This window comes from Cornus florida, unplaced genomic scaffold (genome assembly GCF_030987335.1).
Source record: "Cornus florida cultivar Cherokee Brave unplaced genomic scaffold, ASM3098733v1 CherokeeBrave_3.0.0_Hap2_Chr08, whole genome shotgun sequence".
NCBI classification, from domain to species: Eukaryota; Viridiplantae; Streptophyta; class Magnoliopsida; order Cornales; family Cornaceae; genus Cornus; species Cornus florida.
Window position 1 is genome coordinate 66408021 of NW_026775578.1, and position 72089 is coordinate 66480109.

General features: G+C 37.4%; 2 protein-coding genes and 1 pseudogene across 2 annotated transcripts; 2 read left to right on the top strand and 1 right to left on the bottom strand.

The window, feature by feature from the left end:
• Positions 1–21894: 21894 nt before the first annotated feature.
• Positions 21895–23711, top strand: LOC132270427 (uncharacterized). The gene is made up of 2 exons (XM_059771607.1): positions 21895–22631; positions 23024–23711. Exons 1-2 carry the CDS (start codon positions 21895–21897, stop codon positions 23709–23711), a joined length of 1425 nt encoding a protein of 474 aa, XP_059627590.1.
• A 10631-nt stretch (positions 23712–34342) lies between these two features.
• On the top strand, positions 34343–34441 carry LOC132272215 (small nucleolar RNA R71; annotated as a pseudogene).
• Positions 34442–65392: 30951 nt separating this feature from the next.
• LOC132270428 (uncharacterized) lies at positions 65393–66148 on the bottom strand. Its single transcript, XM_059771608.1, has one exon. The coding sequence runs from the start codon at positions 66146–66148 to the stop codon at positions 65393–65395; it is 756 nt and encodes a 251-aa protein (XP_059627591.1).
• Positions 66149–72089: the final 5941 nt, after the last annotated feature.

The window sequence follows — 72089 nt, forward strand, 5'->3', positions numbered from 1 at the left end:
CTTAGTGGTTTCCACGAAATACATATCTTTACTTTTGTAAGAAAGTACTCTGGTTGCTCCTAGTGTCCGTAGGGGCATGGATGCACAGTTCTTCAGAATCTTTTTCTTTTCTTGGGGTGTTTTTCGTAAATATCTTTTGAAGATATTTTATTTCAGGGGTTTTTAAGAAAATATTTTTGGAAGACATTTTCATTATGGGTCATTAGTGCAGTTAACCCTTTTTGGAGGGGTCATTGTGCAATTAACGAAAGTTATTGCAAAAATGTCTCATCTGGAGCCTGGATCCTCGTACGGGATTCATTTTCACATTTTATCGAGTCATGTACTCTTAGAATTTCCTTCTGATCATTTTTCTCTTGTTTCAGAGTTTCTGGCCCCAGTTGTCGCCAAACTTGTTCAGGGCATATCTCTCTGCTCGGGACTCGATTTTTGATGCTGTTTATTCTGTTATTTATATTTTCTCATTTTGAATCTTTTTCGTCCACGGAGTTTTGCCGTTTGAGTGCGTTTGCTCAAATTTTACTTTTTCAGACCCGGCGGGACCTGTTTGGGGTACTTTTTGAGATTTTCTATAAATAGGGGGACTTAAAGTCAAAAAGTCATCTTCTTTTCTCCTTATGCATGACCAGTAGCTGCCATGGCAGCCCAAGGGGGGATGCCACTGATCTTTTCTCAATTAAACCTTCTTCCCTTTGTTAAAAAGTCATAGTGCCTTCGTGTTTTGTGTTCGCCTTGATAACGCGCACCTTTCACCCTTATTAGAACCTGGTTTTGTCCAAATTTTGAGTTCGAGTTTGAGGTCAAGTTGTGATTTTCATGGGGCTTCTTGGGGATTCTTGTTCACCGTGTTGTCCCCGACAAAACCTTTCTGTATCGTCGGATTCGGAACACTTTTCTTTCGGTGGGCTTTTGAGATTTTCATCCCAAATTGAGTTAGGGGGTGTTATAATTTATTATTCTTGTTATATAGCATGTTTGTGATGCTTATACAACTTATTTACATGTTTTTGTATGAAATCTAGAAACTTTAATTAATTATTTCTTTGTGTGAGATTTAATTTTCCCGGTTGCTCATAGCTTGGTTTTAACATGTGGTATTATATTATATTACCCCTTGATATAGTCATTGACATATATTGAATTGAGAGCCTTTGGACAAATAATGAAGATTTTATTTAATATTTTTCTAAAGTAAATATTTAATTCATGTGGCCTTATCTAGCTTGAAATCAATATGTGTTAGCATATTATATTAGGCTTTAATACACTCTTCAACATATGTGAAATTGAAAGTAATCGGAGATGTTTTGAAATCTAGTAATAATTAATTAATTTGATTAATTAATTTGCTCCAAGTGCACTATTCATTTCCTTGAAACTCTAACTTGATATTCTTGATGTGCATGCCATATACTATCATGCATATTAAATCGGGAATATTTGATTAGATTTTGAAACCTTTCATTTATTATTTTTCTTGTATGAAGGTTTAAGTATCATTGTTATAGCTTGCATGGAAATTACTTGTATCATTCTATTAAATCAAGTTTTGGCATGTTTGATAACATACTCTAAATGGAGGACATTTGGAGCTGTTTAAAAATCTAAAGAAAAATTAATTAATTAGCTTAATTAATTTTATTTTAAGTGTTGTAGCCATTTAAATGGATGTTGGGTGTAATATATGTGAAGACTATGCTATGTCCTTTAACATATACTAATTTGAGTTTATTTGGAATTGATTTGAAATCTAGAGAATTTTCATGATAGGTTGCTAATCTCTTGAAATGTAGTATGTTTAATTACCTTGTGAGGATATTGCTAATTAGATGTGAAATTAGTGCTTGTGGACTCTTAAAATAATAATTAGACTTAGCATGATAAAGGATATCATTGACTTGCATAACTTATTTAAATATATCTTGTGTAGGTATATAACTTATTAGAATATTATAATTGTTTACCTTGAAAGCTTGTTACTAAATTGAAGCTTATTTAGTACTTGTGGCTTAGGATGGTAATGTGGCTTAATTATTGTAAAATATTCTTGCTTTATGTATAAATTGCATATCGAGGACATGACATGTCATATGCTATTTGGACTTGAATTCTAGGACATGGTCTGTGTGGATTCAACCTTATTTGTGCATGGAATATGGTAACTTGCATTTGATTTTGTATAAGTTTTGGACTTATTGATTTTGGAAAGCTTGTGAGGATATAATTTATGTGATGGCTAGGGTTTGGCTCTAGTACATGGACAAGTGTCCTCTAAGTCATAAGTGCGCACTAGGTGGTATCTTGTGGGTCGTAATTACCCGAAAATACTTGCTTGGTCTAGCGACCGCATGTCCTAGTCTTTCCACTATTTGATTTCGCATTTAAATTCAAGTTGTTAATCATGGATTACTTGTAACTTGTGAATTTGTGCTTATCTTGCATTTTAGATCTTATTTGGTATATTTGAGACTGTATACTTGCTTTGTGTATTAGATCTTATTTAGTATACTTGAAACTGTACACTTGTTTTGTGTATTTAGATCTCATTTAGCATACTTGAACTTGTATCCTTGGTTGTATATCTAAACCCTATTTAGTACACTTACGTATTGTATGTTTGATTTGTGCAATCGGATTTCATTTTGTATACTTGTGTTGTGTATGCTTGTCTTATGCGTAATTCATTTAGCTTAGTATACTTGTGCCTGTATACTTGATTCATGAGTTTTCCATGTTAATTGTATATTTGTATATGCATGCTTAGACATTGTATAACTTGTTTAATATGGATTAGTATACTTGTAAATGTATGCTTCTATATTGAATATCATGTTTTAATATTGACTTGCACACTTGAGCATGTATACTTGTATGTCGTGGTTCAATTCAGTTGCATGAGTAGCTTAGGATGCTCCCCGAGTCTAATATTTGACATAGACATTAGGTGGCATGACCTTTTTTAAATTGTTTAAGTCAATGTAAAAATCTCTAAAGAAATCAAGTCGATGTATTCTCATTCTCTACGAGGAAACTTGTTTACTCACCCCAAAGTTACTGGGGGGTTGTTTCAGGTACGAAGACTTGGTTCGTGATGCTTATTGTTCATTGGGATGACTTATAGCTTTTAAGTTCCATTTCATGCAAGTGTTAGCATGAAATGCCATTTGTAGCCATTTTGTCAAATGTGTATATTTGATTCCAAACTTGTATTTTATGCTTAAGCACACTTTTTGACACTCATTCCATGTATATAATTTATGGCCAAAGACCAAACTTTATTTGAAATCTATGAATATTCATGAATGTTAAATTTTGCCTTTAATGAGAAAAGTATGAAAACTATGATTTTAATATGTCATTCTCGCACCGGTGTGTGCATTTTGTGTGAAATTTATCCTTTAGCATTCATTTGCCATATGTGAGGTGTGGCCAAGGGCCAAACACCATTTAGTTTTCATTTTTATATTTTAGTTCACATATTGCATTTTTGGGCTAAAATAGTAAAAATCGAGCCTTTAAGGATTCATTTTCAAATCGGGTGGTGCAAAGTGTGTTCCAGCACCTCCACTAGGTCTCATTAATCATGCATGAAGTGTGGCCAAGGGCCAAATGGTAATTTGAAATCCTTTGTCAATTTTAAATTTCAAATTTTCCATTTCATGTGCATTTTCCCCCTTTTGGCCGTTGGGGGGTCAAATTTTGCATCGGTGGTATTTTTAAGCCATGGACCATTGTAGCATGTCTTAATAGGTAAGTTACGTTTGCGTGCATGGTCGTCTCGGGGCAAACCTTCTTCTTTGGTGAAATGAGCCTCCTATGGACTCATTTTGAAACTTTGTTGCATAATCTGATCTAGGGGCATTCTAGAATTTTTACGTCAATTTTATTTTCTTCTTTTGAATGGTCGCTTAGAAAATGTGATTTTAAGGAGGGTTTCTTCTTCGTGTTTTTCCAGAAAATGTATTCTTGGTGCTGGAAATCCATCGCAAAGTTTAGCTTTCTGATTTTTATTTAGCAGCTTTTAGAACCTCTTGTTCAAATTTCTTGGAGGGGCATTTTGGCCACTTCACAGTGCATTTTATTTGTTTCCGTCTAAAATTTTATTTCAGGAGGGGTTTCTTCTTTGTGTTTTTCCAGAGAAATTCGTTTGGTAGCCCGTTTCCGATCTCAGATCCTGTAGCAGCTTTTTACCCTCTTGGTCTAGACTGATCTAGGGGTATTTCGGGAATTTCCTTTGAAAAATAAATTCCGGTCTTGATATGGTTACATAGAAAACATGATTTTAGGGAGGGTTTCTTTACAACATTTTTTTCCAGAAAATGTCATCTCGGACCTGAAAAACCCCGCGTCAAATCTGATTTCTTGTGCCCATTTGCATTATTTGAAAAAGTCTGTTGTAAGGGCATTTCGGGGATTTCACGTCAAAAATAAAATTTTCTTTTGACATGGTCAACTTGGAAAAATTATTTTAAGGGGGCTTCTTTTTCGTGTTTTTCTAGAAAACATCATTTAGTACCTCAAAACGGCACACATTTTGCCCAGGTTACTATTCACGGCCGCGGCGACGTCAAAACTTTGTTTTGACTTTTCTCTTCCATCCGGACTCCGAATCAAGTGATTCTTGAGTCCATCTTGATTATTTTTTTGTTGTCTCTCCAGTGGTGTGCTCAGTGGCACCCGAATCTAGAATTTTCAGAATGACTATTTTGCCCCTGGGGGCTTATTTGTCATATTTTTGATCTTTTGCTTCCGCGTCAATTCTCATTGAGTTCCACGATCTCATGGAAGGTCATCAAAGTGTCTTAGAGGTGTGTTGTGCCTTGGGAGACTGTTGACTTGTTTCTTGCTTCCGCATCTGGATCCGCTATCGGGTCAATCTTCGGTTTATCACAGGACGCGCTGGCCTAAAAACCAGGGTCGTCATAACTTAACCCCAAGCACTATGCCTATTGCTAGTGCACCATACAGGATGACACCAGTGGAGATGCACGAATTGAGGGATCAGATTCAGCAATTAGGAGCACTAGTTTTTGTTTGTGAAGAAAAAGGATGGATCACTTCGTTTGTGTATAGTTTACAGGGAGTTGAACAAGGTTATTATTCGTAATAAGTACCCTTTGCCTAGAATTGATGATCTTTTGATCAGTTGAAGGGAGATACGTATTTCTCTAAGATTGATTTACATTCTAGATATCATCAACTTCGGGTTAGGGAGCAGGATGTTCCTAGGACAACATTTCTCACTAGCTATAGTTCTTATGAGTTTCGTGTCATGCCTTTTGGATTGATTAACGCACCAGCAGTCTTCATGGATTTAATGAACAGAGTTTTTAGGGCTTATTTAGATTAGTTTGTCATCGTATTTATTAATGATATCTTGATTTATTCTAAGTCAAAGGACGATAATGCTAGACATCTTTGCACAGTGTTGCAGACGTTTCGAGAACACCAGTTATATGCCAAGTTCGAGAAATGTGAATTTTGGTAGCGAGAAGTGAAGTTTTTGGGTCACGTAGTGTCAGAAAAGGGAATAGCGGTGGATCCAGCCAAGGTTTCTGCAGTGGTAGAGTGGGGACAACCTACTTCACCTACAGAGATTCGAAGTTTTCTCGGATTGGCAGGATACTATCATAGGTTCATTCAGGGGTTCTCAAAGATAGCGGGACCACTCACTCATTTGACTAAGAAGGGTGTACGGTTTGTATGGGATGAACACTATCAGAAAGCTTTTGATAAGTTAAAGGACATGTTGATTTCTGCACCTGTTCTGTCTACTCCACAGAGCGGGATAGATTATCTGGTCTACATAGATGCTTCTTTGCAAGGTCTTGGTTGTGCTTTGATACAGGAGAAGCAACCAATTTTGTATGGATCTCGTAAGCTTAAGCCTCATGAGCTTATCCGACACACAATTTGGAGTTGGCAGCAGTGGTCTTTGCCTTACGCAGTTGGGAGAGTCCTTCAGATTGTTTAGCGATCACAAGAGTCTACAGTATTTATTCATTCAGCGGGAGTAGAATATGCGATGTCGTAGATGGTTAGAGTTTGTGGAAGACTATTATTTCTCTATACAGCACCATCTAGGGAAAACAAATGTGGTGGTAGATGCACTCAGTCGCTGACCCTATGCTAGTCTTTTTGCATTATTCGCCACTGAGTGGGATGCTTTGCAAATAATTGATGAGTTGTCTGACGCTTTTATGGCATGCATGATAGTTACACCGCCTATAATTCACACGGTAATGAAGGTAACTCACAGATCAGCAATGCATTGATAAAGTTGCAGAGCTAGCTTCTGGTGATGTTCCATTTTATCATGTTGGGATTGATAGAGGCTTGTGGTACAAAGGGCGTTTAGTAGTACCTTCTGCTGAAAATTTGAGGACGGATGTAATGACTAAGACTCACTATTCCGAGTTTTCTGTTTATCCAGGAGGAGACAAAGTGTATCAGGATATAAAGTGGTAGTTTTGATGGGCAGGTATAACGAAGAACATTACTATCTTTGTCTCTAAGTATAGTACTTGCCAAATGATTAAGATTGATCATCAGAGACCGTCATGATCTCTACAACCACTACCTATACCTGAGTGAAAGTGGGAGAGCATTTTTATGGATTTTGTGGATGGATTACCTAATTCGTTTAAGTATCACAATTCCATTTGGGTCATCGTGGATAGGTTGACCAAATCAGCTCATTTCTTGCCTGTTTGCATTGATTTCACTTCGGAACAGTTGGTGAGACTTTACATTTAAGAGATTGTGAAGTTACATGGCATACTGTTATCTATTATATTCGATAGGGATTTGTGTTTTGTGTCAGGATTTTGAAAGAGTTTTTAACAGGCTTTGGGTACAGAATTATATCTTAGTACTACTTATCATCCTCAGACTGATGAACAGACATAGAGGTTAATCAAATCATAGAGGATATGCTTCGTTCTTGTGTCCTTGACTTTAAGAGTCATTGGGAGGACTATTTGCCACTTGTGGAGTTTGCATATAACAATAGCTTTCAAAAGACTATTGGCATGGCACCGTTTGAGGTATTATATGGTCAACCATGTCAATCCCCTGTTTGTTGGACGAAGGTTGGAGATAGTAGATTTTGGGTCCTGAATTCATTAAGGATACCTCGGAAAAGATTGATCTTATTAGGAATCGCATGCGCACTGCCCAGAGTAGGAAGAAGAGTTCTGCAGATCGTCGTACACGCATTTTGGAGTTTCAGGATTTACTCAAAGTGTCTCCTATGAACGGAGTAATGCACTTTGGAAAGAAAGGGAAGTTGTCACCACGGGTTGTCGGTCCTTTTATGATTACGGATTGAGTTGGAGCTGTAGCTTATCGGTTAGCACTTCCAGATCACTTACATCGTGTCTACAATGTGTTTCATGTTTCCGTGTTGCGAAAATTTTTGCAAGACAAGGATCGTTATCAGCATCTCGACATTAGTCAAATTGAGTTACAGTCGGATGCAACATATGTGGAGCCACCGTGTCGTATTATAGACCATAGGGACCAATTTCTTCGCAACAAGGTCATACCATTAATGTATGTGTGGTGGAGTCACCACAATAAGCTGAGTCTATGTGGGAATTCCGAGGACGAAATTCCTTTTGTTGGGAGGGGGGGGGGATAATGTAATACCCCTAATTTTAAAAGGATAGTCTTGGTATTTATTTAATTGTTGTAATTGCAATTTATTTGATTAATTATTTATTTGACTACTTGCTTATATGTTTTAATTGAGTTAATTGTTTTGTGTGCCTAAATGATTAGTTGTTGTATGAATTTATTTGTCATCTAATAAGGTGTATTATGTGTCATTATTTGTTAGATTTATATTAATTAAATTATTTTGTTTTATTTTATTTTAAAGAGATGAATTTGGATAATAGGAGGACTATCCAATTGAGTCACATGGACTACTTGGATAGGAGGTTAATGGGTACGAATTAATACTCATGGATAGCTATACATATATATATGGGTATATATGTATATTAGGACATTTTAGTTATTAATATTTTAAAATTATAAATATATTCAAGGGATATATAGATATAGTTATGTATATATATCACACACAGACCAAGTTATATATATATATATATATGTATTATTATGTTTTATTTTTCCTTATAATTTGTTTAATTTTTCTCTAAGTTAGCCGACTAGAAGTTGGATTAGAATTAGGATTAGGTTTTTTTTTATATAGAATATATACATAAGTTTGTGTCTGCCAAGGGTTTACACAAAACCCATTACGCATACAACAGAGAGAGACGGAGAGTTGTGAGGGAACTGAGAGAGGAAGAAAGGAAGGGTTGGCTAAGAATCAAGGTCGAACCAAGGAGAGGAAGAAGGAGTGTTGCTCGTGGGTTGAACCAGGAGCAGTAAAGGAGTTTGAAGGCTACCAAGGGTCGCCGAAAAACAGAAAGTTCATCGGGGAAGAAGAAGTTAAGGTTTCATACCGAAATCTTGAGGCAAGTTCTTCTTCTATCTCTCTCCCTTTGACTTGTGTTCTATACAGTCCTAGGACAATTCCAGGAACTTTTAATTATTAAAATGAACCATGTATGCATGCTATTAGATGAATTGCATTAGATTATTTGTATGTGTATATGTTTGATTTGTTTTAAATTTTATTGTATGAATTTTTGTTCTAAACTTGTTTAATTTATGTATAACGATGTTAAATAATGGTTGGGAACACTTGGGACTTAGAACAGTAGCCTTAGTGCCCTTAACAGAGGAGGACAGAGTCGCCAGAGCCAGAGAAGATGAACATCCCAATTTCACGTCGACCGGTTCAGGGAGCACGTCGATCTGTTTGCATGAACCGATCGATGTCTGCACACTTTCTGTCGACCGGTTTGCATGAACCAGTTGACACTTGCGATTTTTCCGTCGATGTCTAAGTTTTCCCATTGACATCTCTGATTTCTCGTCGACGCCTACGATTTCCCGTTGACGCCTAGGGAAAAACACGTCGACCGTTTTGCTTAGAGCAATAAGTTTAGGAATTTTGTTTAGGTCTTGGTTGGGTCTGATTTACTAGTTTCAAATTAGTCTAAATTGACTCAAATATGGACTGGAATGCATAATACTAAATAATATGCTAAGTTGTAATTTAATTAACTGAAAAAGTTAATTAAAGAATAATTATGTTCTTAAACTGTTTAATCAAATAAGTGGTTCTAAATAGTTTAATCCTGTTAAGAAGGTTTAGACAATCTATTTGTGATGCATGTTAATTTTATGTTAATGTAAATTAAATGCATGCTACTTAGGATTGTTATTGTTGCTTAATTTTATGGAAGGATTGTGTATATGATTTTTATCATGTTTTATTTCTGGATTTATTTGATGCGTTACTTATTCTGTTGCGTCATTTATAGATTGTATGCATTATATGTACCAATATGGGATTGTGGTATATTTGGGACAGATTAATTATAAACGTTAAATCCTACCTATTCATGTATAACGGAATGGATTAACTAAATGTTAAATCCTACATATATTCATGTCAGTTCAACTGATTCAGTTGGCTGACATATCGGATATTTATTTTATGTTTTGGATATGATGAATTTATATATGTATAGATATATGCCATGATATAAGCGTGAGTTTCAGGATCTATGGTTAGGGTGCGTATATTGCATAGGATGACTAGCTAACTATAGTGGATTGTAGTGTGCCCTGGTGGGTCTAGGTACTCATGCCCACTCTATGTACGATTTGCATGTTGCCTATTATTCAGGTTGTGGCCGCCCTATAGCTTAGTGAAAAACTTTAGTATGTATTTATATATATATACGGACTATTAGATATTGTTGGGTTGACTAGGATATATACGTGTATCGGGTCTCTTCTTGGATTGTAGTAGAGTAGAACTTGTTCGTCGGCCTGACTCACTATTATTTTTCATGTGTTCGATAGTTCCAGTTTTAGAGCTTGATTGTGCCAAGCAGATATAGTTATTCACTCTTCCGACTCTACGTAGGACTCTTCTACATGTTCTAGTTTTGGATTTGATTTCAGTTTAGTTATTTCAATTTCAGTTGGGACATTATTAGGGGTCCACTTGATGGATTCCCGAGTTGTAATGATTTTTGAGGATTTGGATATTTATCTTGGAGGATTAATTATTATATAATTTAAGGAGTTGTTAGGCGCTGAATGTTATATATTTTAGCCCCTTTATTTGCATGTTTTATTCTCTTAATAATAGTTTATGGTTGAAAGGAAATTCGAAGAGCTACAATTTTGTATTTCACGAGGATTCCCTAAAACAGCTGTTTACCTTGTCAAAATTGGCCTAGAAGTCTGTACGAATTTTGGAGTCCTTATTTGCCAGAATTTCTATGTATGTCTCCTATATGAAAAAGGGAACTTTAGGGTTGATCTTTTATTATTTAAAGGGGGTCCTCTACAACATTGGAAAATCATACAGAGGAGCTTGAGGCTGAGATCAGAGAGGAGCAGTCAAAAGAAAGAAGAGATCGATCCATGGCGGTGAAGATGTCTTCCTCAACCATGAAGAATTCCACTCCAGTCATGCTTGGCTAAACGCTTTGCTAGGGTTATGATGTAGCCCTAACTTAGCACACTGGTTTGATTGTATTAAATTATTGGAGAACAATTTTTATCATGCATGATTGTGTAATCTATAGGGTTTTTAATTAAATTTTCAATAAGAATCGGTTTTAGAGTTTTAATTCAATTACAAATATTTTTCTATCTTGTCTTAGATATTTTAATCTTGTAATTGAACACAACTCATTCACTTCTTGTAGTTGTGAATGAGATGATTACACAATGGTTTTTATCTGAATATAATGTTAGAGATTTGATGGATTATGCCTAGAAAAGATAGACCATGTTACACCCTAGAATAAAGTAGTTAGGCAGATGGTTTATACCAATCGAAGATAGTCCATGCTTAGCTTTAAATTATATTATTTTCTAGCTGAATTAATATGTGTTTATAGCCATGATTAATTCCCTGTGCATGTTATATGATATATTTCCAATAAATTGATGCAATTGACTAGTGGTGCGACGTTAGTGGTGAAATCATACCCCTAGTCATTTCTCTCTATTTTCTACATCCTATTTAATCATTGTTCCTTAGTTTATTTTATTTTTTTCAACTTAGTTAATTTAGAATTAATCACTACAATTCGATTATCCTACTTCAAGTTAATTTGGAATTTAAGAAATCTGTTGACAAACTTAATTTACACAAGTCCCTTGGGTACAACACCCGTACAAGTAAACCATATCTGCAAAGTTTCGTGTACTTACGAGTGATACATATAAATCTCACAACAGGAGTTATTATTTAGTTTTCTTTCCGCTTATTTATAATTCTTATTCTTTTGTGTTCAAATGTTTGTTTATATACTTAATTGTTTGGTATCCCTCGGATCTGTGTGTTCGGACTCGATCACTCGTGGCTTTAGAATCAAGGGGTATCACAGTGCTTGAGCTCGACCAGTGCCATGTTGTTATGCCACGTGAAATCTGTGGGATCCACCCCCTATAGATATAAAAGCTGACAATACACCATTGAAGAAAGCAAGAGCTATGAAGCAATCTGAACCGAGTCAATGAAATCAGAGAACATATCACTGATAAATCAAGAAACCACATTATGCAGTACATTTTTGTGAACCACTTTTCCCAGTAGAATTTGTGGAGAGGGAGAGAGATTAAAAGGTAGCAATATTTACAAATCAAAAGCTCCAGTTAAGAGATAGGAAGGAAACAAGTACGTACTGTCCCTATTCTGAAATACAAGCCAATGTAAGGCTTGTTTGTACAGGCAAATTGTACACTACAATCAAGAAGGCTATCCAATGGATACACAATCACAATTCCACACAATAGCCTCTCAACATGGTAATCGATCAACCGGAACTAGATCAAACCCTAAATACTTTTCACACAAAATTGATCACCGCACTGGAGATTACCACGGGATATATGATTTTTATTTGTACATATGGGTCAAATAAAGTGAAAGATAACGGTAGAAAGCATTATTCTTGGCTAGCATAAAAAACTGAAATGCATCACGCTTAGTCAACAAGGGTCTCGTAAAGGTAACCAAGGAAACTATACTTGTCGATTGAACTGTATTTCTTGATTTATGAATCTCACAAGCAAAAAGGAAAATAGAATACAATGGGAAAACTGAAAACAAAGAAAGAAGAAGAAGAAGAAGAAGAAGAGAAACAAAAAGTGGTGATTTTCAAACCATTGAGGCATGCAAGTACAAAAGTTACAGCAAGGTATCAAGAAGCTCTCTTAGCTAGGCGGAGACATGTTATGAATAAGACAAATGGTTGTATTGATTATTCCTATCTGTATCAGTAATCCTGTAAACATTGAAGAGAGAGAGATCACTAGGGCCATCCATAAATATTATATGTATCATCCCATGTAATTAATTCGCCTAAATATATAGAACTCACCGATTACAACACTGGCTATCTTGAGAAGCTCAAGCTTTTTTTGTTTCCCAACCACTCAAATCTTGGATAACCTATTTAATAATTCCGGACATCCATAAGAAAATTTTTATAACAATATAATATATATATATATATATACATGTAGTTCCAGAGTTTTATAAATCCATAGCGCTAACATATAATGGCAACAATATACAAAATGATACACTTCAAAACAAATTTAGAAGTGGTGAGTCACAAATTATTTATTTCCACAGTAAGTCACCTAATGCTCCATCCATTTCATAGGTCTAGTGAGGGAAAGGAAAAGAAGAGGAAAAATTGATGGAAGAAAGATTTCTGTAGTATTTTTCTCAAGCTTCAATAGAAGTATAAATTAATTCTTTTAAATGACTTAAATTAGGTAAAATAAAAAACAAATTGCAAGTAAAATCTTAATACATAAATTTATATACACACAGGGACAGAGCACTTGCCACCCTGGGCCCAATGTGGCACCACCATTTGTATATATATTTTTACTCTAGTGTATGTAAATTTTAAAACTTTTATAAAATGCCCCCCTAAAATTCTCCATTTCTAAAGCTGCCCCTAGGCCCAATGTGGTTATTTTAGGTAATTTTTTAAAATTTTACAAAATGTTCGTCCCTAAAATTCTCCCTTTATAATAATCTCTCTTTCTTTATTTTCTCTTTTACTTTTTTGCTTTTTCAAGTTTTTTGATCCCAAAAAAATAAATAAAAAATTGCATTCTTTTTCTTCAATCAAACTAATATTCCTCTTCAAAGTTCTTAAATTTTTGGGTAAGTTACATTGACACCACTGAGGTTTGCCTTTATTACACCTAGATGAAACTTGTCGGGCGTGGTGTCCAAGAACCCCCTTGAAGTTTTGCTCCATTTTATACAAACACTCCCCCTGTCGTCTACCTGACATATGGTAAAATGACTTGAATGTCCTTTGACTTGTGAAGTGGCACTTTTGACTCGCTAAGTTACCAATTTACCAAGATAAGATGGACAAAAATACCCCTTAATTTTCAATGCTCTCCCTCACTCTCCAGTACAACCCACGTCTCTCTCTCTCGAGCGCTTCTTGGTCACTCTATGCACTACAATGTGAAAATCTATAGTGTGAAATGTCACAATTGCAAATTATACATATATGTATATTTTCATATGTTACGTCAATAAATAAGACACATGCAAAGAACACGAAGATTTAGCGTGGTTCAGTAAAGCCTACATTGACAGTAGAGATTCGTCAAAAGTTTTCATTATGCGAATAGTAGGAGATTACAAGTTTCAGCCCCTTGCTCTATTTTTCTACAATTTTCAGTGTCTTAAGCTGATCCTACTCCAAACCCTAAGTGCCTTTATATATCAAGCTACAAGAGAGTACTAATTAGGGTCCACGACCCACAAGCAAAAAACGGGTCAAAAAATTTGGGCCCACACAAAGCTCATCCAATGGGTCGCAGTGCGACGCGACACCAAATTCGGGCCACAACATCACAAATCTCCACCTTGGCTCGAATTACGCCAAGCTCCACAATCTCTAGCTACTCATTTCGCCTCTTCCACATGCCCCCAAGGGCCTCAACAATTGCAAGTACCAATCAAGTCCAGTTAGTGTCTTAACTTGAGAGTAGGAATGACCTTAGTCATCATATCTGCCGGATTCTCTGCAAATCCCCAAGGGTCGGACGAAGATTGGTCAATTTTTTCCTTTTAATCGATACTCTACAAATCCCCATTGCACCACCGTTTGTCAGCCCTCCATCGCCACCAATCTCCCTTGCGAAATCTCTACAGTCTCTATTCTTCACACTCTTTCTTCATTAAAGACAAGAGACCCATCTGGGTATGATTGAGGTGGAGATGCAGTGGTTTGGCTAGTGATTGAATTGGAGTGACAAGGTGGTGGGGGTAAAGGGTGGAAGGAAGTGTCCGTGGTGGAGGTAGTGATGGTGGTAGGTGGAGAGGAGAGAGGGAACGAAGATAGAGAAGAAGAGAGAGGAGAGGGAAATTAATGAGAGGCTTCGTTTTCCCAAGTGTAATGATTATGGGCTTTTTGGTAACGTAGCCTCTAGCCACTCTGTTTATATTGAGAATCAATTAAAGATTAAAGAGCAATCTAGACATTTCACAGCGTTTTTTTAACACCGTTAGGATGGAAAATTTGATAGGTAGTGTTTCTCTAAGATTTTCGAGAGAATTTTCATCTAAGTGTAATAAAGGCAATTCTAAGAGAGTGTCAGTGTAATTTAGCCTAAATTTTTTTATTCTTACACTCATATATGATGTATGAATAACCTTTCTCTCTTCTTATTATTTTTTTCCCCCTCCCTATTGTCTTTAATTTCACTGAATTTTTATGAACATAAAGTTTGCATTTTATATTTTTTAATTTTTTTACTACATACTTTTTAGAATAAAGAATATATGAATCTCAATTACTTCACTAATATTTTTTGGCTTCTTGTTTTGCTACACTATTAATTAGAAATTAAGGAAAAAGAAAAAAAAGAAAAAAATTAAGTTCATTGCGCCCCCCTAAATATTTTTCCTTGCTTTGTCACTATATATATGTGTGTATATATAAATAAAATAAAATAAAAATTCTCCCTTTCTTTATCATATTTTCTTTTCATTATTGTCCAAGAGAACCGAATATGAAAAAATTATCTCGTTTTTATTGTCTTTTCCTTTCCTCCACTAAATCCAAAAACCAACCAGACCGCCAGTGATGGTTGTGAGATATTATTTTATTTTTGGCAATTATCGTAAAGAAAACATGTTCAAGTTGGGTTGTAATTCAAGTTACTTGGTCTACAAGTTATCAAGTTCGACAGCAACTACAGAACTGGGAAGTTGTTCAAACTTACCATGATTGAAGATCTTTTGAAGAAAAATGTAAGAACAACACATTAGGAATGATTCTAAACAGGTTAGGACACATTCTACACTTTCCATATTTTTCAGAACTGTGAGCACTTGCATTTTTATCATTTTTTAGGTCGGTCATGTTGGCATTTATGCATTTTTATTTTATTGTCAGAATTATGATTTAAGTTGCAAATGTGTTTAATTTAATTAAATGTCATTTTTTTATTTCATAAAGGGCATTATGGACTTTTTGTTTTGCAAATGGCATATTTGGCATTTGATTATTTGTTTAAAGGGCAAAGTAGACTTTTATTATGTAAATGGCATAATAGGCATTTGGTAAAGAAGGATGGGTGTTTTAGTCATTTCATAGGTGCATGCTTTGGCTATGTGTAGGCTTGACATGTGTGGGTGTATGTGGCTGCATTGTGTGTGTGTATAGCTAACTATTGTATTTCATATTAGAGAAGATTTACACAAATCATTTTCGGCAGAATTGTAGAATAAAAACTTTCCTCCTCCATTGTCATCATATTTGAGCTTCAATTTAAGTCCTTTGTGGTAGGATTTTCAAGTTGCCTTATGAAGGAAAAATGTTCTTGAAATCATGAGTTTCCCTTTTTACGTACAAGTTGTGGCCATTTTATCAATTCTGGGATTTTAAAATCTGGGTTGAAAGGAGAAGAGGTGGTTGTATTTTCAAAGAGGGTGTTCTTTATTTTGTTTACAAAGTTGGTGGCTTTGATTCAATCCTTGGGTGGCTTTTGACGAGCCTCTTTCTATGTGATAGAAAATTGACTTTTTAATGTGAGAGGTCGCTTTGCAAGGTCAAAATATGATTGTGGTTTCGGAAGCCTTTTAGTCAAATTTACATTTATAAAAACCACTACTACAACTAATGAAGTATAGCGAGTAAGGATCATCCGCAGGGATTATATGTGTTGGAATTTAACTTTGACTCTAGTGTATCAAAAGATTGCAAAAAAGGGTTGGGTTGGTTGATTACTTTAGAAAACAATTAATTAAAATGCAAGAAAAGTAAACTAGCGAGAGATAGGGATTTAAGAGATATGAAGAGAGGTCTTAAGGTGTTGGAATCACCACTAAGTTCGTGTAATTAACCACTTGCTTTCCATTAATGGGGAATACATTATTGCAATCTAGATGTGGCGACAAACATAAACACAATTTGCATGTAAAAGTGTGAACTATCTAATGCTAGAGTGAATTGTCTACCTAACCAACAAGTAAACTAAGTGTAGAACAACCCACAAAGACAAAAAAGGCATAATCCATCAATTAGTTAACAAATGGGTCTAATGAGAGCACACATCAATCTAGAGAATCATGAAATTTGCAATAATAAGTGTGGAATTTCAAACCAAGCAAAGATTGTCTACCTACCTATAAGCATGAATTAAATTGTAGAACAACCCATCAAGTGTAAATATAATCCATCAAATTAATTGACAAACGCATTCAATGAAAACCCATGCTTAGCCATCACTAAATCCTTAATTAATCACACATAGACATGCAACCAACATAGAGAATCTAGTGTAGAGATCAATTCCCAAATAATTACACATAAGACAACATGTAATTAAAATGGAGAATCATAAGGAAGAATTAAATCAACAATCACAAGGCTAAGCACTAATCACAACAATATATATATAAATCCCCAAAAATAGAAATACAAGGGTTTAGATTACACAAGACTTAGGGCTCATCCAAGCCCTAAGTGTAGATTTAGCCAACATTGGAGGAGGTGGATATGGTTATGAAACCCTCAAGGGAAAGCTCCAAACATGGCTCCATCTTCTTCTTCTTCTTCTTCTTTGAAGCTCTAGAGAGAGAAAGAGTATGTGGATCAAGAGATGTGTTCTTGAGATGTGCCTCCACTTCCTTCTTTCCTTCTAATCCTAATCTCTAACTTTCTAGAGAGAGAAACTAATGAAAATATACAAATTATAATGTAAAAATATGGGTCTCTCTACAAAAATGGTTGAATCCCTCTTATATACAAGGGTTTTAGAGCCCAAGAATGTGAGAACTCGGCTCTAGAATCTCCTCTTTCAATCACAGCCCGAGTTGGGTCAAAATGAGCTTTAGATCTGCTTTTTAATAACTTTCGCGAACAGTTCGATCAATCTCACTTTTTTGTGATCGATCTCACTTTTCTGTGATAGATCTCACTTGGTAGTTTTCAGCATCAGCCTCCTTTTTGCTCCAGATCAGCCTCCTTTTTGCTCCAGATTCTCACCAAGACTTAGTTTGACTCCAAAAAGGCCTTAAGAAACCATTTTTAGCCCGTTTTAACATTATTGATCTGAAATGGACAAAAAAATGAAATTAGACTAAAACGAAAAAATAAGATATAATAAGGTCCTAGAATACTCGAGCTTAAGGGGTTTAAATATGCACTTTTCAGTGCTCATCACACCTTCAAACTTAAATATTACTAATCCCTAGCAATGAACTACAAAGTAAAGGAATGAAATGAACAACTATACAACTACAAACTAGAAAATAATAAATGGATAACGCCACTTTCGTAGGGAACACGATTGCATTTAGCACATGCAATAAGCCTTTTAAACCCCTAGGTTACCCCTAGTGGACGAGTGAAGTCTCGTGAGGGTTTCCAGAAATGATACCCAGAAACATTAAGCTCATTCTCACAAATAAGGCACCAATATTGCAAAACAAGCATTGGGAGAAAACTACCTCAAGTATGTAATTTTTTAACCTTTTCCAAGAAATCTCCCAAAATCTCAACACCAAGCAAGCAAGTATGATCCTCCACACATCAAGACAATGCTCATGCAAATCAAAACAACTCTAGAATTCTTTTTGAGTGAACCGGCATCAAATATGTTGCTATCTAAGCCAACTAAAGAAATGATTACATCCTTACCCTTAAACTAGCACACAAATCTAATACTGATCGTCAAGACAAAGAGTGGATCTTTTATTAAAACTTTATTGATCTAGGTGCGCTTATTCTTTTCACTCGATTTTTTTTTTCCTATCCCTAAGGATAAAAAATGGAAGCATAGTGCAATGTGTTGATCTATTAAGCTTTTTAGTGATCCATGAGGTCGAGCGTTAGGTCAATGACTCCCAAACCGGACGGCTTTAGGGCACTAGGTGTTTAAACACCCCTAAGGACTTACAAGCTCAAATTAACTAGGTTACAAATCAAGACAACCTCCATCTAATCATTTATCATTTCTCACCTTTTGGGAGAAGTCCTCACTTTTTTATTTGCTTTTGCAACCTTTTTTTTTTTTTTTTTTTTTTCAAGTTCAATTATAAACCTAGAGTTTGGGCCCTTCACTTTTCGGCGCGAGAAATTCAATGCTTGATAAGGCTAGAATCCCGGCTACTCAATGAAAAGGGTTTGTTATCCACCTTTATCAGAATGAAAGCTTTCAATGCACTACTAGCTCAATTGGGATATAACCAATTCAATAATCAACAAAGCATGTACCCCATAAATGAATGCTAGTGTGGCCTGTGCTAGAGTGAATCTCAAAATAATCACAAAATCAAGATGATGTGGACCACAAGTGCAAGCAAGATATCATTCTTTCGAAAAATTTACCCCTAAATGGCATCCACAAAGCATACAAGGAGTATTGGACTCTCAAGTCAAGCAAATTTTAAATTTTAAGCAATATAGTCCTCAAAAGATCAAAATCATAGCTAACATCAATCTCAAATCTCAGTCATGCATTTAAAACTCATCTTTAAGTAGAATACAACAAAGACACCTTACCCCCAAACTTAAACCGTACATTGTACTCAATGTGCAATGAGAACATTGGAAAAGATGGAAAGAGTATACCGTAGTGGCGAAAACATAAAGCCCGGCACTGATCCAATATGAAAAGGGTTTCCCCCAAACTTGGAATCAATAACCTATTTGAATAACCACACTAGCAAACTCACATCAAATATCAAATGGGATAAGAATAATCAAATCATGCATTCTAAGGCAATATAATACAAGATGAAAGAGAAATATGAGATTAAGCCCTAGCTAAAGCATGAAAGTGTGCATGACTACACAAAAGGGCACAATAGTGAAAAGTTTTTATATTTTTCTTTTTATGAAAGTATGTAAAATGAAACAAAATGCAAGAAAGATAAAGAAATAAAAATGAAAATGTATGATATAAGAGATAAAAGACACAATGTGTCATGTGGGCGCTAAGTTTAACGTCTTTAGCAAGATTGTTGGTCCTAAGGTTCTATAAGTCCTATTTGCCTGATTAATGTCAAAAAGCTTTGGTCTAGTGAGCTTAAGTGCTTATACTATTTGCATTGTGGTTTAACGTATGTCACTTGGGTAGCATTGCTTTTATAGTGTAGTGACAGTCCTTTTACATTGGCATGAATTAATTCATCATAGCTTGTACACTTGGTTCAGCTAAATTGAATGGTTTCAGTCAGGATAAGCATATAAGGAATTTGTCATAGGTGTTTTCAGGGGTATTTTAGTACTTTCTCTGATGTATTCTATGGTTTCTCGTATGGCTGGATAGCTGCATTACACTGAACTGCTATGGTAAGCCTGCATTGTGTCTTATGCAGCCTCAGCAACAGATTATGCTGAATGTAATTTACAGCTGGTATAAGGGTTGTTTTTACAACTTTAAGTACTCTCAGTAGTATGACACGTGGCTGTGGTCCAGGCATATTCTGTCCTCCAACGGTATTGCAGATCTTAGTGGTTAAGCAAAAAAGAATATCAATATGTTCTCATCTGTATGAACTGTTCCTACTGATGCACAAGGTGTCTCTATTTGGTGATTTTTCAAGGGCAACATTGTCTTTTCACTTAGGGAATGTCAGAATTGTTCCTATGCAATCATTGGCTGAAAGGTGAAAGCATTGAATTAATGGAGGTGCAGTCAAACATTGTCACTTGGGTATATATATGCTGCTATAAGTGATTTTTAGGGTTTATGGCCATTCAGTGAGACTTAGAGCTAGCTGCAGAAAAGATCTCTCGAGCTCCCATTATTAAAAAAGTTTTTCTGTGATTTAAAATGATGATTTATGCTAGAAAAACCCACCGACTCAAGCCTTGTGTGTGATCAATGTGCTGAGATGTTGCTGTTGTCCAAATTACTGCAGAAAGGGCTAGATTGGGTAGTGAATCTGAGTTCCAATCTGCTGTGGTCATTTCTGAGTGTCGTCACAGGTATAACTATGCTATTTACACTTGCTCAATAGTTTGCTTTGGACTGAAACATGCTGAAATAGTTTTTGAGCTCTTAGATCAGTTGGTAAGCCTGTTTTTCTGCATAGACTGTGATTTAAGTGCAAAATGATTAAGGCTAGCTATTCTATGAACTATCTATGTGCTAGCAAGTCTATTTGGATGAATCAAAGCTGTTGAAATTGGTTATGGGGCAAAACTTTGATAGACTGTGGTTGTGACCTTGCAAAACCTCTAAAACTGAGTTGAGCTGTGCTTATTTCTGAATTGAGATTGAACATTGATATAGACTCATGCTGTGCTGACTTGCTTAAGGATGATAACATGAGTATTGCAGTAAATTAAGACTGTGGAAGCTACAGGTGAACTAATCTCGAAGGAAATTCTAATTTTACCCTTCAATCACTTGCTGCAGCAGTTTAGTGATCTTAAGGCAGTAACTTGGTATTTTGTATTGCTTAAACTGTTCCACTTGAAGAAGAAGTTTTATTATCTTGTTTATCATTTATAATGATATATGTGGTGAGCTATATGAGCTTTGTTGGTCTAAGCAAGGGTGCTTAGGACAGGGGGAGTGTGTGTGTGCACTGAAATCAGCTAGTGTGTATATAGGTTGTGAAAGCTAGTGTCCATTCTTGTGTTTAGGTGTGTGCAGAGGGTGAGACAGCTGAGTGTGTAATAAAGTACATACAGCTAGTAGTGATCTTCATTGGCCATGGCCAATAACCAAGGTTTTCCCTAATTGAAAGGGTTTCCTTGTAAATCCTATTTTAAGTACTTATTGCTTGCTTGCTGAATTACTTCATTGATTCTGTTAAGAAAAGATTAACCAATTCACCCCCCCTCTTGGTCCATTAATTGGTATCAGAGCTTGGGTTTGCATTGAAAGGTTCTAACAAGCCTGCAGTTGGTCCTAGCTATGGATGAAGGTCAAGTTATTAACAAAGCTTCTGGTTTTGAAGGCTCAAACTATGATTCTTGGAAAACTAGAATGGAAGCCTTTTTGATGTCTCAGTCCTATGATGTTTGGCATGCTACCATAAATGGTGTTGTGATTCTCAATCCTAAAAATCCATCTGCTGAAGATAAGATAGCTGTAGCTAATGATGGGAAAGCCAAACATGTTCTTTTCTGTGCCTTGAAGCAATAAGAATTTACCAGAGTGAAGAATTGTAAGACAGCCAAAGAAATGTGGGATTCACTTCAGGCAGCTCATAAGGGAAACAAGGTCATAAAGGAAAATAAAATTTAGCTGTTCAAGGTTTAATATAAAGTTTGTAAAATGGAAGAAAGAGAAACCATTGCAGAATATATGTTCAAAATCAATGATCTTGTAAACAATATGGGAGCTCCTGGTGAAGATATTAAAGATTCTGATGTGTGTAAGAAAATTCTTAGATCTCTCACTTCCAGATTCAATGCCAAGGTCACTATTCTAGAAGACAAAGATTTATCTAATATGAAGATTGATGAACTTCAAGCATCTCTTACAGCTTATGAGATGAGAGTTGGTCCTCCTACTCTGCATAGAAGAGAAACAGCACTCAAAGCCAAGGAGAATGTTGAAGAAGATGAGTCTAAGTCAAAAGATGATCTTGAAGAGGATGAAGTAGCTTACCTTGCTAAGAAATTCAGAAAATTCAGGTTTAAAAGGAAATCTCAATTGCAGAATCTAACTTGCTATGGGTGTGGCAAGCCTGGTCATATTGTATCTAAGTGTCCTAACTCTAAAGGGCAAACTCAGAGAAAGTTTGAAGGACTTAACAATAAAGGAAAGTTTGGAAGAAAAGCCTTACTTTCAGACTGGCAAACAGCCATTGAAGAAGAAGAGAAACTTAAAGAAGATCAAGAAGATGAATGTTTATTCATGGCCATTCTAGAACCATCAAAAGAGTCTGTTGAAACTGAAGAAGATACTGACACAGAGATTGAGGAAATTCTGGAAGAATGTGAAAGACTTGCTGTGAAGTGTAATCAACAAAAATCTCAAATCAGGAAGCTAAATTCAGAACTATTAAGGTCTAGACAAATTCTCACCAAACACTTAAAACTCAAATTGTCAGCTATGTGTTCAATTTCCCTTATTTTTCTAAGCATACTCAAGATTTAAAGTAACTGTCAGTGGTCTACTAAAAGATGCAAGGAAGAACTGTCTACCATACTTGAGGAGAGATCTTTGAAAATGGCTGAAATTTAGAAACAATCTACTAAGAAAATTGGGAAGACTAGAATTGGATATGTATGTGATTCAGCTGCTAAGATTAGTCAGAAACACTTAACATTTGTGAAGGCCACCACTGGAGAAGTATATGCAAGATATCCCATTATGAAACCTCTGAGATTAAGGTTTGATATTTTTAACAACATTCAATATCCTTTGAGTTTCAATCAGAGAGACTTTGTTACATCAGTTGCAAGGAACTTCAAGATCACTACGATGTATATGAAGAGTCAGACCTAACTCAAGGAGTGAAAGTTAAAGACAAAGGGTCAGTAGTGAAATCTAAGATGATGTGGATCCCCAAGAAGCTGAACTCTATAAGTCTTCTTGTGTATACAGCTTTTAAAGCCTGTAATACTCAGGACAAATGGTATGTTGACAGTGGCTGTTCGAGACACATGACAGGTGATGGCTCAAAATTTAACTCCTTACAGCAGTTTGATGGTGGAAATGTTATATTTGGGGACAATCAAAGAGCTAAGATTGTTGGAATTGGCACTGTGAGTAAGTTTGAAGAGTTGCCAGAGATTCAAGAAGTTCTATTGGTTGAAGGGCTCAAGCATAATCTCTTAAGTGTAAGTCAATTATGTGATAGTGGGAAGGAAGTCTGCTTTAACAAAGAAAGATGTAATGTGATTGATCTAGAATCAAAACAAGTTATGTTCTCAGCAAGTAGATCCTTAGGAAATGTCTACACAGTCACTAAAGAAAGTCAGGTCACCCAATGTAACTTAACAGCCTGTGATGAAGCTAAGTTGTGGCACAAGAGGTTAGGTCATCTTCATTTAAGGAACATGTCCAAGATATTGAAGCTGAAAGTTGTTAAAGGTCTGCCTGACATTTGTTTTAAGGATGATCATCTTTGTAAAGCATGTTAACAAGGAAAATAAACTAAAGTTTCATTCCATTCCAAGGAAATCAACTCCTCTAAGGCACTTGACCTGATACACATGGATCTTTGTGGACTTACCAGAACCACAAGTATTGGTGGTAGTAAGTATTTTATACTACTCATTGATGACTTCAACAGAATGGTGTGGGTTTACTTTCTAAAAGAAAAGTCTGAGGCTATTACACACTTTATTAAGTTTGTTAACCTTATTGAAAATGAAAGGAGCTGCACTGTGAAGAAACTCAGGTCTGATTTTGGTTCTGAGTTCACCATGAAAGAATTTGAGCACTACTGTGATGACAAGGGAATCAAAAAGGAATTCTCAGTTGTTGCTACACCTCAACAGAATGGAGTTGTGGAGAGAAAGAACAGAACAGTTCAAGAGATGGGAAGAATAATATTGCTTGAAAAAGGTTTGGCTAAAGGATTTTGGGCTGAAGCTATTAGTACTGCTGTGTACATCATCAATAGAGTTCTTCTTAGACCAAATTCAACCTGGACACCCTTTGAATTATGGTATGGAAGACCTGCAACAGTACACTATTTCAAAATATTTGGCAGCAAGTGTTATATACTTAATTACATTGACAGTTTGGGGAAGTTTGATTTAAAATCTGATGAAGGAATTTTTCTGGGGTATTCTACAAAGAGCAAGGCCTATAGATGCTACAATCTTAGATCCTCGAAGGTGGTTGGGTCAATCCATGTAAAATTTGATGAAAATCCTCAAGTGATTCTGCTTGAAGACAACAATAATCCAGTTGGTTCAAATGAAGTCAGCTCTCTAGTGACTAAACCTGAGAATTCAAAAGAAACTACTTACCTAGTGCTGCAGAAGCAGGTTCAAGCTGAAAACATTATTGGTTCATCTCAAGCTAGAGTTCAAACAAGGAATAAGAAGAAGCTAACTGAGTTGGAAGCTAAAGATAACAAAGAATACTGCCACTTTGCAATGTTGTCATCTATTGAACCTAAATCCTACTATGAGGCTAAAAAGATTGAGGATTGGGTTGTAGCCATGCAAGAAGAGCTGGATCAAATTAACAAAAATAATACCTGGACACTGGTACCTAGACCTGCAAGCAAAAATGTTATTGGCTCTAAATGGATTTACATAAATAAGATGAATGAAAAAGGAGCTGTGATTAGAATAAAGCAAGGTTGATGTGTAAAGGCTATTCACAACAAGCTGGAATTGACTATGATGAAACTTTTGCTCCTATTGCTAGAATGGAGTCTATAAGAATGCTGCTGTCCTTTGCATGTCACAAATAGGTCAAGGTGTACCAAATGGATGTCAAATCTGCTTTTCTAAATGGAGACCTAAGTGAGGAAGTTTATCTAGAGGAGCCTGAAGGTTTTGAAGATTTTGAATATCCCTCTCATGTATTCAAACTAAGCAAAGCCTTGTATGGTCTTAAGCAAGCTCCCAGGGCCTGGTATGAAAAATTCCATCAGTTTTTAATTGAACAAGGTTTTCATCGAGGCAAAGTTGAAAGCACCCTATATGTCAGGATTCATCAAGACTAGTTTCTAATTCTTCAAATCTATGTAGATGACATCATGTTTTGTGGTTCAAACACTTCATTAGCACCAAAGTTTGCCAATCTTATGAAAACAAGGTTTGAAATGTCACTATTGGGAACCCTTAGGTATTTCTTGGGACTTCAAATTGCTCAAACATCCAAAGGAATTTTTATTTCACAATAGAAGTATGCCTCAGAATTACTCAAGAAGTTCAACATGACTGATAGCAAGCTAGTTTCAACACCATTGTGTCCAAATACTAAACTATCACTTAATTGTACCTCAGAAACAATTCCATCCACACTTTATAGGTCTATCATTGGCAGCCTCCTCTATCTCATAGTTCCAGACCTGACTTCATGTACTCAGTAGGATTGGTAGCCAGATTTCAAAGTAATCCCAAAATGTCTCATCTCCAGGCTGCCAAACGCATTCTAAGATATGTTAAGGGCACAATCTCTTATGGTCTCTATTACATTGTTTCTCCAAAAATGACTATAGCTGCATTTTCAGATGCTGATTGGGGTGGATCCTTACCAGACAGAAAGAGCACTTCTGGTTGCTGTTACATTCTTGGCTCTAATATAGTATCTTGGCTTAGTAAAAAACAAGACACAGTCTCTCTCTCTACTTCAGAAGCTGAGTATATTGCTGTCTCTCAAGTTACCTCCCAATTATTTTGGATGCAATCTACTCTGACAGATCTTGGCCTTCAATTCTCCATGCCTCTCAAGCTCTTTTGTGACAATCAAAGTGCTATTGCAATCAGTAAAAATCCCACTTTACATTGGAAAAGCAAGCATATAGATATCAGGTATCATTTTCTCAAAGACAAGGTTCAAAAAGGGCTGATTGACATTACTTATCTTCCAACAGCAAATCAAATTACAGATATCATGACTAAACCTCTTCTTCCTCATAGATTTTTAACCCTTTAAGATCTTTTAAGGGTTGTTCCCCCATCTCTTTGACTTTGCAATTGTTAGTCCTGCTCACTTTTGACCTTCAATGTCAAAAGGGGGAGAAAATGACCGAAATAGTGTCACATGCTATTCTTATCATTTGATAAGTGTTGGGTTGTTTTCTTTCTCTTCTCTTATTTGTATCACAATACTTGAGGCCTTATTTCATATCAAAGCTTTAGTCATTAAAGGCAAAAGGGGGAGATTGTTGGTCCTAAGGTTCTATAAGTCCTATTTGCCTGATTAATGTCAAAAAGCTTTGGTCCAGTGAGCTTAAGTGCTTATACTATCTGCATTATGGTTTAACATATGTCACTTGGGCAGCATTGCTATTTATAGTGTAGTGACAGTCCTTTTACATAGGCATGAATTAATTCATCACAGCTTGTACACTTGGTTCAGCTAAATTGAATGGTTTTAGTCAGGATCAGCATATAAGGAATTTGTCACAGGTGCTTTTAGGGGTATTTTAGTACTTTCTCTGATGTATTCTATGATTTCTTGTATGGCTGGATAGCTGCATTGCACTGAACTGCTGTGGTAAGCCTGCATTGTGTCTTATGCAGCCTCAGCAACAGATTATGCTGAATGTAATTTACATCTGGTATAAGGCTTGTTTTTGTAACTTTTTAAGTACTCTCAGCAGTGTGACACGTGGCTATGGTCCAGGTATATTTTGTCCTCCAATGGTGTTGCAGATCTTAGTGGTTAAGCAAAGAAGAATATCAATATGTTCTCATCTGTATGAACCGTTCCTACTGATGCACAAGGTGTCTCTATTTGGTGAGTTTTCAAGGGCAACATTGTCTTTTCACTTAGGGAATGTCAGAATTGTTCCTATGCAATCATTGGCTAAAAGGTGACAACATTGAATTAATGGAGGTGCAGTCAAGCATTGTCACTTGGGTATATATATGCTGCTATAAGTGATTTTTAAGGTTTATGGCCATTCAGTGACACTTAGAGCTAGCTGCAGAAAAGATCTCTCGAGCTCCCATTATTAAAAAAGTTTTTCTATGATTTAAAATGATGATTTATGCTAGAAAAACCCACTGACTCAAGCCTTGTGTGTGATCAATGTGCTGAGATGCTGCTGCTGTCCAAATTGCTGCAGAAAGGGCTAGATTGAGTAGTGAATCTGAGTTTTAAGCTGCTGTGGTCATTTCTGAGTGTTGTCACAGGTATAACTATGCTATTTACACTTGGTCAATAGTTTGCTTTGAACTGAAACATGCTGAAATAGTCTTTGAGCTCTTAAATCAGTTGATAAGCTTGTTTTTCTGCATAGACTGTGATTTAAGTGCAAAATGATTAAGGGTAGCTATTCTATGAACTATCTATGTGCTAGCAAGTCTATTTAGATGAATCAAAGCTGTTGAAATTGGCTGTGGGGCAAAACTTTGACAGACTGTGGTTGTGACCTTGCAAAACCTCTAAAACTGAGTTGAGTTGTGCTTATTTCTGAACTGAGATTGAACATTGATATAGACTCATGCTGTGCTGACTTGCTTAAGGATGATAACATGAGTATTGTAGTAAATTAAGACTTTGGAAGCTACACGTGAACTAATCTCGAAGGAAATTCCAATTTTACCCTTCAATCACTTGCTGCAGCAGTTTAGTGATCTTGAGGCAGTAACTTAGTATTTTGTATTGCTTAAACTGTTCCACTTGAAGAAGAAGTTTTATTATCTTGTTTATCATTTGCAATGATGTATGTGGTGAGCTATATGAGCTTTATTGGTCCAAGCAAGGGTGCTTAGGACATGGGGAGTGTGTGTGTGCACTGAAATCAGCTAGTGTGTGTATTGGTTGTGAAAGCTAGTGTCCATTCTTGTGCTTGGGTATGTGCAGAGGGTGAGACAGCTGTGTAACAAGGTACATACAGCTAGTAGTGATCTTCATTGGCCATGGCCAAGAACCAAGGTTTTCCCTAGTTGAAAGGGTTTCCTTGTAAATCCTGTTTTAAGTACTTATTGTTTGCTTGCTGAATTACTTCATTGATTTTGTTAAGAAGAGATTAACCAATTCACCCCCCTCTTGGTCCATCATAAGCCAACTAAAGAATTAATCACATCCTTACCCTCAAACTAGCACACAAATCTAGTACCGATCATCAAGACAAAGAGTGGACCTTTTATTAAAGCTTTATTATTCTAGGAGCGCTTATTCTTTTTTTTTTTTTCAATAGGATCAAAGATAGAAGCATGGTGCAATATGTTGATCTATTAAGCTTTCTAGCGATTCATGAGGTCAAGAGTTAGGTCAATGACTCCCAATCCAGACGGCTTTAGGGCATTAGGTGTTCAAACACCCCTACGGACTTACAAACTCAAATCAACTAGGCTACAAATTAAGACAACCTCCGTCTAATCATTTCCCACTTCTTACCTTTTGGGAGAAGTCCTCACTTTTTATTTTATTTTATTTATTTATTTTTTATTGCTTTTGCATCTTCTTTCTTTTCTTTTTTTTTTTTTTTTTTTGGTTTTTTGTTTTTTTTTTGTTTTTTGTTTTTTTATTTTATTTTTTTTTTTTTTTGTATTCAATTATTAACCTAGAGTTTGGGCCCTCCACCTTTCGGCGCGAGAAATTCAGTGCTTGATGAGGCTAGAATCCTGGTTACTTAGTGAAAAGGGGTTGTTATCCACCTTTATCAAGAATGAAAGCTTTCAATGCACTACTAGCCCAATTGGGATATAACCAATTCAATAATCAACAAAGCATATAACCCACAAATGAATGTTAGTGTGCGCCTGTGCTAGTGTAGAATCCTAAAGTGAATCTCAAAACAATCACAAAATCAGGATGATGTGGACCACAAATGCAAACAAGATATCAATTTTTTGAAAAATTTACCCTAAACGACATCCGCAAGGCATACAAGGAGTATTGAACTCTCAAGTCATACAAATTTTAAATTCTAAGCAATATAGTCCTCAAAAGATCAGAATCATCGCTAACATGGACCAATCATATAAAATCTCTCAAATACACAAGGCATGTTCAAAATTTTGAATTTAAAAACAAACACTGCAAAGCACCATTACCCCCAAACTTAAATGGCACAGTGTCCTCAATGTGTAAAGAGAACAAAAGGAAAGAGTATACCAGTGCAATGAAGACAAAGAATGGCTGGGACTAAAGTATCCAAAGTGGGTGGCATGGCCTCCCCAAACTTGGGATTAACTGTGGTCCTGAAATTTGGCACTCGGATAAACTCATTAGATAACAAAAGGGATAATACAGTGCACAGTGGTCATGTAAGTGTAAATGGGATAGCAACTGAAAATAGAGAGAGGTAAAAGGGTGGTCGTGAAAATTTTGGGTAGTACTCTCTCTCACTGAAGTCACTGGAATGTACCTGATGGAGTCAAACAGATAGCGATAAGAATTTAAAAATATGACATCTATACAGAAAACATATATAAATAAAAATAAAGTACAGTACATCCAGTATCAGAGCCGACAGACACGGCTGCAAAAATAGTATAACAGTATCAAAAACATGGTGAGACCATAGATATCTAAAATAACAGGAGGAAAGGGATAGAGAGATCAGGAAGAAGAGGTAGGATGGGCAGGTCGCACTCCGCGGATGTCTCGGGATAGATCTAGGAATACGGTAATGACATCCGTATGGAGGATAGCAATATCAGTTCTAATGGAGACAGCATCCTCTCGGAGAAAGACCGTGTCAGTGCGGATGGAGACTACAACATCCTCCAAAGCCTGGAGTCGCTCTCCAAAGTCGGGTGTCGGTGCTGGAGCCTCAGGTGTGGCTGGATCGGAAGTATGATGATCCTGAGCCTGCTCTGCATCATGAATAGGTGACCCAACTGGAGAGGGCTGCTCTGCATCCTCGGCAGGCTACTCTAAATCAATGTCCATATGTACGGTAGCCGGATCGACTAGTATGTCTTCCGCTGCCGGGTCTACTGCTGCGGTCTGCTGCCTCCTCAGCCTCTAACTCCTCTGCCGCCTCTGCTACTGCGGCTGCTGCCTTCTCAGCCTCTAACTCCTCTGCTGCCTCTACTGCATCCTCCTGTAGTCTCTTGATAATAGCGTTATAGCTCTTATCCCAATCCTTCTTCAGAAAGTGACAGGACCCTCGCTCAGGGTGCTCCCGAGGATGGAAATGATAACGCTGGTCTAGCAGGATCTGGGTGATGAGGTGGCCAAATGGGAGAGACTTAGCCCTTTTGGGCCTCTCCTTGCTGATGTGCTCATCGTAAAGCTTCCTCATCACGCTCCAGATGAGCACAAGGATAGACAGCCAATGCCCTATATAGAAAGCGTACAGAGCTGTTAGGTAGTCGCCTCGCCGCTGAATCTTATGGCAGGCTATGAAGACGTTGCGGAACAAGACTGAGTCAAAGAACCACAAGTCGTCTAGCAAATAGGTGCGGGTGGTGAAGGTCTCGCCATCGGCATAATGACCTGTGAGAAGAATGGCCATATCTGCATATGAAGGCCTGTACAGCCTGGGGTATGTCTCTTGTAGCTCAGGCGGGCAGTCATGTGGACAATGGCATGATCTGGATAATATATCCAAAGTAATAGAAATCAGGTAGCCATCAATAGAAGTCCTCAGCTCCGCCGTGTTACGTGGGGCAGGCCGGAGGTTCTAGAAGAACATCCGTACTAGCTTCGGGTACACCGGGTATGTGACAGGGGCAAGAATGGCTGTAAGGCCCCTCCAGAGTATATCCTCATAAGCTGATCGGGTAAGTACCGATCTGGGAAAGAAGTCTATGTCGAAAACTGACTCATGCGCCACTGGAATTCGTGAGTATCTGCGTAATGGCTGGTCTAACTCCCGGACTGGCTGAGTTGGCTGTGGTGGTGGAGATGGTATACGCTTAACCTCATCATCATCGTGTGAAGGAGATGCGCCAGCATCAGAATGTAAACTATTGTCAGAATGGGGAGACTGTATGGGCTCTGCCGGCTCCTCCTGTATAGGGTCCCGGGTATGAGATGGACCAACCTCGTCATGAAAAATTGGCCTGCCTCGGCGATGATAGTGTCCTCGGGCTACAGTCTTGCGCTTAGTCATGGCCTAGAAATCAAGAGAGAGAAGTGGAAACTCGAAGGGGTGAGATACGAAATCCAAAAGGCGAGAGAGAGATCCGGGATGAGGTGAAGCTCGCCGGAGGTCTCGCCGGAGATGGAGAAGGTTGGGTGTAGCGGCGACGATGGATAGGGTATGGAAGAGGGTTGGATTGATCTTTGAAATCGATCTTGAAACCCTCGGTTTCATTTTTTAAAAACTTTCCCGAACCAGTTCGATCGATCGAACTGAGACCTCAGATCGATCGAACTATTTTTTTTTTTTTTTTTGAAAAATTAAAATAAAATAAAATAAAATCTTTTTGGGATTTTTGGAAAATAAAATAAATAAAATAAAATGAAAATATTTTTAGAATTTTGAAAATTAAAAAGTTAAACAAAGTCAAAGATGGTGAGATGAAGAACAGAGATCGATCAGAACAAAATGTTCGATCGATCTGATAGAGAGCAAAAATATGCAGGTTTTTGGGTTCAAAAATTTGTCTAAGTGTGGGAACTCAAGATCGATCGAACTTGAAGTTTGGATCGATCTAAGGACTTATGATCGATCTGAGAATAAGTTCGAACGATGGGACAGAGAGGTGATTTGAATGCAGGTGGATGCAGGTTGAAATTTTTTCTAAGTATTGAATGCAGGTCGAAGTTCGATCGATCGAACTCTCATTTGAGATCGATTGAACTTCTGCAAAATGCTCAATCACAACATAAAAGTGCATGCAATCCTAATCACAGTTCCTAGCTATGCATATGAACCAAAAACAAGTATCTAGACTTCGCAAGAAATGAAATTAAAGATAGAAATGAGGGAGGAATAGGGTTTTAATACCCTACGAAATGTCTTGCTAGTCTTTAACGTCTCTAGCAAGATGTTGGGCTCTTTTAACCCAGATCAAACATCTTGTAGTGCATCCCCTCCTCAATGGGGTAATAAGTGCTTTGAACTCCACCCAACAAATGGTTTTTTAAAGAACTTGTTGGATTAAGTTCAAAAGACGTTTTTGGTCCTTGATCAAAACAATCTTTGGGCTTCCACGCCCTTTCAAAACAAGATTTTGAAACAACTTTCTTTTGTTTCAAGGTTAGAGATGGACTTTTTGAAACCTTGGTATCACACAAAAGCTCAATTCCTTCACTTTTAAGGTCATGAAATTTTTCTACAACATTAATCTGTTCATGCTTGTCAAATGAATTTGGGGTTGGATTAAAAATATTCAACTTTACCTTCATGTGGCCAAAAGAGATCTTCATTATCCCCGTCCTACAATTGATGTTGGCATTCGTGGTTGCCAAGAAAGGACGGCCAAGGATAACGGGAATTTGCCACTTAGGATTTGGGACCGGTTCCGTGTCAATGACAACGAAATCGACGGGAAAGAAGAATTTATCAATTTTAATCAAGACATCCTCAATGATACCCCTAGGCTTTTTGATTGATCGATCGGCAAGTTGTAAAACTATCGATGTTGGTTTTAAGTCTTCTAAGCCTAATTTGACAAAAACCGAGTATGGAAGAAGATTAACACTAGCTCCTAGGTCAAGAAGAGCCCAATTAATGACATGATCACCAATGATGCATGAAGTAGTAGGTGAACCGGGGTCCTTAAACTTGGGGAGAGTGTTATGCTGCAAAATTGAGCTCACTTGCTCGGTTAAGACCACTTTCCTAGGTGCTTGGCTTTTGTTCTTCCGCTTTTGGGTGCACAAGTCTTTCAAGAATTTGGCATAAGCCGGAATTTGCTTGATTGCATCCAAAAGTGGAAGATTGACTTTCACTTGCCTAAACACGTCCATGGTTTCATTTATTTTGGCCTTTTGCTTGTCATTTGTAATAGATCCTTTTAAGGCATCCGGAAATGGAGCCTTTGGTTCAAAAACCTTTTTAGAATTTTTCTTTGAAGTCTCTTCAACACAAGAAGTTTTCAAATCATTTTGCAAATTTTTCTTTTCAAAATCACTTGTCAAATCACTTTTCAACACATTCTCATTTATATGGTCATGCACATGCAATGAAGGAGGAATATGATATGAAACGGGACGGGTGTCAACTTGTGGTTGCATCGGTTCACTCTCTTCATTGGACACACCCACTTGGTTGTCCACAATCTTTCCACTTCTCAAGGTAGTCACCGCATTGACATGCTCTATTGTGTGACCTTCCGATGAGGAATGAGTCTCCACAACACATTATTGCTTTTGTGGGGCATTCAAAGGCATTTTTCACTTCTCTTTTGCATTTGAAGTACTAGTTATTTGCCCCACTTGGGTTTCTAGCTTAGCAATGGATTGAGAGTGAGAATGAAGTAATTGTGTGTTTGCCTCTAAAGTGCCCAAAGCGGTCAAAACTTTCTCTTCAAAAGTGGGACTTCTAACATTTCCTTGGGAATATAATGGTTGATTGGGAAAATGAGAATTTGAAAATTGGTTTCCTTGCGATTGATATGATGATCTAAAACCTTGGGAACCTTGGCCTTGTAGTGGAGGTGGAATGTACTTTCCATGAAAACCGCATTGGGAAGGGTTTGAGCCCTCCCCTTGGTTTTTCCAAGAGAAATTCGGGTGATTCCTCCAACTAGGATTATAATGATTTCCATAAGGATTGTTCCCTTGATTAGCAAAAACAACATTTGCTTGTTCATGATGCTCACCTTACACATGTCCATGGGGACAATTGGAAGTAGAATGTAGAACACTTGAACAAGTCATGCATATTTCATTAGATGCATGATGAGAATGGTTAGGGAAGGAAGATACTTGATTCACCGAGTTTTGGTTGATAAAAAATTGATCAAACCTTTGAGATAATGATTTCATTTCGGCGGCAATTTCATTGGGGTGGTCGACTTGATGTAAGCCAACACTCTTCCTACCACTAGAATTTTTACCATTTTTTGAAGATAAAGTACGATGCAAAGAATTTTCACTCATGCTCTCGTAAAGACGCCACACGTCATCCTCATGCCTATCAATGTAAGAGCCACCCATGGAAGCATCAACCATGCCTTTGTAATTGTCCGATAATCTCTCAAAGAAATATTGAACTAATTGCTTTTTGGGCATGTCATGATGTGGACACTTCCTAAGCAATTCATTAAAGCGTTCCCATACCTCATGAAATGTTTCTCCATCCCCATGTGAAAATTCTCGAATTGAGGTTTTCATGCCATTGGTCTTAGAAACCGGATAGTACTTCTTTAAGAACTCTTGTTGCATTTTCGTCCATGAAGTTATTGAAAAAGGCCTAAGATTGTTAAACCAATATTTTGCCTTATCTTTAAGGGTGAATGGAAAAAGTTTAAGTCTTAAGACCTCTTCCGGCATGTCCGTATATTTTACGGTGGAACAAACTTCAAGAAACTCATCTAAATGCTTGTAAGGTTCTTCACTTGGAAGTCCATGATAATTAGGAAGCATTTGAATGGTTTGTGGCTTGATTTCATAGTGATGTGCTCTAAATGGCGGCAATTGAATGCATGTGGGTGCATTATATTCATTATGCACATAGTGATCTCGTAAAGCAAGGGGAGGATTAGCAATTGGAGGTGCAACTTGGGCACCTTGGTTGTTTTGAATGATGGGAGGTGGAGCATAGATTGGCCTTGGCATTCCCAATGGAACTTGGCCTTGTTGTTGTGGTGGATGAACATATGGTCTTGACATGCCTAATGGAACTTGCATGTTATCATGATGCACATTGGGGTGGAGGATGCCTTGTTGGTCTATATGACCAAGGTCCTCTACATGGTCCTCATTGTGTCCTTCCATTGATGAAATGGATTGAGTAGAACTACCTCTCCCCCTAGGGTTTTGAACAATGGATTCAAGATGAAAATTTAAAGGGACAAGAGTGGGTCTTAATAATCTACGACTATCCATGCACAATGCAACACAACAAGCAATAATAACAAACACTTCACCTTTACAACAAATCAATAATTAACAAACTTCCTCCACATTCAATGTTCTCATACTCCCATGCTGAAACAAAATGCAAGAAAAGTAAATTGCCTCCACACGGGCTCACGATTTATTTAAGAATTGAATTATAGGCCTCTACGTGGGCCGACGATTTAACTAAGGGCTTGAGTAAAGAAAAGCTCACAAAGGTCCTTTAGCACTTCAACTACAAATTTTTAGCTTAGCTTAGCAATTTTTAATTTTAGCCTTTTTCCTTGCTTGCTTAGCTTCTTTGCTTGGAATATCCTTTACTTGCTTCTTAGCTTAATAATGCTTGTCAATCAAGAACAAACACAATAAGTAACAAAAATTGAAAACAAAATAAAGACACGATCAAAAGAGTACTAATTCCTAATTGATTCCACAAATACGACGTAGCCAATTAATCAATCCCCGGCAACGACGCCAAAAACTATGGTGTCTTATCGGGTGGTGCACAAAACAATGCACAAAACTTTGAGTTTGGAAATTAGTGTCAAGTGGGCACCATAATTTAAATTTATAAATCGCTTAACACCTATACTATGTAGTATGAGTGAGAAGGGATCGTCCCAAGGGATTGAGTTGTCGTACTAGGTTGGGGAATCAACATTAGGGTTAGTAGGTCGAGTGATCAAAATAGTGGTTGGTTGGTTGAATTAAAATAGATGCAAATTGAACTACGGTAAACAATAATGCAATACAGAGAATAAAAGAGAGAGAGATCTTTGGGTTTAGAGATCACCATTAAGCATAGCTTTTTTATACCTTTAATGAATGATTAATGAGGGGAAGAACATGTATTGCAATGAAGTGTGTGTGTGTGGTTGTTTCATCAAGCATGGATGACAAATTTAGTATATATTGTCTAAACAACATGGTGGATAGCACAACATATCAAATTAAGCCATTAATCCTTTCTTTAAGCTCACAATCCAAACACATCACAAGGTTAGAGATACATGTTACTTGCTTTTCATAAGTATAGAACATCAACAACAAGCATGGATTATCCTTCCATTTAACAACTACACTACAACTAAGATAATGACATGAAATTAAACTAATTAAACTAAGGGAGAGCCATAATCCAGCAAGCAATGAATATGAACCATCAAATAAACCACAAGAACATGACATTAAGCACTATGTCTTGACAATCTCTAGATCCAAAACATCAACACACATAGACATGCATCAATAACACAAGAAATAGAGACAAACACATGAACATCTATTCTAGCATACATAGACATATGGATAGAATGAAATGATCAATTGGAAGCATTAAACCACATTATATATATAAAAGTGTTAAGACATGAATCACAATACAAATCCCCTCAAAAATACATAAATCAAGAAGTAGAAAGCATGCTTTGGGCTAACTCTAGCCCTAAGAGGATGTCTAGCCACTCATGGATGATGTCCTCCAACCCTCAAGGGCATGCTCCATGGAGGAAATTTGCTCCTTGGTTGATGAAGAGTCTCCAATGGTGTCTCTAGCCTCCTCCTCTTCTTTGCTTCCTCCCTAAGAGTTCTCTAAGTATGAGATAATACAATATAATCCTCTATGTTCTCTTTTTCTTCTTTATTTTACAAAAAGTAATCCTTATCCTTATATAGGTAGGTCAAATGACACCCAAAATGAGCTGGGGTCGTACAACAAATATTCCCCAATGATTGGATAAAGGACAACTTTTGTAAGCTGGAAATTAAACTTTTTCGCACTGGAGGAAGTTCAATCGACCGAACCTTGGACTTGGATCGATCGAACATGGCTGAGATCTATAGAACTGAAGTTGGATCGATCCTCAATGGTGGCACTTTTTTGGATAAAAACAAATCTGAGATATTTTGAAGATATTTTTGGGAAAAGGACAAAAGTGGTTGGTAGGGTGGTACAACTGGATAAGATCAATCATTTGGATAAGGACAAGAATGTTCGATCGATCGAAAAAGGAAGTTGGATCGATTGAACCTTTGAGATCTTTGAAAATGACATCATGGCCTGGATCTATCTTGAAGTGCTGAGATCGATGGAAGTTGGATCGATCGAACTTTTCTTGAGATCGATCGAAGTTGCTAAAATTCAACCATTTGCTTCCGTTTGCTCTATTTTGCTCATTTCTTTGATTCATCCCAGAATTGCTTCAATTATATTCTTATTGGGATAAGTTAGCTTATTTTGGGTATAAGTACCTAAAAATGGAAATAACACGAAATCAATACAAAACGGTAAATAGATAAAGGTTCTAGAATAACTAAGCTTAAGGGGTTTAAATACGCACTTTTTAGCGCTCATCACACCCCCAAACTTAAATATTGCTAGTCCCTAACAATGAACTCAAAAGTAAAGGAATGAAATGAATAACTATACAACTATGAACTAGAAAGCAACAAAATGATAGCGCCACTTTCGTAGGGAACACAATTGCACTTAGCATATGCAACAAGCCTTTTAAACCCTTAGGTTACCCCTAGTGGATGAGTAAAGTCTCGTGAGGGTTTCCAGAAATGATACCCACAAACATTAAGCTCATTCTTTCAAAAGAGGTACCAATATTGAAAACAAGCATTGGGAGAAAACTACCTCAACTATGCAATTTTTCAAGCATTTTCAAGCAATCTCCCAAAATCTCAACATCAAGCAAGCAAGTATGGTCCTTCACAAATTAAGAAAATAATCATGCAAATCAAAACAACTCTAGAATCCTTTTTGTGTGGACCGGCATCAAATATGTTGCTATCTAAGCCAACTAAAGAATTAATCACATCCTTACCCTCAAACTAGCACACAAATCTAGTACCGATCATCAAGACAAAGAGTGGACCTTTTATTCAAGCTGTATTGTTCTAGGTGCGCTTATTCTTTTCACTCAATTTATTTATTTTTTTAATAGGATCAAAGATGGAAGCATGGTGCAATGTGTTGATCTATTAAGCTTTCTAGCGATTCATAAGATCGAGCGTTAGGTCAATGACTCCCAAACTAGACGGCTTAAGGGCATTAGGTGTTCAAACACCCCTACGGACTTACAAGCTCAAATCAACTAGGCTACAAATCAAGACAACCTCCATCTAATCATTTTTCACTTTTCACCTTTTGGGAGAAGTCCTCACTTTTTTATTGTTTTTGCAACTTCTTTCTTTTCTTTTCTTTTTCTTTTTTTTTTCTTTTTTTTTTTTTGTATACAATTATTAACCTAGAGTTTGGGCCCTCCACCTTTTGGCCTGAGAAATTCAGTGCTTGATGAGGCTAGAATCCCGGCTACTTAGTGAAAAGGGGTTGTTATCTACCTTTATCAAGAATGAAAGCTTTCAACGCACTACTAGCCCAATTGGGATATAACCAATTCAATAATCAATAAAGCATGTACCCCACAAATGAATGCTAGTGTGCGCCTATGTTAGTGTAGAATCCTAAAGTGAATCTCAAAAAAATCACAAAATCAGGATGATGTGGACCACAAATGCAAGCAAGACATCAATTTTTCGAAAAATTTACCCTAAATGGCATCCGCAAGGCATACAAGGAGTATTGAACTCTCAAGTCATGCAATTTTTAAATTCTAAGCAATATAGTCCTCAAAAGATCAAAATCATCGCTAACATGGACCAATCATATAAAATCTCTCAAATACACAAGACATGTTCAAAATTTTGAATTTAAAAACAAACAATGCAAAACACTATTACCCCCAAACTTAAATGGCACAGTGTCCTCAATGTGCAAAGAGAACAAAAGGAACGAGTATACCAGTGCAATGAAGGCAAAGAATGGCTGGGACTGAAGTATCTAAAGTGGGTGGCATGGCCCCCCCAAACTTGGGATTAACTGTGGTCCTGATATTTGGCACTCGGATAAACTCATCAGATAACAAAAGGGATAATATAGTGCACAGTGGTCATGCAAGTGTAAATGGGATATCAACTAAAAATAGAGAGAGGTAAAAGGGTGGTCCTAAAAATTTTGGGCAGTACTCTCTCTCACTCAAGTCACTGGAATGTACCTGATGGAGTCAAACAGATAGCAATAAGAATATGAAAATATGTCATCCATACAGAAAACATATATAAATAAAAATAAAGTACAGTACATCTAGTATCAGAGCCAACAGACACGGCTGCAAAAATAGTATAATAGTATTAAAAACATGGTGAGACCACAGATATCTAAAATAACAGGAGGAAAAGGATAGAGAGATCAGGAAGAAGAGGTAGGACGGGCAGGTCGCACTCCGCGGATGTCTCGGGATAGATCTCAGAATCCGTGAGTTTAGAAAAGGGAATTGAATCAATGATTTTAAAATCGGACAAAGAGTTGCCTTGTCTGTGCAGTTAATGGGAATCTAGAGGAGACGTAGGGAGTTGCTCTACGTGTAGTTGTGTCACTAGAGCCCCAAATGATTGCAATGAGTGGCCTTGTATCAGCGATAGATGACCAACTTTCTTCTCGTGGTACTGAGGAGTAGCCCTGGGCGGATTACATTAACTTTTTTTGACGAAAATGGGATTTTGGGGTGTGAGAAGTGTCATTGACATTAGCATTGGCATTGGCATTGCATGACACTTCATTTTTTTTATCTCATATGATATTTTGCTTTCCTGAGCTTGTATGATCCCTTTATTTTTTATCCGTTCTTTGTTTTGATTCATGGAGGTATTTAGGAGTGCGCTTTAGGAAATTTCTGCTGAGCTGTGGTTGCTCATTCCTATTTTATATACATCTTTCCAGGTCATGGCATGGATGGTTTGGAGGGTGTGCCTCCTTAGCTGTAGATAGAGTTGGGGCTGGTGTTATCGTGTTTTCATTCCGCATAATAGACTATGTTTTGTATTATATTTCTTAGAATATCCCAGGCATGTAATAAATGTTCTTTCAGACTTTAAAACTTTAAAGTTGTAATATTTGCATCTCATCTATTTATTTTCAGTCTTGTTTTTGTAAAGGGAAATAGATAGGTGGATGTGTGGTTGAGACAGGTTACAGGGATATTTATTGATTTTGAAACTATGATTGTTTGTGTGTTGTGTTCACAATCCGGACTACGGTCTAGGGGCGTGACAAGAACTGTCCGTAGAATGTTTTTAGGCTGAAAATAACCAATATCAAGTTCTGGCTAACTTGAACCGATTCAGTCCCTCTGAATCGGTTCAAGAACTCAAGCAAGCCTCGAATTTACTTGCTGCCAAACTTGAACCGGTTCAGCCCCTCTGAACTGGTTCAAAAAGTCCTGTTCACAGTACAACTTTTAGTTTCCTTTCCTGATTTGCTTCCTAGTTGGTCTAGAAGTGTACCAAATCCTAAGCACGAATTTTTTCATATTTCAAAGGGATTAGGTCATTCTATACTCTATATAAACCATGTCATATATATTGGTTTATTTACGGCTTTTGCATTATCAGTTTATTATTCTTAAAAAGCCTTAAGAAGATTTTTGTCTCAGAAATTCTTAGAGAATTTTCTGTTTGTCTTTCTAGAACATATACACATAAACACTTAGTGACTTTAGAGTTGTGTTATTCGAATCCTGATCGTGATTATATAGTTGTATCTACATCGATTAGACAAAAGCAGATCTACTTCTACATCGAATTCAAATGATTGAAGAATAGAAGTAAAAACGATCACACTTTGAAAGGGTTGGAGCATTCGAGGAGTGTTGTCTGATCTACCTGCTACTCTTCTACAAAGATCAAGTATAAGCCTAAGGTCAAGTTGCTGTTGGATGGGGAGTCGCAACGCCAGAGGATTGTCAACAGTTGGTGTTTGGTAGAACATAGGGTGTGAGCCAGAGTCAAAGTTCAGTGTACTTTGTTTCAAGCATAGTGGATCAGTTTACTTTGGATTGCATAGTCCAAGAGGTTTTTCACATGCAAACAGTTGACGTATTTTATCATCTGGGGTTTCCTCTCTAAAATCCTGGTGTCATCTCTAACTTTACTTTACTTTATTTTAGATTGCATGATATTAATTTATTAATTACTAAAATAAAGTATGTTAAAAAAACACAAGATTTGTTTTTAAAATAATAAAAACTTTCTAAGTATTTTTCGCTGCGTACAACTCATAATGGTTGGCCACATAAATGGAAATGTTATAAGCTACGTGAAAGCACAGATTGTGGGCTGAAGGACTAGAAATGAATTCTCCACCATATATGTTATGGGAAGTGATAGTTAGGTGTTGACGAAAAGACATTAAGGTAGCAGGAATAAGAGGGCATATAGGAAGATATTCATGATGCGACTTGAGCGTGCGCACAAAATAGTGCACAACACTTTAGGTTTAGAAATAATGTCAAGTGGACATCATATTTTAAAATTTATAAAACCACTAAACACTTATACTATGGAGTATGAAGCGAGTAGGGATCGTCCCAAGGGATTGAACACGTGTTGGGATTAAACTTGGTTTTAAAGTTAATTAGATTGTGAAAAAGAGAAATAGAGAGAGAGAGTTTGAGAGAAAAAGATTTTGGTGAATAATTAAACTAGAGTTCAATTAAAAGCATGGAAATGGAAACGACATTGCAAGTAAATTAAATTAAATTAAACTAAGAATTAAAGCGATAGGAACAGAGTCTTAGGGTTAGGATTCACCACTAAGCTCATGCAATTAACCATATGCTTTCAATTAATGGGGAATTCATTAGTGTAATTATAGATGTGGTCACATTATCATCACAAATCACAATTGTAAGCATAGATTATCAACATCAAGAATGAATTGTCTACCTAATGACAATTAAACTAAAGTGTAGAAGCCATTGTCTACCTAATGACAATTAAACTAAAGTGTAGAAGCCATTCAAGACTACCTCATAACCCACCATACACATTCACAAATGTATCCGATTAGAGCACACATCATTCAAGAAGATAATACTAATTGTAATTAGAAGTATGGATTAACATAATCAAGCACAAATTGCCTACTTTACTAACTAATGACAATAAGCTAATTTGTAGAACAACCCATCAAGATTAAGCCTTTATCCATCAAATTAATTGACAATTGTATCAACTAAGTATCATGCTATGGCCATTACTAAACACAACTAAAAGAAGTATCTAGTGTAGAGTATAATTCTAAATCAATCACACATAGACATGCAATTTTCATATAGAATCAATGGAAGAATTAATTTTCAATCATCTAATGAAGACTAAAATACCTAATTAATCATATATAAACATACAATCAATTAGAGATTTTAATGGAATAATTTATCAATGCAAGCCCTAATTTGTCAAATCAAGCATGTATATATAAAGAAATCATAAGGCCATACAGTTAATTACAACATTTTAATTCCCCAAGAAAAGAAATACAAAGGTTTAGGTTACATGAACTTAGGGCTCATCCAAGCCCTAAGTGAAGAACTAGCTCATGGAGAAGATGAACATGGTGTCAACAAGCTCCATCTCCATCTTTTGGCTCCTTCTTCTTCTTCCTTCAATTGTAGACAGAGCCTCTGTAAAATGTTCTTTAAACCCTAGTTTTCTCCTCTCCCAGAGAGAACGTGATATCTTACAGAAAAAAATCAAAAACTTAATAATGATAAAAATAAAACTCCCTAAACTAATAAAAAACTAACCCTAAACTAATGGCTCACTGGGCCTTAAGTAACAAACCCTATTAAAGCCCATAAGTTACAAAAATAAGCCCCAAAATAAGAAAATCCCGTAATACTTCCAGGTACTGGGGAATTGATCCCACAGCCTTGGGGATCGATCCCCCAAGGGCATTTTTAGTTCTGTGAATAGTGGGGGATCGATCCCCCACCTTGGGAGATCGATCCCCCAGAGTTGGAAATTTCCTTTAAGCCTTATTTAGCTCCATTTTGGCCCCGTGCTAATTGGTTTGCTTCTTTATCTTTGAGAACATCATCAAAGGCCCGAGATTGACCGCTTTTGAAGAATAAACACACTATACGAGCAATGGGCTGCGACCTCTTTTTGCTATTTTCTGAACTTTTTCTGAATGTCTTTGCTTGACTCCAAAAAGGCTTTAATGGACCGCTCTTAGCTCATTTTAACTTTATTGCCCTGAAATACACATAAACATAAATTAGGACTAAAACATGAAATTAAGATAGATGCAAAGACTGAAATACCCTAGCTTAGGTACTGAAATGTGCAACATTTAAGCACTTATCACTAGGTGTTGACGAAAAGACATCAAGGTAGCAGGAATAAGGGGGCATATAGGAAGATATTCGTGAGCTATGAAGCACATGATAAGGTTTTAGGTCATGGCGAGAAACATATAAAAAGTGCGTAAAAGCATACAGTATGTAGAAGCTTAAAAAAATATGTTTGTGGAAAAGAAACTGAGAATCACTTTTAAAATGTTTGGAGAAGTATATGAGCAAGTGGTAGAGACCACTAAACTAATTTTGGTTGGTGGCTCATTACTGATAACAATAGAAATAGGAAACAGATAAGCATGGCTATTTTCAAGTTCTTCAAAATCACTTCCTAATTATGTCCATTTCTTTGATCATGTTAAAATTAAATTAATGCCATGTTCATTGTGCAATTTGGGTTTATTCATGTATCTGTTATTGTATATGTATCAAGTGGGTACATGTATCAAATGTGTGGGTGAGAATTGTCTTGAAAAGTTCAATGGTCTTTGAGAGAATAATATATATAGTCTAAGGGATTTGTTGTTAAGATATCAACACAACAAAGAATTGAATGCAAAAAGAATAATATTTGTTGATCTTTTCATTCTTCTCATCTCTTCATTAGAAATTATTTAGTTGGTTGAAACTATAGCCAACATAAGTGGTATCAGAGCTTGATTTCGATCAAGAGCAAATTGGGTGTGAAGCTTATTGACGGGAAAACATATCCCGAAGAAGATCGATTGTGATGGCGACTACAAGCAATCAAAACCAAGGTGCCCATCAATCAGCACTTCCCATTTTTTATGGGAAAATTATGATTTTTGGTATGTGAAGATGAAGACCATTTTTCTCTTATATGATTTATGGGACTACGTTGAAGATGAGTATGATGAACCGGAGGATACAATAACTTTGACGAATGCCCAAAAACAACAATTGAAGGATCATAAGAAGAAAGATGCAAAAGCGTAGGTTTGATTCAACAAGGAGTTGATGATAGAGTCTTTCCAAAAATTATCAATGCTTCTACAGCAAAGGGGGCATGGGAAATCCTTGAGGAGTATAGAGGTAGCATGAAGGTAAGAACTGCAAAACTCCAATCTTTGAGTAGAGATTTTGAAAATATGAAGATGAAATAAATGGAGTTGTTGAAAGATTATTTTTCTAAACTTATGGAGGTGGTAAATCAAATGAAGACCTATGGGGAAAATATTTCTAATCAAAGAATTGTTGAAAAAATGCTAATTAATTTGCCGGAAAAATATGACCGCATTGTTGCTATTATTGAAGAGACTAAAGAGCTTGAAAATTTGAGTGTTGAAGAATTAATGGGTTCCATAAAAGCATTTAAGCAAAGGTTGAGTAGGTGCTCCAAAAAAATAATTGAAAATGCCTTTCAATCCAAGCTCAATGTTAGTTCCAAAAATCAAGAAAAATACACATCAAGGTTTGATCGATCCAAAGGTGAATCTTCTAGAGGTGGAAGACACGAAAGAGGAAGAGGAAGAAATATTTTTGAGAGAAGTGGAAATATTGAGTCCACTTAACAAAATTGTGGAATTTGCAAGAGAAGTAGCCATGTTGACAAAGATTGTTGGTTTCAGGAAAAACCTCAATGCTTCAATTGCAAGAAATTTGGACATGTTCAAAAAGATTTTCGGTTGAAAATAAATTAGCAAGCTAATTTTTTCGAAGAGTAAGATGGTGAAGTAAACATGTTTTATGCTTGCCACATGGTATCAGAACAAAAGGATGATGCGTGGTTTCTTGATATTGGGTGTACTAACGACATGACCGGAGATAAAAACATATTCTTGGAGATTGATTCTTCATCAAATTCTCAATTGAGGATAGGAAATGGTGCCGTGGTCCAAGCAAAGGGAAAATGTACTATTGCCATAGAGACAAAGAAAGGAAGAAAGCATATTCGGGATGTGTTACTTGTTCCGGATTTGGAGCAAATTTTGTTAAGTGTTGGGCAGTTTGTAAAGCATGGGTACTCCATTCATTTTGACGAGGACTCTTGCAAAATTTATGACAAGGGAGGACAAATCATATTGTGGCAAAAATCAAGATGGGGAAAAATAGAAGCTTTCCTCTCACTTTTTCATGTTCAAAAAATTTGGCCTTGAAGATGGATGTTGTTGATGAGTCATGGTTTTGGCATAGAAGACTTGGGCATTTGAATTTCCAAAGCTTAAAGAATTTACAACAAAATAGCATGGTGTATGGGCTGCCAACAATACAAGAAATTAAAAAAGTTTGTGAAGGTTGTGTCTTGGCAAGCATCATTGAGAGTCATTTCTTTAATGAGAAGGCTACTTAGGATTGGAAAGAGAAGAAATTTCAAGATCAAATCACCATTTTCAATGAAAAATCAGGAAATCAAGAAAATGAAAATGAAGATATTCTTGAAGTTCCACAAGAAATGTTTCCTGTATCTAGCTTACAATCAATCCTAACTTCTCCATCAAGCTCAAATTCCCCATCTCCAAGTTCAACTCTAAGAAGAATGAAAAGTCTTCGTGATGTGTATGCAAGTTGCAATTTTTGTGTTGTTGAGCCGAAGAGGTTTGAAAATGCAATTAAAGAAGTGGCAAGGAAGAAATTCAGGAAGAAGAGGAAGAAGATGAGATTCAACTGAAGTATTGCAAGACCGAATATCAAGATGTGGACATCTTCACCAAAGCACTTCCAAGAGATAAGTTTGAATACTTTAGAGAATTGTTGGGTGTCACAATATGGCATTAAGGGGGGGGGGGGGTGTTAAAAATAAATTAATGCCATGTTCATTGAGCATTTTGGGTTTATTCATGTTATAACGACCCGGTCATTTGCCTTCCTTTCCTTTTTCCTGAAATTTTACGAATAAATTTTTTTCGTTTAATTTTCTTTTCTGAGCTCTGTTTCGTGTCGCTTAGTGTCATCTCGAGTGCTCAGAATTGGTTCCTGAGACTCTTTTCCGTAGAACGACAACTTCCTTCGAGGACCGAGTCATTTTCACATTTTTCGTTTTTCGACACTATGCGCTATTTCGTCCTTTTCCCTATTCTGTCTTATCTCCGTTTGTCAGTTTTTGGCACAACCTCACTTCTCATGCTCGGAGTTGGTTTTTGACTTCACGTGCCTTCATCTTGAGTGGTTTCCACGAAATACGTATCTTTACTTTTGCAAGAAAGTACTCTAGTTGCTTCTGGTGTCCATAGGGACATGGATGCAAAGTTCTTTGAAATTATTTTCTTTTCTTAGGGCATTTTTCGTAAATATCTTTTGAAGATATTTTATTTCAGGGGTTTTTAAGAAAATATTTTTGGAAGATATTTTCATTCTGGGCCATAAGTGCAGTTTTCAGTTTTTGGAGGGACTATTGTGCAATTAATGAAAGTCATTGCAAAATGTCTTGTTTTGAGCCTGGATCCTTGTACGGAATTCATTTTCACATTTCATCGAGGGCTCGAGGACCAGGGTACAAGGCTTGAGCTTTAATACCTTGTTGACTTTTCTTTTTCTTTGTTGTGATGCTCGAGCCTCAACACTTGGGCTCGAGCTCTAGGGCTTGAATTTCTTTAAACTTCACCATTTAAGCTCTCGGCTTATTCTGAATGACTGGCAACGACTTTGTAAGCTCTGATATCATCATAAAGTCCCAGTTTTAATGATTTCTCTAGAAAAGTACCAGTAAACACACATTAAACATAAATCAGTTTAACTATGGATAAAAGTATTGTGACGACCTAAGTTTTTCAACTCGGTGTGTTAGTGATGAACCAAAAATTTATCCGATAACAGATCTGAAATGCGGAAGCAAAAGGTAAACCAAGGTTTTAAGAGATAGAAGTCACTCCTAAGACACATATGTGATCATTCATGAGATCATGAAACTTAAAGAGAACAAAAAACAGAAACAATGGTAAAAAAGGGTAAGATTCGTTATCCAAGGGGCAAAAAGGTTAATTCACAAATAAAGAGAGAAACTTGTCTCTAAAAAAGTAAAATAAGGTGAATAAAACCTAATCTAATCATTTTGAAACATTCCAAGAGGTTCCATGAACATTGGCTAAGAATCCCACATAATGCCCTACCCCGGTTGAAGTGAAAACTGACACTACCTCACTAAAACCTGAATAACATCCACTGTGTTTGGAATCTGAGAATAGGATTGGTGCCATTGGAAATCTGACTCAAAATCCATGAATTTAGGCTCAAGAATCACCCCATTTGGATTAGAAACAAAGAAGTTATGACCCTTTGAAGTTTGAAGATCAGTGCTGAAACTCAACAGAAGCTAAGCTCGGGTTCTAGCTATTTCGGTCGACCGAAATGGAGTTTTGGACGACCGAAATAGAGGTGCTGAGAGCTAAAATCATGACGAAAGGGTTCTTGTTCCTTCGGTAGACCGAAATAAAGGTTCGGTCGACCGAAATGACCCTTGAACAGTGTAATTGGCTACTGGAATGAAGTTTTACTGTGCATTGACAAAACCATTTGCCATCGGTAAACCAAAATGGACCGAAACTCCATGAAGAGTTACTGAAAAGGCTGCTATGAGTCCAAGGTGCTAAGGTTCAACCTCTACTTTGAGTTCCTTCATGAATTAGTTCAAAATGAATATGCAAAACTGATTTTTCATGAGTTTTGAGAATGTGAACATGCTAACATCTTTGATATGAATAAATATATATAAAACAATAGCCCATGGCCTCATACACATCATTTACAAGACTTTCATATGTCAAACCTCAAACTTAGGTTTAAATACATTTTTTATGCAAAGGTTGATACCAAAAGAGTACAAGTGCTAAAGTATACATGTTTGGCCCTTGGCCTCTTTACATACATGCTTATAATGTCAAAAGCAATTATTTGAGTGTTGTTACATATCAAGAAAGCTACTAAAGCTCCAAAAGTACCATACACCCATGGCATTCAAAATATGATAACAAAAGAAAGGCATGCTAAACACTTGTATGTCAAAATACAAAAATGCTTCATTTAGCTCAAAAGCTTCTAAGGATGATGAGCTTCTAAGAACATGGTTTGCTTACTTGAAAAATAACCTAAACCACTAGGGTGAGTAATTAAGTTACTCATAGGAAGAAGCATATGCGTATACCCTAAAGTTTCAATATCATTGCAAGATCAATATAGACGAATACAAGGGAGCATTCCACTTAATGACTATGTTCAAGGTGTTCTAAGGGATCATCTTAAGCTAACTTAAATGAATCTAGCAACACAATATCAAAATGGATGTACTTAACAACATCAAATCACATAAAACTAAAATTACAAGTTACAACTTAAACACTGATTGTCAACTTGGAATTGAATGCGAAATCAAAAGTGAAATCCTTGGACACCTAAGCACGGAATTCTGCCGTGACCTCAACGGTTATTCCGGGCATTAACCCGTAGGGAAGACCACCCTAAGTGCGCACTATCTTAATTAGGGAGAACTCATACCTCCCGCACTAGAGCCAAACTCTAGCTATGTTACTAGTAACCATGTCCCAAGAGAATCCAAAATATATATCAAGTTCAAAACTTATATATATAAATAATAAGGTGATCGGTTGATTAACTATACATCAACCTTTGCAATAGCACGAATCATTGTAAAATAGGGCTATTGGTCGGGTAAGTCGAACCACTGGGACTGCGCTAGTCTAAGGCAACCTAAGTGTCTAGAGTCATTCTTAGGATGATGAAGGGGTATAGAGTGTTTGTTTGTCACTAAAGATAGGAATGTAAAGATGCATAAATTAAGAACTTGCAAGAATTTAAAAGAGATAAAATGTGGGTAAAAGAGACTAGGGAAGTAACTTCACCACCTATAATATAAACATGCTAGAATATGATTCATTCGGGGAAAAACAACATAAATATGTGGCTATGATAAGTAGTTACTCATGGTTACTACATTACCTTCAAAGGATTCATGGAATCAATAGGCAAGAACAATTTATCAAAGATTTTACATGCTCAATTACCTAAACTAAAGTGTAATTGAAGACATGTTCACTAAGCTAGAAATTGTCAAACCATCAATCACATGATAAGAGCACATGAAGCTAAGAATTAAGAATAAGCCATCAAAGGAAGAACCTAAGCTATGGCCTATCAAATCTCTCAACAACATGCCATTAAAACCATTCCAAAAATCTCATCTTCATTGTCACCATGAAAATGTAAACCATACAACCATGAAAACATACATTCTAAGACAAGAAAGTAGGTCCAACATGATCATTAAATCAAAATCAATTCATTACATCAAGTAAGAGTTCTAGATTATGGAATCACCACAAAAATACATTATTTTCCCCAAACTAGAATCAAAAGTAAAGCATGCTTACAATGAGGGGTTCCATTACCTCCCTAGAGGAGGAGTTAGTTACACATGGGAGCCTTAGAATGAAGAAGAACCATGGATCCTACTTCCATTTTCGAGCTCCCCTTTATTTGCTCCAAGAACTCTCTTCTTGCTCCTCTTTTCCCCCTCCAAAAATCTGATCCAAAAGTGAGATTAATCATGTGTGGCCTCCCTTCTCTTCTTTTGTATAGGTAAGGCCTCTCTCTCCCTTCCAAAAACATCCCCAACCACCTCATAAAGAAGTAAGTAGAAATGAGGAAACCAATGCATAAGTGGCTGCCAAACTGAGAATTCCCAAAGGCAATTCTGCCTGAATTTCGAGCACTTGAAATTGGAGCAGATTGCTCCATGCTTGCTTTGCTTCACCCAGACCTACTTTGGTAAAATGGCTATAACTTTGTGCTCCAAACTTCGAATGACAAACCGTTTGAAGATTTGGAAAGCTAATTCATAGCTATAAAAACTTTATGTTTTGGTGGAGATCCAATTCTCAAGTCTGGTTGGTCGAAATTGAAGAACAAGGTAGACTTTCATTGCTGCCAGGCAGTTCTGAGCACCTCTAATAAGAAGATCATAACTCTCTGCTCCAAACTCTGAATGACAAACCGCTTGAAGATTTGGAAATCTAATTCAGAGCTCTAAATCTTTCATGTGATGAGGGAAGTCCAGTTCTCAAGTTTGGTAGGTCAAAATGGTGAACAAAGTTCGGGCTTCACTGCTGCCAGAATTTCAGAATTGGCACCTTGATATTCAAAAACTCTACAAAACACCCTTCTTGCTCCTTTATTGCAATTGAACCTGAAAATGCACAAAAACATACAAATGAAAGTAATGTACATAATTAAATGAACAATGGACTTAACTAATGCAATTAAGGGCGCTTGAATATGCAATATTCGGCGCTTATCATAAGGCATATCAACCACCTTACAAGCACAAGAACTTCGAAACCACACAAACCATGTCTTAGGGTTCCAAGTCTAGAAAGGTATGATAGATGACAAGTTCTTAACATGATATAATGCACAGAACAATATCATTAACTTATCAATTTAAGCATGCCTCAACAATAAGCCATATATACTAAATGTTAGCATTTTAGCAAAAATAGCTTCTAAAACAATCATGATTATCAATAGTAATCTACTATAATGTAGGATTAACATCACAATAGCATAGTAACTCAAATCATTAAGAATTCTACACAACTTTAACAATCCTACTCAAGATATATACACAACATACATGCTTGATCAATGAAATCCTAAGTCAATCATAAGGATTTCCTATAGTATGCAATACTACAATTCTAAAAGCATGTATACAATATATATTAAACCCCAAAGGATTTCAAAACACTTAGAATATAAACATACTACCACCCCTACCTCAATAGAGAATTGAATCTCTATAATCCAAGCTACCAAACACAAAATGGAAAACAAGCTTAGGATTCTTGAAGAGGAGAGTGAGGGGAAACTTTTCTCTCCCAAGGTCAATGGTTTAGGGTGAAAGGAAGGAAGCCAAAAATGAAGTCAAAGCTCTTAACCAATATTTTCTCTAATGGAGTCTTTGCTAGGGTTTTGAAGTACCAGTGTAAATGAAGAAGGTGAAGTGAAAATGGTGAGTTAAAGGTCTAGTAATCCTCCACTCACTATGTGCTCTTACACTACCTCTCTTACACACACAATGCAAGACTAAATCTTGATCCTACACTTGTCACTAATCTAATGCTCCACCCTAGGCTTAATCCTAAGCCTACACTTGTCACAAATCAATGGCTACATGTGCACTAATCGAAGGCCAACAAGTTGGTGAATCTCCACCCTCTAAATGCCAAGAAGTTATGGTGCCAAGTCTCTTCACCCAAATGCCAACAAGTGGCTCCATGAGAGTGTGACACTTGTCACACTTTCCAAAAATTGCAAAATGGTCCTTTTTCAAAATATCTTCTAAAATAAATTGTAAAAAGGTCCCTAAAACGAAAAATAATTATTTTACATAATTACACTAAAACCTCAAAATTAAGAATAATTATACTAAAGTATGCATTCATGCCCTTTACAAGAAAAGTAAGCAACTAGCATGCTTTTCTACAAAAGTAAAAACACCAATGTCATGAAAATCAAACATCATGAATGCATGCAAAACTGGAATCAAATCCGAGCACAACAAGTGAGGTTATGCAAGGAAAAACGAAAAATGGGAAAAAAAACAACGAAATAGGGAAAAGACAAAATAGGAAAAAGACGAAAAAAGAAAATCGCCAAAAAAGGAAAAGGAGGAAAAAGACTAGGTCATTACAAGTATCACTTTAGGCCTTAACATACGTATATTTAGGGGCTCGAATATGCATATATTTAGCTCTCATCAGTCTTCTTGCTTTGTCTGTGTTGTAAAGCATTTATGTTATATTTATGACTTCTTGGGCCATAAAATTGACTTTTTTCCTTCAAAATTTGCGGATATCCAACTTGAATATTTGCAGGCGAGTGTTTGGATTGACATTCCTTCCACTCGGGTCCTGCTTTCTTCTTCTCTTCTTGAGGAAAGTTCTAGAAATGTCCCTATGATTGTTCAGAATCCCGAGGAACCTATTGACCTTGTGGCCTCTGATACTGAGACTGATCTTGTTTTGCCTGCCCCTCTTCTTCTTTCCCAATCTGCAATGGAACTTCCCCTTCCTAAACCTTGTACGACGAGGAAAGAGAGGGAGGCGACTATTAAGCTACTGCAAGAGAGGAAGAATGCCCTTTCTGAGGCAAGTAAGTTTTTCGCCTCTCAGAAACAGAAGGGGTTCAATCAGGGACTGGAAACAAGCATTTTTCTGCAAAGGATGATCCTCCTTCCAAGCACCCTAAGCTTATGGCTGGGGCTTTCGGGGGTAAAAGCGCCTTAATCCCTGTTGCGGCTGATGTTGCAGGGGATGACTTTGTGGGGGCCGAAAGGTGGTTCCTTAAGATGCTGAAGGCTGATGGCTCTCCCATCACCCTTAGGGATTCTGGAGCCAAGGATCCAGAGACATTGATAGGTTTGGCCAGAGGGATGTGGCCACCCAGGGACGAGATTCTGCAACAACAGATGAGCGTTGATGGTCTCCTCTCTCTTGATCTCAAGTCCATTATGGAGGTAGTTTTTGCTTTATTACTTTATTTCGTTTATCTCATTTTATATCTTGATAACATGCTATCTTTTTTTTTACAGAGCTCTTTTCTGATGTTTGCCTTGATGAAGAAGTTGTCAGTTGATTCTCCTCAGGTAAACCAAAAGGCTACCCTACAGAAGAAGGTAGATTACCTAGAGACTTCCCTCAAAGAGGCCAAAAAGGAGAAAGCCCAGCAACTTAAATCAATTAAGTATCTTCACAAGAGGGCTAAGGAGCTTGAGAACAAAGTGGCTGAGCTTGGCCTTCAACTTGGGAAAGTGAATTCGTTGATCCAAACCTGCAAGGACGGGGGTGTGGAGATGTTTAACCGTTTTCCTAAGTTGCGAATCTTCGCTATGCCAAGGGTTTCAAACTTGGCTTTGCTCAAGGACAACTTCCCTCTAAGGAGAAGGACTATGGTGATGCTGATGAGCATGATGCTGAGCAAGGGATCTTGATCACCGAGGAATATGCTGAACCCTTTGCTGGTCCAATAGAGATTGAGTTTGCTGCTCTGTTGAAGGCTGAGGTGGCTCTTGAGGTTTTGCCTCCTTTTCAGTATCATTTGAGTTCTCAAGGGTTGCCTTCTTTGGGACTTGATGCCTCCTCCTTTACTCCAACTAGGGTTGCTCTCGTTGATGCCTTTACACAGAAGTTTAATGTGGAAGGTTGGGCTGAGCCTGAGGATAACCCCGCACATGAGTAGTTGATGTTCATGTGTTTTGATTTTCTTTTTGTTTTTTTGTTATGGAGGTGTAAGGTATGTCCTGCCTCCATTGTAAAGAATTTTTTATTTTAATAGAAGTTTTCTTTGCACTTCTTTCGATTGCTTGTATTTATTTGAGTCTTTGTTGGATTTGATAAACTTTCTGATCAAATTTAATTGGGCGTTCGGCTTTTTTGAACTTGATAAGCTTTCTGATCAAATCTGATTGGGCGTTCGGCTTTTGGGGCCTTCGCCTATTTTTGCGACCAGATCTTATGGCCGTTCGACTTTTTTCGACTTGATCAACTTTTTGATCAAATCTGATTTTGTGTTCAACTCTTGAGGCCTTTGCCTATTGTTGCAATCGACTCTTGTGGTTGTTCGGTTTTTTGGACTTAATTATCTTTTTGATCAGGTTTAATGGGGCGTTCAGCTCTTGAGGCCTTCGCCTTCTATTGCGATCGGCTCTTATGGCTATTCGGCTTTTTTTGGATTTGATCATCTTTTTTATCAGGTTTGATGGGGCATTCGGCTCTTGAGGCCTTCTCTTTCTGTTGTAATCGGCTCTTGTGGCCGTTCAGCTTTTTTGGACTTGATCAACTTACTGATCAACTCCGATGGGGCATTCGGATCTTAAGGACTTCACCTTTTATTGCAATCGGCTCTTGTAGCCATCTTGTATTTTTGGACTTGATCAACTTTCTCATCAAATCTGATGGGGCATTCGGCTCTTAAGGCCTTCGCCTTCTATTGCGATCGATCAGCTCTTGTGGCCTAATGTATCAGTTTATTACCACTCGCAATAGTACGAATCTTTGTAGGATAGGACTATATAGAGGGTGTCGATCCCATAGGGAGATGAGTGTTCTTTGCTTGGTTTCTAACTAATCAAATTTATTTCTTGGTTTACAGGTAACTGGTTGAATTAATTGATTGGTTGTCACGAGTATAAAATAAAATAAAACTGAATTTGAACTAAACAGATCAGAGAGAGAAAAGTCTTAGGGCTTTGACTTTACCACAACCCTCATACTATGGTTAATTGTTCAACTCTGGGGATTTAATAATTTATATTTTAAATGAATTGAACTCAATAACATTTGTTCAATTCGATTTTAAAGAAAGATGTTTTATAAATTTCAGTTAACTATAACCTATCTGCAGTTAGTATGGATTATCCACCTACCTACTTTAACTAATTTTGCAAACAATCCATCTTTCCTAAGCATAGATTATGAATACATTCATTTATAATAAAACATTGGAACACCATTACATGATCTCCATTCTTATGTCCAGCAGGTCTCTGCCAAATATCGTCTAATAAGAATGGGGTGAGAATAGTCTAAAAACAGTTATATCTATGATAAGGTAATAAATTTTCAGAAACTATTTAAAACTTTGAAATCCAATTGAGTTGTCTCAATTGCTCATAATAATGTAATTAGAAATATAATATATTAAAAATATCCCAGAGTTAAAACAATCAAACCATATTACTTAGATCGGGTTACATCAGTGCCCTAAGAGAGGAATTAGCTACTCATGACGATGCAGAATATCATCTGTGTTGTTGTCATCTTCATCATCACAGACGGCACCTCTCTTCTCAGGATCTTCACATTTTAAGGTTATGGAAACCCTAAAAGCTGCCATCACAATATCAGACTTCTGAATAATATGAGAAAAAGGAACGTCTTCTACTAAGGCCTGTGCCTTCTTTTATAGGAGAAAGGCTTTTGGGTCTTCTAGCTCATCTGGAATGAATTACGACTTTGGAAAAGAATAATTCCCATAACTTGTAAATCCAATCTATCATGGAAGGCTCGAGCTTAAGAAGTAGAGCTCGAGCTATTGGCCCAGGCTTGAGCTATTGGGCCTAGTCTTAGGGCTTTGACTTCACTACAACCTTCATACTATGGTTAACTATTCGACTCTGGGGATTTAACAATTTATATTTCAAATGAATTGAACTCAATAACATTCGTTTAATTCGGTTTTAAAGAAATATGTTTTATAAATTTCAGTTAACTATAACCTATCTGCGGTAAGCATGGACTATCCACCTACCTACATTAACTAATTTTGCAAACAATCCATCTTTCCTAAGCATAGACTATGAAAATATTCATTTATAAAAAGCATTGGAACACCATTACATGATCTCTATTCTTATGTCCCGTAGGGCTCCGCCAGATACCGTCCAATAAGAATGGGGTGAGAATAGTCTAAGAAGAATGGTTTTAATGAAATGAGTTATCAGAAAAAATATATGTATATATCTTTATATACTCTATAAAAATGTATTCAATTTATAATATTTATATACATTTTAAAACACTTAATTTAATTAAAAAAATATTATTTCGTGACTTGTGACGTTCCAATTTACGTTTTTATATTTCTAAACGTCACACCTTTTAAGATACTCCCAATCTAAAATAAATACGCAGTTTATATATTTTAAGTTTCTTGCCAACTAAGATTACCTTGAAATCTTTTTTATTCCTAACCGTTACACCTTCTAGGATTTCAACGCTTTTAATTATTTAAAATTTTATTATTAAAAAAATTGACTTTTCATGTTTTATTAAAATAGGTGTCTTAATTAATTCCCGTAGCATTTCGAGTTGCATTATCAAAGAGTTGCATCACTCCAAAACAACCTTAAAAGGTTTCAAGTGTAAAAGGGTGTCTTGATTTCCACAATCCCTCAGGCGTGCCCAGAATCCCAACTGTTTAACGCTAATTCTATTTCAAATGGTATAAGAAATTAAAGTATCGCTTCAACTATATATAAAAAAGGTACAACGCAATACATTCAATTTCTTTCATTTCTCTTGCTCGTTTTATCTCTATATGGCAAAAAATTCTACCCATAGGAAAAAAATGTTAGAGGTTTTCTTACTCCACATACAACTTTGAACCATTTAAGAGGGAACACATTTTTGGTTTGTATGCATCAAATCAAATCACAAAATCCTATTTTTTGGAAAGTTATGTTTCAGTTCTTGTGAATGCAGTGCCACACTTTGGTAATGATTTTTGAATTAATTTAAAAAATTATATATGTTCTTCTCCAAGGCTATTTTCAAGATACTTAGTAGAATCAAATTTGGTGGCCAATTAATTAATTAACTGATTAATTATATTCCTTAACAATTCGTTGAACTTCTCAAAATTTCATAGATTAAATTATTACATTTGCGGTATTTGATACACAACATCATTATTAGATGATTCTCATGATTTATAAAATCTCTAACGCTACAAATTCTTTTTTCATTTTTGTAAATCAATTCCAAAAAATTAGACTCATCCAAAAGTCACATTATTTCTTTTCATACAAGTCTATTTTTTAATTTCCAAAAGATATGACTCATCACAAAAGTAATTGAATTTTTAAAAATCACTTTTCTCTATTTTAGTCCATTTAGTGTTTGAATACTGTATTAGTGTTTAGATTATAATTTTAGTTATTTTACTAATGAAAATTTATGAGTTAGAGATATATATATATATATATATATATATATATATATATTAATTTAAACACTTGTTTTAACATTATCAGTTAAAATAAGTGACATTCTTAGTTCAACATTGTCATTTAGTGTTTGAATACGTTATCAGAGGGAGCACGCGCATTCTCAGTTTATAAGTACTCCCAACTCTCCCCTAATGTTTGCTTTTTTATCACTTAATCAGATTCCAATGGTATGTGTTCGGCTCCTATAAACCGAGGTTCCACTTTCTGGGTGAGTGGAAAGTAGGAGTGGATGTCGGGTGTGCCAGGAACTGTTATCGTTCCAAAGTGGATATACGAACAACTATCCAATAGGAGAGTGTAAGGATCAGGCGATCGAATGAAGGACTGGAATTACCACCTTTAAGGGTTCTTTTTGCCTTGAAAAAGGACTTTTGGACTGAACTATGGCTAGTGGAAAGGAAAACGGTATTGAAAGTGCAGGACTTCAAAGTAAAGTGCTGGAAAGTAGGAATAATAAGTGCAGGACTTGAATTAAACATATTGAAGGTGCATTACATAAATGAAAAGATACATGAATGTAAAGATATTGAAGTGCTTTTTGCTGTGTGATTTGAACAGGGTTTGTAAACTAGCTCTAAGTGTTCTATTTATAGAGCTTCATGCATGCATTAACTAGGTCTGGCAACTTCAGCAGCTTCCATGTGGAATGGTTCCGGACTGCCACATATCCCATGATTCCTCAGCGGTTGTAACTTCTTCCATCTTATCCATCTTCTGTTGTAGACTTCAACCACGTTCTCTCTAGTCTTCAATGAATTTGTGTCATGGGTAGTTTCAGAATGAATTCCCACGTGTTCTCTTTGTGACTTGGCAAGTGTCCCATGATTTTATTCTTCTTCCTCACGCCGTCAACTCCTTTCCTTAACTTTAGACACGATTTCACCAACTGCTACCCTGTCACCCATGACCCTTGATAACTTCCCTTGGTTAGTGGTAGTTTCCTTATAGGTTTCCACCACTTTCAACCGATATATTCCTGTTTAGCAAAGTGTCCCATGAATTATAGTAGTCTTTCACTTCTGTTAGAACCCTCCTTACGAATATATATCATGCACATATAAGGAAATTTTTTGTAGACCACGTTCTCCTAGCTTTGGGTAACTTCCTTCTAGTTGAGCTTTCCATTCTGGTCTTTGTATCATGATGTCATGGCCCCAAAACTTCAACGATATTTCTCTTCATGGGCAAAACATATATATATATCTATATCCAGGAATATACATCATTGCCCACGATCTTCTGCCAACCACATTCCCTTGGATTTTAGTAACTTCCATCTTAAGACTTTCCTTCTAGGCTTTGGAGTTCATGTCGCCATGATCTCCTTAACTTTAGTAACTTCTTCATCATGGGTAGTTTATCCAACCTATTCTCTTTCCTTCAATAGACCACGGTTTCCTTGACTTCTGGCTAAAACCTCCATATTTGCTTCATGGCGTCATGGTTGTGATGCACTTCCCAAATTCTAGCAAACTCTCTTCATTCTTGCCTCATCAGAATTCAAGCATCATGGGCTCACGAAAATTACTCCATCGTGGGTTACATATATATATATATATATATATATATATATATATATAAAGAAATAAACTGAATTCCCACGTTCTGCTGAATTTTAGCAAAAAGGTTGACCTGGCTTGAGTAGTTGCTGATGTCTCCTAAAAATAAGGAGAAAATATTACCTCCACATTCCCTCTTGTGACTTGGTCAACTTTGTTCTAAAAATGGAAAATTCCCATTTAATTGGTATCCTATATTAATAGGATCTTCCAAATAAATTCAAACAGAATTAATCTACCATGGCAAGTCGAATAAAACTCACCATGTGTCAATAAACTATTGGTTGTTTGAATCTTTGACTTTAGCCTTCTCATGAAGTTGCACTCATGGTAATTTCTTCATGCAATCTTCTCGTTCTTTTAGGACTTTATATCCTAAGTTTGGTAAGTCCTAGTGGGACTCACCACTCCTTTTAATTTCCCGTAGAATTAATATTCCAAAGGAATATTTATTAATATCTTACTCTAACATGGCAAGTTCCATTAAAACTTGCCATGTTACTTCTTTCTATTAATAATCCACCTTAACAATTCCACGTCACATCCTCATATTCTTGGATTATTGGAATACTAAATTAATATGGCATGCTTGTTAAAACTCTCCACTTGTCTTCTTTCCATTCGGCAAAATAATGGAATAAACATATGCCCCCTAAATTCCATGCCTTGTGGGTCTTCCTAAAAATAAGGTGTGGGATCTGAATTCCGCCATTAACATACCACCATCATGGTTTTTAACCTTTAAATACTTAACACAATTAATCCCCTTAGCACCTACAATATTAATTACCTCCAATCACCAACCCCTCTAAGTATCATGTGCCCCCAAAAGACGATTCCCCATAAAAATCTCTTGACTTTCCTTTTTCTTATTTCAAAACTTATACCCAACTTCTTGTTAACATGCCTTTGGACTCTTGGAAAACTCAAAATAATCATTTAAAAGAAACAATCCCTATCACACGTGACTGTTCCCTCGGCTTCCTCTACAAACAATCTCTTCCATCAATGATCCCGAATCTCAAAGGAAATCCTATCCATTTACGGCTAAAAGCTGTCAAACCTCACCATCCTAGTTATTACTCTTTTTGAATTTTGAAATCCTTCAACTACTCACCCTAAAAAACGTATCTTAAACCTTAATGCCTCTTTGACAACTCCTATATAAATCTTCTCCATCCTTATCGTTCACCAATAACTTTCCTTCTATCATTTTTCCTCCTTCTGAAACCCTAAAGGACATCTCCATCCACGAAAAAATTACAGACCATGGCTCCTAAGAAACCTTCCAAGCCAACTTCTAGCTCATCCCTGGCAGCTTCTTCTGTTCAAACCAAAACCAAAATTAGAAGCCACAGTCACCAAGTTCAAGTACTCTTGAAGTCTCTAAACCCTGCTAGACTTCATCTTGAACCTCTGATTCACTTCAAAGACTCCTCAGTTGGATTGGGTCCAGCCTTTGCCAACGTGGCCCCCTCTGAATTAGCCGAATTCTACCCTTCTAGTAAGTTTCCATTCCCTTTCGATTCAGAGTTCCCTCCTATTTCAAAGAAAGGGAAAAGAGTAAAACCCTCATTCAGCATAAGAAACTGGCCAATATATCGTTCATCCTGGTCTTCATGGGTGAGTCATCTTTCCAAGGACGAGAAAATTTCTTCACAGTGGAAGAAATAGGGCATCTGTGACATTATCCAAATCAGTAAGTCCTCCGTAACACTTGATCCGAACCTCCTCTTTCTAGCCCTTTTCTTTTGGTCTTCAACCACCAATTCTCTGTATCTTAAATGTGGAATGATGTGCCCTACTTTGAGAGATATTTGTTGCATCACAGGTCTTAAGCTTCATGGAGATGACGTAAGTGCCACCCTCTTTGTTGAACAATTCCTCTTTCCAACCAAAACCACTAGAAGTAAGAAGTTTATCTCCTCCTATCTCCCTTTTATTAAACACTGTAGGCAAACCGGCCCAGTTCAAGAAGATGAGCACATTGCTTTCCTGATTTGTTGGTTTTCTAGCCACTTGCTATGCGTTCCATCTGGTCAAGTCACAAAAGACTTTGTTCAAGTGGCGGTTTCCCTAGCCAGAAATGGAGACTTAGCATTAGCTCCCCTTGTACTTTCTCATTTATACAGAGGTCTTCACAATCTCCTTACTTCCAAGTTTTCAAGGTTCCAAGGCCTCTTCTGGTTGTTACAAATGTGGCTTAAGGTGTACTTCTAAAACAGAACTTCACCCCTAATCACTCCAACTGGAAAATCCCTTCTGTGCCATTCTTTGGCAACCGCAGATCCTTCTCCTTTCAGCTTTGTTGAAAACTTTGAATATTTCTACAATCAATGTGAGACTGGAAACGATGAGTTCTTTGATCCATTCACTGCCATTGGTCGCATGCCATCATGGTTGGTTCCATCTCCCTGAGTGTCTACCAAGAAACATTCTGAAGATTGGAAAAATATTTGGGCCAGCTTCCTTATTGCTCGTGACCTCCATTACAGCACTGCTCAACCTACTTTGAAGAATAGTTTCTGTGGCGTTGAGTTCTATAACCCAACCCAACTAGCAAGGCAAATGGGCTTTACCCAAATGATTCCTTTGCCACCCTGCAAATCTTACAATAGATTCTTTGACCAACGTGTTCGTCTTACAGATACTAAACAATTTGCAGCGATTGACCAAGCCTATGCAGCAGAAAAAATAGCTTTTAATTTCAAAGGCCATATTAGCAAGCCTCAATCAACCAATGAATTCGATGTATGGTGGTCAGCTTATATCTCCTCCACCCGAACCAAGAATCATAAGGCTATCTGTGATTCCATACTGGCATCTTTCAAGCCTCTGTGTCCAAGTATTAATGTATTTATTGTAAATTCCATTCCCTTTTGAAATCCATCAACCCTTCATATATTGAGACTTGGTTAATTTCAGATAAAGAAGAGGAAATACTCGAAGAAAGTGAAGAGGAAGAAGGTGGAGAGAAAACCACCACAGTGGCTAGTAAAATTGAGGGTGTAGCCGAAAGTGGTGACGTAAGTGTTGAGAGTCTTTCCTCAAGTGATGATGATGAGGAAGTGGAAGAAGTTGAAGAGGAAATACCAGAAGAGGAAGATGATGTTTTATACAAAGCGAGGGGAAAGGAAAAACTTCTTAGGTACTTCAACTTGGTTGAACTTGACTTTCCATTTTCTGGACCTTACTTATATTTCCTCTCACAGGGACTGGCCATTGTCAAAAAGGAATTTCAGCCCCAACTATCCTCTTCTGATGAAGATTCTTCTAATGGAGAAGTTGACATTTCCAAAGGGCGAACCGCTACTCAGCATTCCAACAAAGCCCTAAAAATGCGTAGCCCTTCCGGAAAAGTTATTGGAAAAGCTAAAAGGAAAATCATGCCTGAATTGGAAAAAATAGAAGAGTTCAAACAAACTGGAGACTCCCCAAAACACAAGAAACCAAAGTCATCCAAAGAGCTTGTTTTGGTAAGTCTCAATCCCTATCATTCTCTATCTCATTACTTTACACTTTAAAACATTTATAACTTCAACTTGACCAATAGGGCTCTACTATAGGACACAATTTCATGAATATCCACCTGGATCAACAAGTTGCACAAGGAGAGCTTTAAGCTTCAATTATGAAGAGTTTGACCATCAAGAATGAGAAAAGTCTGCCCATTCCAACTTCCACTATTAGAATATCCATTCCTTCCAGAACTGGTGGAACTGCTACTGGTCATACTCTTTTCATCCTAGAGGCAAGTCTTCATTCCTTTACACTTCACCTCCTTTCTTTCTTTCTATCTAATAGAAACTTGTTTCCATTTCAGGAAACTCCTTCCTTATCTACCTCAACCTCCTTTATGATGCAGAGGAGAGCCCTTCCAACCTTGGCTGATCTTTACAAAGTGATCAAGGCCACCAAATCTTCCAGTACTTCTACTTTAAGTGCCAGTGTCCTCACACTTCCAGGACCTTCGGATGATGCTATCATGGTAGCTTAATAGAAATTATTGACTTTTCTTGCCCATGATATAGAAGATGTGGTTTCTTTCCACCAAAGTCTGGCCAGCACTATCATGACCCTCAAAAAACATCCTACATTTCTAGAATCTATCCAAATTGCCTTAACTAAGCTGCAACGTCAACTCCAATTCATTGTCAGCCATGTAAGTTCTAGTACTTCCGCAATTTCTGAGTATGAAAAGGAACCCAAGCTCAGAGATAAGGCTTTTGAGGATTTCCAACTCTCCTTAGAATCCTACCCAGAAATCAAGGATCGGGCTGAAAAGCTTATGATCAAGAAAGAACTGAATGAAGAACTGGCCAAAATTCAAAGGGAATTGGAACAAGTAGAACGTGAAGAACTTGAATTGGACCAAACAGCTAATGCCCTTGTCAATGCGTCCGAGCCTTTAAGGAAAGAATGGGAAAAGCGAGTTGAAGCCTTTCCTAAATTTGAGGATGCAAAGGTTAAAGCAGTGGCTGTTCTTGGAGAAACAAGGAAAAATTTGGAATGAACTTGGATGTGTTCTTGCCTCTATTTGATCTCATGTGATTCTCTTTGTGGTTCTATCGTGTGGTTGTTTTTGGAAAACTTGTGGACAAGAAATAAGTAATGGGTACTTTTGCATGGCCAATCCTAGGTTTCGGAGGCCATTTTTGAATTTTGTAATGAAATCTAGTATCTAATGAGATAACGTTCTATTTCCCAACCTTTTGCATATGCCTCTTTCATAATTTATATGGAAAAGAAATTTCTAAGTCACTGAAACTGGAAAATTTCTTCACATATATTTACAATAAGGCATAGCCATATAATTGGCTTTCCATAACAAAGGAAATTCAAAGAAATAAAAGAAATTGCCATAATGGAAATGCATGTATATACAAGCAAGATGAACAATTTCCAGTATGAACAGATGCTGGAACACGTAGCGTAGCCAGTTCCTCAATGAAGTCTTCCATACTTAAGAAATCAGCTGATCTTGGAAATTCAACTAAGTCCGCTTCCTAACTTTAGCCAATGTACGTTTCCAAGTACTTAGCCACTTACTGGAATGAATCCTTCCTCCATTTTGACTTAGCTACCAGAATGACCAAAATATGGTCAACATTCCTCCTTTCCAACTTTCTGGTAACTTGGAAAGGGGAGGTACCAGCCACATTATGTGGCCGGTTGAATGAGTGTTGTTTTCTAATCTTCATAGATGGAAGGGTGGTACTCTTTCAAGTACACACCATTCACAGGGTGCCTATAAGACCCTCCATCTATATCCATTAATCTATAAGCCCCTTTTCCAAGGACTTGTTCTCCTAAGTAAGGACCTTCCAAATTAGGAGTCCATTTTCTATACTCCAATGTTCTGACTCCTGGTAGAAACTTGACTTGCCATACCAAGTCTTCTTCAACGAATGTCTTCGCCTTGACCTTCTTATTATATGCTCGCATGACTTTCTTCTTTTGAGTAATAATATGGTCTAAGGCATTGAGACGAACTTCATCAAGATCTTCTAATTCTGCCAACATGGCATGGTTGTAATATGCTGGAGTTAGTCTATTTTGGAAAGCCACCCTTGCATAGTCATCTCCATTGGAAGGACGACATCATGCCCATATGTAAGCATATATGGTGTGATGCCCGTACTTGACCTTTTTGAATTTCTGTAGGCCTAAAGAGCTTCAGAAAGCAAGTGATGCCACTCCCTTGGATGATCCTCAATCATCTTTTTAAGGATGTTGAGAATTACTTTGTTGGAAGCTTCTGCTTGTCCATTTGCTTAGGTAAAATATGGAGTGGAACTGATCATTTGTACACCACACTCAGCACAATAATCCAAGACCTTGCTTCCAACAAAGGAAAAACCTCTGTCAGTGGTGATAGTCTCTGGAATTCCAAACCTGTGTATAATGTGCTTCTTGATGAAATCAATCACTGTTGACTGCTCACAGGTCTTTAATGGAATAGCCTCAACCCACTTCGTGAAATAATCTGTTGCCACCATTATGTGAGTATGGCCATCTGAAGATAGAGGCCTTAGTTTTCTAATAAAATCCAAAGCCCACCCTCTAAATGGCCATATTTTTACTATCGACTGCATATTAATAGCTGGAACTCTTTGGATCGGGCCATGTTCTTGACATGCAATACAAGTCTTAGCAAATTCTATGCAATCTTTCAATATACCTTTCCAATAATAACTATACCTTCTAAGGAGCCACCTCATCTTGATTCCAGCTTGATGTGCTCCGCATATTCCAAGGTGTGATTCCACCATTACCCTCATGGACTCATCCTTTTCGAGGCATCTTAACAAAAGTCCATCTTCCTTACTCTTCTTGTAGAGGTCCCCATCAATCAGATTGTAATGTGGTGCGAAAAGCTGAATTCTCTTGTCCACTTTGGAGCTAGGCTCCTGCAAGAATTGGATAATTGGTGTTCTCCAAGCATCCAAATCTAATCCATCTATATCAATATTGAAAACCTCCCATGGCTTATTGGCAGGTTTGATTCTTTCTGGCTCTTCAGATTGGAAATGACTTGCCATCTCATACCGTAACTCTACCGAAGGAAAAGTCCTTTTAATTGTGATCAGAGCTTCTTACACACCCGGTGGGACTTTCACTCGAGAGGCTAATTGTGCTAGAACATCAGCCTCCATATTTAAATGTCTAGGCCAATATTTGAGTTGGAAATCATCAAACTAGCAAAGTAACTCTAAGGCCAAAGAGTGGAAAGGCCTTGGATGCCAGTTAAGACATCTATATTCTTCAGATAGTTGGCTAAGTATCAAGTTGGAATCTCCAATAATTTGGACCTTCTCCACCTTTAGCTTTAGCAGAATCTCCAGCCCAATAATTAGTGCCTCGTACTCAGCTTGGTTGTTTGTACACTTGAAATCCAAGAAGAAAGAAAATTTGGTTTTCATTCCTTTCGAAGAAATGATGACTATTCTAGCTCCACCTCCATCATGAGTGCTTGATCCATCAAACATGAGAGTCCAAGGTGTGTAGTCAAGGTAGAGATTATCCACCTCATCACATATTTCTGAATCTATCTTAGTGGATGGATGATCTGCTAGAAATTCTGCTACCCCCCTGCCTTTGACTGCCTTTTGTGCAATATACTTGAAGGAAAACTCCATTAAGGCCAATGACCACTTTCTAATACGTCCAGTAATCAAAGGCCTTGAAAGCATATACTTAATCAAATCTGTTTGAGAAATGATATATACGGCCACTGGCAACATATAGGTTCTTAACTTCATAGCCGCATAGTATAAGGAAAGGCACAACTTTTCAATGGAAGTGTACATACATTCCACTGGAGTGAGCACCCTACTTAGATAATATATGGCTTGCTCTTTCCCCCATTCATTATTCTGAGCTAATAGAGTTCCAATGGACTCATTGGCGGCCGATAAGTTTAATCTTAAAGGCCGTTTCTTGATTGGAGGCATCAACACTGGAGGGTTGGCCAGGTAGCTTTTCAAACCTTCAAAGGCTTACTGGTGCTGTTCTGTCCACTTGAATTCCTCAGCATCCTTCAATTTTAGCAAAGGGGAGAAAGCATGAGTCTTTCCAGCATGGTTGGCAATAAACCTCCTTAAATATCCAACCTGGCCGAGGAATTGCTGCTACTCTTTCTTGGTGGACGGTGGTTTTGCTTCAATAATTGCCTTTGCTTTTGAGAAATCGCTGCAACTCTTTCTTGATGGACGGTGGCTTTGCTTCAATGATTGCCTTTGCTTTATTTTGATCTATCTCAATACCTCTTTGGTGGACCAAGAAACCTTGGAAATTTCTAGCTGAAACCCCAAAAACACACTTCAAAGGATTCATCTTTAACTTGTGCTGCCTCATCCTTTCAAAAGCCATCTTCAAATTGTAGAGATGTTGATCTTTAACCGAGGACTTGATGACCACATTATCAATGTAGACTTCCAAGAAATGGCCAATCATGTCATGGAATATGGCATTCATGGCTCTTTAATATGTTGCTCCGGCATTCTTCAACCCAAATGGCATGACAACCCATTCAAAGGTTGCAATGGAACCTGGACATCTAAAGGCTGTCTTGGCAATATCTTCCTCTGCAATGTAAATCTGGTTGTACCTGGAATGTCCATCCATGAATGAAAGAATTTCATTCTTGGCAGCAGAATCTACTAACTGGTCAGCAACAGGCATGGGATACTCATCTTTTGGAGTTGCAAGATTGATATTCTGAAAATGCACACATACCCTTAGCTTGCCATTTTTCTTAACAACTGGAACTATATTAGAAATCCAGTCAACATACCTGGCGGTTCTTATAAAACCAGCCTTGTGTATCCTTTCTATCTCTTCTTTAACCTTTAGAACAACTTCTTGGGACATCCTTCTTGGAGGCTACTTGAAAGGCTTGAAACCTTCCTTAATTGGCAACTTATGCTTTACCAGCTCTCTGGAAAGACTTGGCATTTCCTCGTAGGTCCATGTAAAGCAATCTTTGTATTTTTCAAGTAAGGAAATCAATTCTTCTCTAAAGGTTGGTTCCAAAAGCTTACTGATGTAGGTAGGCCGAGGGTCTTGTTCTGTTCCAAGATTAACTTCCAAAAATGGATCTTATACTTCAGCCTTGAGATCGTCTAACTTCGTTGGCGCCACCTTCAAGTCTGTCAGCTGGATAGCATCCAACTTGTCTTCAGTATCTTTCATAATCTCCAAAACATTGGTTGAAAATGAAGTACCAGCAATAGCAGCCCTTTCCAACCATAGTTCGGCTAGATATGCTTTCAACCTGGCAAGGCAGCAGTTAACCGCTTGGCCAAGTATTCTATTTTCTTTAGATTTCTTTTCCATAAAAACTTTTGTTTGAAATGTATTGCTGAACACCGGCCTTGGGTAAAATTGTTGGCCTTGGTGTTTCTTGGAAAAACTCCCTTACATCTTCTTCCATAAGAGTCCTTCTCATGGTGGCCTTCCTTGGACGACCCTTGCTATCCTTTCCAATAAATCTGATTGGAACGAATTCTTCACTATATAACTTAGCATCTACATCATAAACCCTTGCCACAAATGGCCGGTTATCAGCTTCCACCACTTTTACCTCATCTCCATCCCAAAATATTAGCATTTGATGGAGCGAAGATGGAATGTAAAAATTTGGGTGAATCCATTCGCAGCCTAAGAGCAAATTATAAGCCGCTGTAGACTCAATAACAAAGAAGGCTGTGATGGAAGTTCTATCTTCCACCGTTAACTCCAATGGTAGGATTCCTTGCGTCTTCACTATTCCTCCCATGAATTCACTAATGGACACATCAGTTGGAATGATATCTTCAGGGGACTTTCCGAGCATGCGCATAACATTGACTGGAATAACATTCAACACCGAACCATTGTCCACCAAAACTCTTGCCAAAGGCCTTCCTTCCACTAGCACCTTGATGTACAAAGGTTTAAGCTGCTGAGTCATGCCATATGGTGATTTTTCCAACATAATTTTCTTTGGCCTCGTGAGGCTGTTCTCTTCAATCACAACCCCCTTTAATTTCTGGAGATGCTCAGCTTCATCTTCAAAGACCTCCTCTATTTGAATACCATTATTTGGTTCTATAATGGTTGGCCCAGAACTAGACTGTCCAAGACTTTCCATGGGAGGACTTGTATCTACTACATCTCCTTCCATTGAATTTGCTGATTTGGCTGAGGCTCAAAAAACAAAGGAAGAACCACTACCATATTGCAAGTAAATTCACCTGGAAGGCTCCCAAAACAAATTTTCTTGCTGCTACTAGAACTGCTGGGAATTTCCAAATCTGTTTCATCTTTCGTAGGAGGATTGTTTGTAGTCAAGGAATTTCCAACCTCTAAATCAAGATCTAGCAAATCATCAGGATCTCTCTCCTTTCCTCTAGCTGGAAGTTCTGATAAGTCTGACGGCTTAGTAGTCTTCTTTGGCCAGTTGGACCAGCTATGGTCTTTCTCCCATAACCTTCTTCTATCAGCCCTCTTCCTTTGTTGCCTTCACTTTTGTGGGCGGGTCATATAGGAATCATCATGGATAGGGAACTTAGGATGATCAAGCCTCTCCCACCTGTTACTTTGCTAGATGGGAGGCTTAACCATTCTTTGTTGGAGACGCTCATTTTCCCTTCTAACCCATACCTCCGAGGCCATTCTTGGCCTGGAATGCCTGTCACCTTCAGAACCTTTATCTTACCGTCTACTACTTTCAAACTTTCTGCTAGGAGGATGAGAACCTGGCTGATAGGAAATTCTACTCCTTTCCAAATTCTTTGGAAGAATTTCAGATTTCATCTCTGCTGCCATTCTTTATGGATGAACCCGGCTTTTCTTCTCTGGAATGGTTACAGTAACTATGTTTTCCACCTTTTGGAAAGTTAGCCGGTCATGGACTTTCCTTTTCTGACCCCAGTCACTGTTGGAGGGCTTTTCATTCTACTTCTCTTTTGGAAAGTCTTTACGGCAACCTTCATTCTGAACTTTACACTTGGGGCAACAACCTTGTTAGATTAAAGCAATCTGGGCCTCTCGGAGTTGCCTCTCCAACTTAGCTACTGTCTTCCCCATAAATGTTGCCGCCTTTGGAATTTCCAACTTTCCACTGGTCGCTGGATTTACCAAGTCCACCTCCTTTTTGGAATGCTCCAGAACCATGGAAGCAACATTTGTTGCAACAACCTTGGGGAAAGGATTTCCATCAACACCCATGACTTCTGATTTTTCTGGAAACTTAAAATGGCCATCTTCGATTGCCTTTTGCACAATGTTGTGGAAGATAACACAATTATTAGTGCAATGCTTCCACAAATTGTGGAATTTGCAATACTCCTTCTCGGCCATTTCTGAAGCCGACAGTATCTTGTGGCCCGCTGTGAAAATCAGTTACTTGTCAGCCATGAGCAAATCAAAGATTTGCTCGGCTTTAGAGATGTCAAAAGAGTAACTTTTAGAAGAGTCTGCCCCTTTCTACATAGAACCAGAGATGGCCTGCAAGTTGGCCGTGGCTGACTTTGGTTTTGTCAAGGCCTCACAAGTATAGGCCTTCTTTATGTTGAGCTCGGCTACATTTACTTCAAACTCCCCTTCAGTTTCAGTGGTATACACCTCATAGTTAGGATCACGATAGTAGGTGCCCTTGGAAGAGTTCTTCCTATCTTGCTCTTCATGAAGGAGCTCTTCATACTTAGCCACTTTGACAGCCAAGTCGAACAAGTCATGGAACTGTACACCTTCAAACTTCTTGCAAAGTTTAAATTCTAGGCCGTTTACAGCCATCTTCACATATTCTTCCTGTGGCAAAGACAAATTACATTTGAACTTGGCCCGCCTGAATCTGGAAAGGAAGCTCATCACAGACTCTCCAGGTAGTTGATGAAGTTTGAAAAGGTTTGCCATGGACACTTCAAGCTCAACTCTATAGAACTGAGTATGGAATAATTCCTCAAATTGCTGCCAACTTTGAATGAAGTTGGCTGGCAAGTTGGAATACCACCTGAAAGTATATCCCGTCAGTGTGTTTGGAAACAAGTGTACTTTCAGCCATGGATTGGCTGCTGCTTCTCCACACTGAACAATGAACCGACTGATATGTTCCAAAGTAGACTATTCACCCTCTCCATTGAATGTTGCAAACTCTGGAATTCTGAAATTTCTTGGAAATTCAACTTCATCATTGAACTCTGGATAGGGCTTTCTGTAAGTTGGCCTTCCACCCCTTCGAGTTAGGCCAAATTCCTGTTGAAGGAATTCTGCAAGTTGGCCTCTGTCAAGCACCATAGGTAGTGGAGGGTTGTTATCTGGCCAACCTTGAGGTTGATTAGCCACCTGATGCCCCCCATCTGCCATAAGCAAAGGGTTGGCATCTGCATAGTTGTTCCTACCACGGCTCCTTCCTCCTTGGTTAAGAAGTGGCTCCCTTGGAAAAGGTTGCCCCCCAACCGCCATTGGAATGACTATAGGTAGTGGCCTTGCCTGAACAGGTACGGCTGGCTGAATGTTCATAGGTGGAATATTTTGTTGTGCTTGTGGTTTATGGTATGGCCATGGTTGGCCAGGCTGATCATGCCAAGTCTGCTGTGGAAATGCCACAGGTGGAGGATTCTGAACTTGTTGAATGGTTGGCATGGTCATAACTTATGGAACAGTCATCTATGCCACTGGAGCAGTCACCGGTGTAACTAGAATGTAAGTCTGCGCCATTGGAAGGGACTGCACCTATTGCTAAGTTAGAGGGAACGGCCCTGCATGTTGCTGAGAGGAACTCCCTTCAACAAATGTGGCCGGCCTGCTCGCTTGGAAGGCCGACTGTTGAGACCCTTCAGAGTCATTTGGCCGAGGGGCCAAACCTTAGTTTAAGCTTCCAAGGGTCCGTTCCAACATAGACGTGAACCTTTGAGAGATTCGGTCTACCAATTCCTCAAACTTTCGATCTTGAGATAAAACAACTTTAGATTGGTTTTGAGCAACTCTGGCTAAGTCTTAAGTGACTTTAGCTTGGTCTTACGCAAACCTATCTTGCTGCATTGCCATCATGCGGATGTTATCCATGATGGGTCCATTTGCTATTGTTTGAGCAAAATTTTCCACCATATCATTTTCATTAGGTGCGAATCGTGAACTTTCCACTGGAAGTTCACTGACTTGCATTTCTTCTAGTTCGGAAGTGTCTTGGACAGACTTGCCTTGCCTTCTTCCACTGGCCATTGAACAATCTGTCTAGAAGGTCCCGCCGGGCGTGCCAAGAATGTTCGGCTCCTAAAAACAGAGGTTCCACTTTCCAGGTGAGTGGAAAGTAGGAGTGGATGTCAGGCGTGCCAGGAACTGCTGTCGTTCCAAAGTGGATATCCGAGCAACTATCCAGTAGGAGAGTGTAAGGATCAGGCGATCGAATGAAGGACTGGAATTACCACCTTTAAGTGTTCTTTTTGCCTTGAAAAAGGACTTTCAGACTGAACTATGGCTAGTGGAAAGGAAAACGGTATTGAAAGTGTAGGACTTCAAAGTAAAGTGCTGGAAAGTAGGAATAATAAGTGCAGGACTTGAATTAAACATATTGAAGGTGCATTACATGAATGAAAAGATATTGAAGTGTTGTTTTGCTGTGTGATTTGAACAGGATTTGTAAACTAGCTCTAAGTGTTCTATTTATAGAGCTTCATGCATGCATTAACTAGGTGTGGCAACTTCAGCAGCTTCCACGTGGAATGGTTCCGGACTGCCACATGTCCCATGATTCTTCAGCGGTTGTAACTTCTTCCATCTTATCCATCTTCTGTTGTAGACTTCAACCACGTCCTCTCTAGTCTTCAACGAATTTGCGTCATGGGTCGTTTCAGAATGAATTCCCACGTGTTCTCTTTGTGACTTGGCAAGTGTCCCATGATTTTGTTC

Excerpts from the sequence above, each read along its gene's own strand:
- LOC132270427 (XM_059771607.1), top strand. The coding sequence starts at position 21,895 with ATGGAAGAAAGAGAAACCATTGCAGAATATATGTTCAAAATCAATGAT. Across the intron at positions 22,632-23,023 it reads CTAAATTCAGAACTATTAAG|TTGCAAGGAACTTCAAGATC; the intron begins GTCTAGACAAAT and ends TTGTTACATCAG.
- LOC132270428 (XM_059771608.1), bottom strand. The coding sequence starts at position 66,148 with ATGCCTCCAATCAAGAAACGGCCTTTAAGATTAAACTTATCGGCCGCC.